Raw genomic sequence first — 72,089 nt, forward strand, 5'->3', positions numbered from 1 at the left:
TGGCTGCGAGACGGACGCGCGCTCTCTTGTCATCACAGCTATGCAGTGTTTTCAGCCACATAATGTTTCTTTTAAGGTTTCAGACATTTAAATACGCATAAGCACCATTAAACAATACATTTGGAGTTTATAAAATACACACTGATGTCAGACGTCAGTGGAAGCATCAATAAACAGTGAATTCAAATATAATTTGCCGACATTTATTCATATCAGACACACATAATTGGTCTAAGTAACTATAAAGTTTACTCTCTTATTCTTCCAGTTCACCAGCCACTTACTTGCATATATTTCAGGAGAAACTGATGTATTCACCTGCTGTAAATCAAACTGACAGAACTCTGTGAACTGCAGTGCAAACTAAGATGGCGGCGCCCATCTCGCATTATCAAGATAAAGATCATTTATAAAGGATTTTAAACGACAAAACACACTCACTCACACATATTTGAGAATCGGAATATCATATAGTTGAAAACATGTAAGCATGTTTGCGAATATTTTAAATAAAAAAGGAAAAACAAAATAATAGTGATCCATCTCTCATACAGTGTTATTGTGGCTACGTTCAGCGCTCGTGACGCGCACGCGTCGCCATGGAAACAATAAGGGCAAACGTTCTAAAATAAGGGTCGCCTTAAAAAAAAACTCACTCTGGCGGTCAGTTAGAATATTTTAAACCCACGCTTGAAAGGTGTGCGTATCCTGGGTGTTTTAATATTAGAAAGCCTAAAATAAATTTTTTGTCAGGACAGAAATTTGTGACTTTTCAGAGATTTCCTATACACAATCCTGAGCGAATGAAACTGTGGTTGCTACGCCTACGTCAACCGTGACCTTTTCAACGTAATTGCGTCTTACGTGACGTCACGAACGCGCATCGGAGAAAAGAGCAAAGCCAGCATTTGTGCTTATAAAACTTAAACCTTTTATTAAAAAAAAAAAAAAATGACCGATCGTTTCGCTAGATAAGACCCTTATTCATCGTCTGGTATCGTCTGGTGTCGTTTAAAGCCCTTTGAAGCTGCACTGAAGCTGCCATTTGGACCTTCAACCGTTTGGTGCCCATTGAAATGAATGATGTGGAGAAAAATCCTAGAATGTTTACATCAAAAACCTTCATTTCTTTTTGACTGAAGAAAGAAAGACATGGACATCCTGGATGACATGGGGGTGAGTAAATTATCAGCAAAAGTTTATTTAAAAGTGAACTAATCCTTTAAAAAGGGTTTTCTCCAAATCCAGTTAGTACTTTTGACAAAAAAGATTTAAAAAATGTGCACACTCCTATAAAAACCCAGTCTATCAGTGATGTAAATCGAGCTGTTTTATGCTACACTACACCCTTTCGCGGTGGCTGGACTGGCATATTATGTTTTGCTACTTGAGTTAATAAACACATATTTCAGACAAACTTACCTCAAACTGCATCATTTTTCAGAGTGCATCAACTGTTCAATTGACTACTTGTGGAAATATTGTGCTCCAGAGCTGATGGAGGCAGCAGAGAGGCTAATGTTCACTATAGGAAGACAAATAAGAGCTAGTGAAACAAGCATAAAATACTTAGTAAAAGTGGCTATATTCATAACAGAATAACCAGTTTACATGATATTCTGTACACTTTGTAATAGTATATGAAACAGAACAGTACAGGTATCAAAAACATTTTTGAACTTCTGTAATAGGGTTGTATTATTAATGGAGCGTAAGTGGGTGTTTCTCTTCACTTCATAGTGTTCAGTAGTGTTTCATAGTGTGATTTTCATGTGATTTTCAATAGATTAATTAAAAAATTTATACAAAGTAAAAAAAATTAATTATGCAGGCAGATTCAAATGATCAAACATTTTTTAATGTGACCTTTGTATAACAAATGTTAGGGGAAATAAATCAGAAAAAATTCTAATGGTTCCCAGGCTCCTCATATGTAAAAAAAACATGTGTACACAAAGATTTGAACACAGAGTGTGCGTATGCCAAAATCCATGCCAAAGTTCATATTTATAAGCCGTTGACATGGACGTCAGGGTCTAGGCAAACATACGCACTTTAACGTATGACAGAGAGTCGGAGTACTGCATGTATTTGGAAATCTAAGCAATATTTTGCCAGTTGCCATTTTCAAGTAAAGGATCTGGACATTGACTGGTGCTCTTTTATATGCTAATTACATTAATTAGGGGGCGTCTGCAAGGCAGAGATCTGAAACCATTCAGCTGCATACAATTTCAAGATCATTTGCGATTTTTAGATTTCACATCTGGAAGAGATGTGTAATTTGTTTCTCTGAATCACACGTATGCACATTTGAGAAATGATCTTAAATCAAATGTAGGATGGTTTCTACACAACATTTTATAAATGAGGCCCCTGGTTTCAAGAAATACTTGGATTTTGCTTTGCTGGCATCAGAAAAAACAACCTTGAGGAGAGATGTGCACTTCCCATTCCACTGCAGTCTGTTTCAGCGTGTGTGCATGTGCATGATGACATCACACTACGTCACATGCCAAAATTCTCCCAGGCCGACTGTTCCATGCATTAATCTCATAGTTAAAAGACAAACAGATTAAAGTGGAGCTGGAGGTTTGAGCTCTTGAGAGGATCCCAGGGCAATATCCTGTTCTGATGAATCTGAAAGGATAAGTATCCCGGAGAATCGCACAACACGTTGGCATGCAACCTACCAGCCATCTGTCATGAAGAGCACCTCAGCGGCCTCGCGCATTACCACGTTCATTCTCTCTGTTTTTCATTTCAGAGCCGCCTGAGGGAAAATGAAAGAGGGTCCAAAAAGGACAAGCTGTTCCTGGGACAGGAATTAGAGACACCACATAGTGAAAAAATGCCATATGAGCAGATTTCAGGTCCCAAACATGGAAATTTTCCATATTAAAAAGACATTTTTTTAAATATATAAAAACAAGCAAATAGCAAATTTCATAAAAACAGAGAATTTTCTTTTACCCTGCAAGGTTTTGTTCATGTTTTTTTTTTTAACTGATGAATTTGCAGAAAATACCATAAAGCTGAACTGAATTCATGGCCTCTGAACTCAACAGCATACCAGAAGCATTATCTCCTTCCTTTTAAATGTTAATAAGTCTATATTATTATATTATTTATTTGCTGCAAACAATATCCTAAATCAGGCGATTATAGGTGTTATTGGATTTAAATTATAACATTTTACAATGGAGTTGTACAGTTGGGTTCCGGAAGTAAAAACTCAATCCATTTTCTCCATAAGGAAATTGATTTTTAATGATAACTTATAAACTTTTAAAGACAGCCTTACTGTGAGCTACAAAGTTGTTAATCCATGGTATATGCTTCTGTTAAAGCCATCAGAACAAATTATTTCAGCTTATTTTTAAAATAATTGTGTTTAACAGCAGAATTCCTGCTGAAACTTCCGAAACCAATGCCACTGAAAAAGGGGGCGGCCACTAACTAACATTAACAATTTGTTTGTATTTATTAATCTTTGTTAACATTGGTTAACAACTGTTCATTGTTAATGTCAGCTCAGGTCCATTAAATAATATTAACAGATAAACTACAACTTTTGGCTTACAATTTTAAAGGGCACCTATTATGCTGCTTTGATGTAAGATGTAATATAAGTCTCTGGTGTCCACAGAAAGTGTCTGTGAAGTTTCAGCTCAAAATACCCCACAGATCATTTATTATAGCATGTCAAATTTGCCCCTATTTGGGTGTGAGCAAAAACAAACCGGTTTTGTGTGTTTCCCTTTAAATGCAAATGAGCTGCTGCTCCGGCCGCTTGCCAGAAGAGGGCAGAGCTTTAACATCTCATACTTTGGTTGTTTTGTCCAAACACCATGTAAAAGTGGATTTGCATAATAGGTGCCTTTTAATAATGTGTTGAAATTAAACTAGATTAATAAATGCTTTAGAATATGTTTCATTGTTCATGATAGTACAGGTAATTATTATTATTGTTTTTTATTAGATTAGTTTATAGTAAGTTTTTCGAAATTTCTTTGTGACAGACAACCATACAAAAGCTTCATTTAAACTTGAAACCGTTAACCTAAAGACATATTTATAGTCATTTGCAAATGTAATCCTGCATTATCTTGTTTCATGTTTCACACTGTGGCTTAGTAATTCACACTGTACACCTTTGCTCCATCAATTTGCCAAAATACGATACACATGAGAGGATTTGCTGAACACATGCAGCCGTCCAAACGCAGCTCAAAAATAGCATCGCATTTATTTGAAGTGTTCGTCTTGGACCCCGCCAGAACCATTAAGACTATCAGACTCCAATTACAGGGCAAGTTTCCATAACAAGTACACATATAGGACATATTCACCCAGCTGACGCTTTTCTCCTCAAAGTTGCTTCACCATGACAACGTGCGAGTAGCTTGTGCAAGTGCCAGCATTTGATTTCATTACTCCTGATTTCTCTAGTCAGTCAGTGTAAACTCGGGTCAGGTTAGCACTTAGCAAGTTGTTTCCTGGGTGAAAGCTCATTAGCAGTGTGTTTTACCAAAGTTGTGAGGTATGGCAGAGAGCAGCTGTTAGAATCCTGCTGTGTTATAAATACCAGGAAAAGTGACACGCACCCACGTAAAACATGTTGCTGGAGCTGTGCGGCACGTCATTTTTCTTTGCTGTTCATTGCGATAGAGTATATCATATTTATTGATTGCTGTAATATGGCTTTAAGCGAGGGTGGTGTAGTGTGCTTGACTCAGTCTCAGTTCTCTGTCCCTTGTACTTCATTACCATACCTAAATATTAGATTTTTTTTTACTTTAATCAAGTACTGGACACTAACTACTAACTTGTATGCTATATTCTAAGCCATAAGATAACTTTGTGTCTCTGGTGTCCCCAAGAATATGTCTGTGAAGTTTCAGCTCAAAATACCCCACAGATCATTTATTATAGCATGTCCAATTTGCCCCTATTTGGGTGTGAGCAAAAACACACCATTTTCGTGTGTGTCCCTTTAAATGCAAATAAGCTGCTGCCCACTTTCCAGAAGAGGGCGGAGCTTTAACAGCTCGTGCTTCGGATACTCAACAACAACAAAACTGGAGAATCTCACGCAGCCAAAATGTCAGAAATTGTCGATGTGTTCAGCCTTACATGTTCAAACCAGAGTCGGACACTGATGGAGAGACTCAGGAAGAAATTACAACTTTTAGAATGCAACTGGACATTTCTGAACGGTTAGTGGATAAATTTATGTAGTTGTTGTGGAGTTAACTTTATTCAACTTTTCGATTAGCATGTTCCGTCATGATCACCTGTGAGTTGTTGTACAGATGTTCATGATGTGAGAACTGTAGTAGGATACCCACAGAGCCAGAGAATATAAGCTGCATGGAGATAGAACAGGTATCGTTTTGTTTAATTATGGTTATAATTTATATAATCATCTTTCTTTTATGACATGCTATGACATTTACCTTATGCATTTGGTCTGGTAACTGTGAATACAGTAACTTTAGCCCCATTAGCCATACAGCATGTTAACAAGCACATTCAGAAACGCGATTTGGAAACATTCGCAAAATATGAAGTTCGATACTTATTTGTTCTGGTTATTAAATTTGAGCATGAACAGTTGGTATCTATCCATATTGCAGAATCAACTTTTGTGCAAATCCAGCATTGAACTTACCCTCATTTGCGAAGCAGTCCAGCATAAAATTTGCACAAACATATAACATTTTACCTAATTTCTTCAGCACATTTTTTCATAAATGAAATTCACCCATGGTGTCCTCAGTGGCTCAGATTCCAGGAGTCTATGGAGACTCTTATGTTCATTGGTACATCCAAAAACAGAACATTTGTAATGTTTATGTAGCACAGACATTATATCAATAGGTGCTATAGCGAGGACATAAACATCGAGGACTATGTGCGACTCACTCAGGGCGGGATCTATGCTGTCACCAATCATGGGCGGGGCTTGCATCATTACTCCAGTCTTCAGTGTCACATGACCCTTCAGAAATCATTCTAATATGCTGATTGATGCTCAAAAAACATCTGTTTATTATCAATATTGAAAACAGTTGTGTTGCTTAATATTTTTGTGAAAATGGTGATAATTTTTCAGGATTCTTTGATGAATAGAAAGAATTTATTAAATTTATTAAAGCATTTAATAAACAGAAATCTGTTGTAACATAAATGTCTTCACTGTCACTTTTGGTTAGTTTAATGCATCCTTGATGACTAAAAGTAATTAATTTCTCAATTTTTCTTAATCGTACCACAAGTGTTTGAATGGTATCATTGTTTCCACAAAAAAGTTAAGCCGCAAAAACTGTTTTCAACACTGATAATAAGTAATTTATTTGTAATACCATAACACCAGGAACATGTATTCAGAAAGTAAATGGGTTTAATTTAGATGACCCTATACTGATGACTTCATTTTGACTTTTAAACATGCAATGCATGATCACGTTTGTGCCTTTTGCCAATAGCACACATCAGTCTGGTGAACCCTTATCAAAAGGTTTCTCTCTGTCACTGTGTCTTTCAGATCCATTGAAATGCGATGCAGAGATAACTACACACTGCCTTGACAATGCCTGCTTGTTTGCTTTGAGTGTTGGGCATTTTGCCTACAGGACCTCTGGATCTGACCTCACCCTTCACACACACACACAAGCACATCACAACAATGCCAATGGCCCGTATGCAAGTGGGCTGCCACAGAGGAAGGGGTGCCTTTGTCAACACATTTCCAGAACAGACCTCATTTTAGTAGGTTTTGTGTAAGAGCGTACAGAACAAACCGTAATGGCCCATTTAGCATTGTGTGCTTGATGTGTCCTGAAATGTCCTTTTCTTTGTGTTTTAATTAAGGAATTTGTTCTAAATGTACTAGATTTGCATTCATAAATCTCATCGCCAAGTGCTTGCCATGGTGTTGCTAAGCAGTTGCAAGGGTTTTCTTGGTGGTTGACAGCTGTTTGCTTACTAGAACAAGTCTGCAAGTCTCTATGATGTTCTGGTCTTTAGGTATGGAGATATTTTCAGCCATTTTATTGTCCACCAGGCAAAAATGCAGAGAGAGAATAAGCTTCATCTTTTCTCTCTTTCGATCAGGGCTATAATCATTATAAGTAATACATACTGTAAAACAACCTCAACCTTTTTACATTTTTATAGTTTATTGTATTCAGATTTTGAATACAACTAATAACCAATGTCTTTGTGAAAAAAAAAAAAAGTATTAAATAGGCCTAACAGAATAATAGATATCCTATTTATATTATTCCTCATAAATAATCAATGCATGTTGAATATACATATTAATTTGATCAGTGCGAACAGGCTTCAATCACTCTGCCAATAAAACCATAAAACCAAAACCAGAGAGTGTGAAACAATAAATATAAATCCAGGAAGTGAGAAACATTAAAAATAAAACCAGACAGTGAGAGAAAATAAAACCACAGAGTGTGAAAAATAAAAATAAAACCAGAGAGTGAGAAGAAGAGATGGGTATTCCTTACAGATCATTATCTGTTTTCTATTACACGCTGAGGACAGCTACTTGCCACAAATTACAACCTGTTTATTAACCAGAAAAGAGGGCAATTAAATCCTAGACTATGTCCTCATTTCATATTTCATTTGGGACAATATTTTACTTGAAAAATCAGGTGGGTGTAAAATCTTGTTTCATATATATATATATATATATATATATATATATATATATATGAAACAACATTTTCAGTCTGTAGGAAGCACTGCGGTAAGGGACCTGGTAAATCAGTAAATCAGGATGCAGTGTTCCCTGTACCAGCTAACAAAAGTATATTCTATAAGTTTTGATAACAGTAAACATTACCATAAAATGTTATTTCTGAATGTAAAAAAAAAAACAACCTTTTGTTGTTGTCATGCAAACATTAAGGGCCGTGACACACTTACTATGCGAGTTCAAACACTCGGGAGCTCGGGAGCCCTTGCACACTTTACGAATCAGTTAACCTGATAATCGTGTCAAAGTATTTGACGGCACAACTGTACTGCACAGCTAGCCGACAGCAATCGCATGAGCTTTTGCGCTTACTTTAGACTGACCACACACTAGATGATTTTCAAATCTTAACCAATTTTAAAACTGTGGGAGACCACAGACATTAAGGCAGTTTCAACCGATTTTTAGCATTATAATCTTCGAATGCACACACTAGAAGATTCGTCCAGACTGCGAGACCACAGTGCTTTGAAGGAACGTTCTATTAACGTTACTGGAAGAACGTTTGTTCATAACTTTGAAAGAACTTTGCCAGAACGTTAGCTAAAAATTTTTAGAATGTTCCGTGTAAATTTTAGCCTTAGGACCAATTGAACAGAGTACAAGAGGACAGAGATGGTGTGCACTTACGCTATTACAGCACGTTAAACGTGACTTAATCACGGCATCCAAAGCCCTTGAGACTCAAACTCTGTTTGCCATCATTCACCTTCACAGACTCAGTGTGTGTGTGTGTGTGTGTGTGTGTGTGTGAGAGAGAGAGAGACCCTGTCTCCTCAGCACAAATGTGTTGGTCCCACCCCTGGCTTTACTATAATCGTAGTGCCGAGCTAAGCAGAGTGAAAGCACAGGAAACAGCGGCCTGGCCCACAGCGCTCCATTCAGGGGGAGAGAGGGTCAGTCCTGGCACTGAAAGCTCAGATTACACACAACATAAAGGGAGGCCTGTATCAGCAAGGGCACCATCACATTATACTAAAGTCCTTCTCTGTTGTGTGTGAGGGAGAGGAGAGAAAGGAAACAAATGCCCGCTACTTTCAACTCACCACAAACACATGCATGGAAGGGGAGTTAAATTTGAGGGTGTGTATTTATGCTTTAGCAAACTAGCAGTGATATGAGGAGATTTGAATGAATGCGTGAGCCTGAAGGAATTATTCAACCAATGCAACTTCCATTGTTAACATTTTGTCATCGACTAAAATGTGCAAACGATTCTGACCTTTGACATTGCCAGTGACCTGCTTTGTATGGCTAATGCTAAAATGTCCTCACTGCTCTAATGTTTTCAAACTGTGTTTTCAGAGCCCGTGCATTTAGTATTGTCATTTAGCGGACGCGTTCAACCAAGGGGAATTGTGTGCACTAATTACAGGAGCCTGAGGTTGAGGTTACTCAAGGACACAATGCTGGCAGTTCATGTATCAACACTGGCAGGAATTTTTTTAAGTGCCTTGCTGTTAAAAAAGACTTTGAGAACGAAAGTCAATATTCACTTATGGTATCTTTCCCTCCAAAGTAGCTTTTTGTATAACTTTTTGTCTTTATCTTTTAATTAACGTCAACATATACAATTTGTAAACATTAAAACTGTTATGTATGAAACTACTTATAAAACAAAATTACTAGAAAGGAAATGAAAATGAAAATAAACAAATTACTAATATGTAAAACAAAAAGTAAAAATTCAGTGTGTAATTTAGTGCTGTTGTTGTTAACTAAAACTAAAACTATTAAATGGAATGCATTGAAAAACAACTGACATTCATTTTTCAATGAATCAAAGGAAATCCATTCCAGATCATTCTGTTCAACTTAAAGGATTAGTTCACTTCAAAATTAAAATTTTCTCACAATTTACTCACCACTATGTCATCCAAGATGTCTTTCTTTCTTCAGTCGAAAAGAAATTATGGTTTTTGAGGAAAACATTCCAGGAGTTTTCTCCATATAATGGACTTTAATGGGGACCAATGGGTTGAAGGTCCAAATTGCAGTTTCAATGCAGCTTCAAAGGGTTCTACACGATCCCGGCCGAGGATAAGGGTCTTATCTAGCGAAACGATCTGTCATTTTAACCACAAATGCTCATCTTGCACTAGCTCTGCGATCCGCACACATTACATAATCACGTTGGAAAGGTCAGGCGTGATGTAGGTGGAAGTACCACGGTAGGGCAAAAAACTCCATGCCATTTTCTCCTCCAACTTCAAAATCGTCTGACATCGTTGTTTTGTGTTTTTTGTAAAGGGCGTTTGACTTAGTCTTTGCATGTTCGCTTTGTAGACACTGGATCGGTACTTCCGCCTACGTCACGCGTGACCTTTCCAATATGATTACGTAATGCGTGAAGTCGTGGACGTGCATCGCAGAGCAGTGCAAGATGAACATTTGTGGTTAAAAAGTATACAATTTTTTTTTTTTTTTTCTAAGAAAAGAACCTTATTCCTAGGCTGGGATCACATAGAGCCCTTTGAAGCTGCACTGAAACTGCAGTTTGGACCTTCAAACTGTTGGTAGCCATTGAAGTCCACTATAAGGAGAAAAATCCTGGAATGTTTTCCTCAAAAACCTTAATTTCTTTCCAACTGAAGAAAGAAAGACATAAACATTTTGGATGACATGTGGGTGACTAAATTATCAGGAAATTTTAATTCTGAAGTGAATTAATCCTTTAACCCTGGATATAGCAGATGGTAACCATCCCACAGCCACAACTGATTGATTGAATCAACTGTTTTCATTAGTTGCAGTTTCATCTCAAGAGCTTCTTATCCTTAAAACTTGCATGTATAACGGAGGCTTGTACGTAAGCATGCCCGCCTCCCATGCCGGAAAAAGTGGTACGAATAACCCTCAGAGCGGTGCGAGTAGAAGGTGGTGTTACATTGGTGCCGTGACCTGGGTGAGAGTGAGGTTTAGGGGGGTAAGTGTAACGCAGGACAGCTAGTAAGAGCTGTGTGAGGAAACCTTATTTCCCTGGTGTCAAGAGACATAAAGAGGCTGCAGTCTTTAGTGTCCTTGTTTGCGCACCCGTCTCCCATGCTGGAAATGCCAGTTCAAATCCCACTCAGAGAGGGGAGAGTAGAACCGGAGGGGTTACATTGGTGCCGTGACCCAGATGGGAGTGAGCTTTAGGGGGGTAAGTGTAATGGAGGACAGCTAGTAAGAGCTGTGCGAGTAAACCTCATTTCCCTAGAGTCAAGAGACATGTAGAGGCTGTGACTTTGCACACTGAGTCCGAAATTCGCATCCAAAATTTTTGCACGTTAAAAAATAAATACGACCTCACATTGTGTAAATCACGTTTACACACTGCCTCCGAAACATTCATCCGTCATAAAAAAATTTGGATCAGGTTTGATTTTCTGCGTTTTCGCATCCGTGGCACACATTTTGAGAGACGTTTTGACAATTCAGAGCCACCGTACAAGCGAAAGCCAAAATCCAGAATGCCATCTGACAAGTTGATCCACGTCGTCTACAGCACAAAGCAGGAGCACTGTATGGCAAACAAAGTGTGGAATACAAAGAGACAGAATATAATGACAGATTGTGCCAGTGGCAAAGCATCAAACTGAAACACTGACATCCTGAAGTAAATTTTGAAATGCTCGGGATAATCCCGCAGCTCCTTGATGAGGTGGAACTCTCCTTTCTCTCTACTCAATCTCGGGATTGGATGGTCCAATATTTCCTCTTTCTTTTTCTCTTTTTAAGAAGAGAGAGGACAACTCAATCATGCTCACTGCTTGAAGACTGTATTGTTTTGCAATTTTTTTTGCAACGGATTCATTAATACTCATCGGACTCAGTGTGCAAGGTCTCTGTGTATGACAAATTTTTAGGATCACGAATACGAAAAAACGCATACGAAAATTCAGACTCAGTGTGCAAAGGCCTTAAGTGTAACATAGGACAGCTAGTAAGAGCTGTGCGAGGAAACCTCATTTCCCTGGTGTCAAGAGACGTGTAGAGCCTGCGTTCTTTAGTGTCCTTGTTAGAAACGCTGGGTCAAATCCCACTCAGAGCAGGGTGAGTAGAACCAAGAGGGTTACATTGGTGCCATGACCCGGATGGGAGTGATGTTTAGGGGGGTAAGTGTAACAGAGGACAGCTAGTAAGAGCTGTGCAAGTAAACCTCATTTCCCTGGTGTCAAGAGATGTACTAGAGGCTGTGGTCTTTAGTGTCCTTGTTTGCGCACCCGTCTCCCATGCTGGAAATGCCAGTTCAAATCCCACTCAGAGAGGGTAGAGTAGAACCAGAGGGGTTGCGCTGGTGCCGTGACCCGGATGAGAGTAAGCTTTAGGGGGGCAAGTGTAACGGAGGACAGCTAGTAAGAGCTGTGCGAGGAAACCTAATTTCCCTAGAGTCAAGAGACGTGTAGAGGCTGTGTTCTTTAGTGTCCTTGTTAGCGCACCTGTCTCCCATGCTGGAAACGCTGGTTCAAATCCCACTCAGAGCAGGGTGAGTAGAACCAAGAGGGGTTACATTGGTGCCGTGACCTGGATGGGAGTGAGCTTTAGGGGGTAAGTGTTACAGAGGACAGCTAGTAAGAGCTGTGCGAGTAAACCTCATTTCCCTGGTGTCAAGAGACATAAAGAGGCTGCAGTCTTTAGTATCCTTGTTAGCATACCCGTCTTCCATGCTGGAAACACTGTTTCAAATCCCAATCAGAGCGGGGCAAATAGAACCGGAGGAGTTACACATCCGCCCCTTGCATCAATCAAACAAATACATGCATCAAACAAATGCTATACTTCCCTTCAAATCTCTCAAAGCCACTGAATAAAGCCAATGAGCAACACAGGAATAGATTGTCAGAAAATATGAGGCAGTATACACACCACACAGAGATGGATAGAGTGGCCAGAAGAGCTGGGTTTGTAGGAGGACATGGCTGTGATTTGCAGTTCACTGACGTGTCTTTGGCTATAGCAGAGATAAGAGATGAGAGTCCAATCCATAGCTATTTATACTCACAGGCTGTATTTGACGGGTGACAGAGGTATGATTTGTGTGTTTCTATCTTAGGGAATGGCCTGTCTGGTTGGGTCAAGGCCTGAGTTGGATGTGGGCAATAGAGGTTATATGTGACCTTATTAAGAAAAGGATCGTTTCTGGCTCTGGGCAAAATAGCACTCAATGGTAGAGTATCGAGTGCCGGGAATGAATCAACTGTACCCTTCCATAATGGAGTTCCCAACACATATTCAAGAGGAGCATGTTCATTTAATCCAAGAGGGGTATAAACTTCCTCTTTCCTCTCAGTACTTAACTGGAGTCTCTTTTCCACATGGCTCATATAAATCATGTAAACTCATGAATCACATGAGCATGTGAATCATTGTTTGAACACTCCCTGAAGCTTTGCTTTCTGAATGAATTATACTTGGAGCATCAGCTGGCATAAGAAAGGAAAAAATCTCAACTGTTTGTCCTATATAATAAGATAAATGGCAATTTTGGACCAGCTAGAAACCACAAAAAAACTATCTATCATCATAATGTGGTTTTAGCTGTTTTTGGAGCACAGTTTTTTTACATTAAAAAAAAGTACCTTGGAAAAAAAGCATTTTTATCTTGGTTTATTATTATCTTTGACACAGAAACCCCTGCTTCAGCATGAGCCAGAGCTTTTCTCACTAATTATTCTTGAATTTTACATTGCATAACCTAACGGCTCAAAATAATGTTTCTCCCACCTGTGCAGTACAGGTTCTACCAGCCCGCATAATTAAACCTACAGCAGCTCCCTGGAGGGCTACAGAGTGCTCTAGATGTGAATGTAGGTTCGGTGTTGTGGTTTGGCCGTTCCTCTGTTCATCTCACTGAGAGCAGTCTGTGTTTACACCCTCCCCTGCTAAAACTGGCAGTCCTGAGTGCTGACGTCGACAGAAGCCAAGCTATGGACAGCAGCCAGTAAATTACACCAGCTACTAATAAAAATCCTATTAAAAATGCCTCCAACCAGAGAATCTAACGGTATCGGCACCAAAACCTCACTACTTCAAATTTAGCTGTATTTAAATGCAGTCAAACAAAGATGACATATATGCATTTGAAGATGGGCTGTGTATATTGCACAATTACAATACTTAGTAAGTTGCATGCATAAGCAGTTTAATTCAGAGACACTTTTCAACTAGAAAAGCATACACATATTTCACAACTATATGGCCACACAAGTTGAAACACAGACCATACATTGACACACATCCTGTCATACACATTCTGCCACACATGGTAATGAGGCAAAGTCACACCCAACCTCACATCCTCTCTCTCTTCTCACTTTCTTTCACTCATTTTCTCACTAGGCCATCATTAACAGAATTTGAGTAAGGAAAACCACATGATTTGGGGTTTGTGAACTTACAAAATCTAATGACCTGCCTCCAATTGGCTTTTTAGTTTTCAAATTAGAATTTGTGAAAACAATAAACTTTCGCTCAAAGACCAAAGCAGGAAAGTTTTTTGATTCAAGTGTGTTTGATTAGGGTTGGAGCTAAACTCTGCAGGACAGTTGCCTTCCAGAACCAAAGTGGCCAATCCCTGAAATATACCATCCTCGTTAGATACCAGCTGTCCCGAGAGCAGCCAAAACCATCATAATTAACTGATACCATATCAGCTGATGCAGTCACATTTACTGTTGCTTGGCAAAATTTAATGCGTGAAATCTAGTCATTCTACTAAGAATCCATGCAATCATGAGTTTTTGATGAAAAATGATGCATGTAACCCTAAAATAACTTAAAAGTGACCTCAGATAAGCCCATATGTTGATTAGAACTAACCCAACATCAGATCACAACCCATAAAAAACGACCTCAGATCAGCCTAAATAATGATGAATAAGTGACCCTATACTCTTAGGTTATTTATGGCATTGATAGCTCCATTAATAACCTTTAACATCCATGGAATCTTTCAATTGCAAAAAAAAGGTTCTTTAAAATAGAAAAATGTTCTTTAGATTATTCAAATGTTCTTCACACTAAGAACAAAATGGTTCTTTTCAGAACTGTTCACTGAAATGTTCTTTAGGAAATCAAAAATGGTTCTTTATATGGCATCATATAAAGGCTAAATAAAGACTATAACTGACCCCAGATCAGCTCATTACTGTACTCAGATAAGCACAATCATTGACTTTAACAGAATTTCAGCCTAGATCATCACGTATAATAATGACCTCAGATCAACAAATGATGCATATAAGAACAAAATGGTTCTTGGTTCCTTAGGGAACCAAAAATAGTTCTTCTATGGCATCGCTGCGAAAACCCCCTTTTGAAAACTTTATTTTTAAAAGTGTAGATCAGTCCAAACAAGACTCGCTGAGATGAAGCTCTTCGAGCAGCAGATTGCAGCTGAGCATGGGTCATCTCATCCACCCACTTCTGATTCTTCAAGGCTCTGAGTTTCTTTGAAAGACAAACTCAGACTTTCTGTTTGTATTCATGGCCTCGTATGTGTAATAGAATCATACTGAGTCCTTGAGCAGAGAAAAACAACATAAAGCAAAGTCTGTTTCAACAGCTCAACTCTATCGACACCTACGGGAATTGGCGTAATTACAAAAACAGATATTTCTGAAGAACAAACAAGCATACAGCTAGTTCAGGGGAACCTGCACGTCGCCTGTCACGGCACTTGGGAAGCGTGCCATCCCTTTCCCACTAACGTGTTGTTGAAGACAGCGGCATCCACGCAGTTATGCAACACCTCCCACGACAGGCCGAGCAGCTCAGAACCTCCTACGTTCATTCAGCCAGCTCCAACACGGCCACGGGCTTCCAGCTAAAGAAAATATTACAAGCGTTATGACGTGTTTTGTTGGTTTAACATTTGTTTAACATATTATCTCATACATTGTAAAACAATGCTTGTAAAAGCAGGTTACACATTACCAAAATGAAAATATCCATGCCATTCAAACACTGGTTAAAGATTAAACAAACAACAATTCATTTTAACCCTCTTCTGCACACATGTTGATGGCACATGAAAAAAAAAAAATTCCACGTCATTTTTTGGTTCATTTGGGAACATTTTATTGATAAAAAAAAAAAAAAATGTCAGGGCAACTTTGTGTGACAATGGAACAGAGTCATAGAGAAAATTATCATCAAAATCAAAAAAATAATTTTAAATGTCAAGAAATCATTAGGTAAAAAGGGAAAAACACTTGAAAGACATTGATATACTGAATTTGATACATGCATATGTCTGTATCATGTATTGTGCTATGCATTATAATGTACTTCATGTGATAAGATTTCATTCCGTATGAAAAAAAGCAGTTCTTCTCTGCTGTGACATAGTGGTGTATATTACAATTTTTCTTGTTTTTTTTGTTGTTGTTTTTTACAATTTTTCTTGCTTCTCTACACCTTCATACACACACACACACACACACACACATATTTTGTATGTACAGTTCATGTCATTTTAAATAAGATTACTAAAGCAAATAATATTGCCTTCTTCTCACACCATGTGCTCCTGTGACCATGTGTCAGAACAGGACGTCCCACCTTTAATAGTGCTTGATATTGACTCCAACACTTTACTGGACTATTATTTGGTACTTTCTCGACCTTTCTAATTGGTTGTTATCATTTAAAGAAAAATTTACTAAACATAGGGCTTAAGAAAACTTTCCGTTGCCTGAGGGCAACGCTGTGCTGTAGAGGGCTAGATATAATTATTGATTATATAGTTGTTGTAGAGTTTTATCTTCTAGTTTAATGTTTAAGCTGGTATAAGATGTCACGAGTTGAAACAGGGCCTCAAAGGACAAGTCACCTGGGTTAACATGAGTTTACATTCTGCTAGATAATGTGATGTAGTTAGTAGTCAAAAACAAAATTATCAAGATCACTTGTCAATTGTGCATAAATAAAATATGTTTGTTTTGTATTATAGATAAAAATAGAACTGTATAATAATATATTGACTTATATAATAGCCCTTTAATGCACCCAATAACGTGGAAAGATCTTTAAACGTTGTTTGTAACCATTTAGGGTTTGATGTTGCATCCAAAGATGGTTGACCTTTGATTCTTACTCATATTTCTATATTTCTATATTTCTAATTGACTGTCCTCTTATATGTCACTGGTATTTTTTATGACAACATACATTCAAAATTAGCTGACAACTACTATTATCTTATTTTGCAGAATAGATGAGTAAAACTCATGAATGGGATATATACTGTATAAACTGTATGTATACATACACACACACACACACATACAATGTGTATATATAATGTATATACACACAAATATATCCATTGTTATGTTTATCAGAAATTTTAATGCATTATCAAACTGTCACACATTAGATTGATTGGGAAAATAATTTTTTTATATATATATATATATATATATATAATAAACTAAACTAGTCCAAATTAACTACCAGCTTGCACCAGCACAAACCCTCTTTTGGCATTAAAAATCTACTGTCGGGATTTGCTAAAGACGCACAGTGCAAAATTAACACTGAAAAGGCGTGGACTGAGTTGTTTTTGTGGCTGACCTTATTGCATATGCTTTTGTAGGAGTATCCCTTTCAAACGCAAAATTTATGGGAGGAGAATATTTAAATGAATCACGCAACGCGATTTACTAATATTTGCGCTAGTCAATTTACTGGTATTTGTACCATTAACATGTCTTAACCCATTTTACGACATGGCTGCAATTGTTGCTGCGAGGAGGAGACACCGCAGAGAACAGAGAGCGCATGGTAGAAGGGAGAAAATATTTTCCACTCATATCAATTTCTTTGAAATGCGCCTGTGTCGACCCGCACCTCGTGAGCATCAGCTCTGCTTATTTGCTACCCAATGCTAATTTGAGCTGCTCTTGGTAGATTGCGTTGGTCATTATGTAGATGATTTGACTGCGTCTGTGTTTTTTAATTGCCGCGTCAGCGGTAGATCCCACTCATTTGTGGAATTGCGCTCTTACGCTACGATTTCTTATGATTTCTTATGATTACGATTTCTTACGATTTGCCCTGTTTAGTAAATCTGGCCCTAGACCTGCTACGCTGCTGCTGCTGTTGATTATTGCTGCTGCTGGACTTGCTACTGCTTATAGAGACACATAAATCCCATAGCGGATCTAGGCAGGTGGTGCTGGGGGAGGTGAGGGAGCAAACAAAAAAACAGACTATTTAAATGTTGATCAAGCAATCTCATTTACTGCTGAAGCCAATCAGCTTATGTGGTAATGATTAGATAGATAGATAGATAGATAGATAGATAGATAGATAGATAGATAGATAGATAGATAGATAGATAGATAGATAGATAGATAGATCTGCTACGCTGCTGCTGCTGTTGTTATTGCTGCATCTAGAGTTTCAAGACAGAACTTTGTATATATCTGAACATGAAATGGACATCTGGTTAGTCTAATGAGGTTCATTAATTAAATACAGTGGTGAATCTGATCTTTGCAAGTAAACCACTGAGAGGCCTAAAGTCAAAGCCCTTCTTTGAACAAATTAAAACAGTGTGTCAGCAAGCAAGTTGCAGCAGTGCTGTGTTTCATTCCTGTGGGATTGGGAACGTCTCCCATCTGCACCACATAAGTGGAAGTCTTCACACAACACCAGCCACTGCCACAGTATCACTGTCACAAAAAGGAAGGAACACTGCTGCTATCTGAGCCTCTGCATTACTGAAACCAGGCCAGTTTGATGTCGCGAAGATATTTCAAAGTAAATTATTAAAAGAGAAAGCTTGTGGAAGGATTCACTCTCAGTTGCACATCTAAAAACTGTTTTGGATTCAAATTGTTATAGAAATAGCTACGCCATGTAAAAATGAAACAAACTGTGGTCGGTCGCTTTACATGTTGGTCAGAAAGTTTCTTCCTGTCTATGTGGGTGCTTCTTGGCTAGAAAAAGCAGAACATGTAGAATTTATGTGCTGCTAGTCTAGCTATGTCAGATAATAGAATTAGTTTAAATAGTAAATAGAATAGTTTTATTCATAATTTGAGAATCTACAGTAATAAATGCACTATGCCATTCGTATTTGTGGTCAGTAAGAGTTTGTTTTAAAGAAATTCATACTTTTTTTTTTAGCAAGGATGCATTAAAGTGACAGTAAAAACATTAATATGTTACAAAACATTTCAAATAAATACTGTTCTTTTGAACTTTTTCATCAACAATGGTTTCCGCAAAAATATGAAGCTGTTTTCAACAGTGATAATAATACGAAGTGTTTCTTGAGCATCAAATCATCATATCAGAATGATTTCTGAAGGATCATGTGACACTGAAGACTGGAGTAATGATGCTAAAAAATTAAGCTTTGATCACAGGAATAAATTTACATTTATAATATATTAAAATGGAAAACAGTTTTATTAAATTGTAATATTTCACAATAGTACTGTTTTTTTACTGTGTTTTTCAGCAAATTCTTTCAGGCATGGTGACCATAATAAGAGACTTGTTTCATAAACAATAAAAAAACAAAGTTAAAACAGATTACATTTGTTACGTACAGAGTATGTTTTACAATAAATACTATTTCAGTCTTTCTACTTCAAAATTTGACATTTAATTCAATGTTTTTTTGCCACTTCTGTAGATAGATAGATAGATAATAAATGCATAAATGCTCCTCTTAAATCTTTGTTTTAAACTTTTTCTATTTATAAATATATCTACGTGATCCCCTTCAGTGACTAAGCACTCGCATTTCCCATCATCCCCATTGCATTTTTTCATATCCCACAACCTGTCAGCCCTCCGCCTCCTTCAAGGACAGAGGCTGAGGTATTCCCAGTCTGTTGCTATCCTCTTCCCCCAGCATTCGGTGATAAACAGCAAGCGTAATGGTATCTTCTGCTGCCACCCTGCAGCCTGCACCTGTCTCAATGTGCTGCAACTCATTTCTGACTCACTGAGTTGGCAAAGTTCAGAGCTGCACTAAAATGGAGCTGCCAAGCTTGACACCTACACACAACTGTGAAGCCACAGCGGCAGATGAAGATGCCCTGCGAGGCCTTTATTTTCCTGACCTCCCCTTAGACAATTACACTTGGGAACCAGCCTTGTTTATTCTGCATTTTGAGGCTATAAGGTGATAGCTATGAGAGGCCCCATTTACACTTGGTATTAGCATCTTGCAAGCAATCCGATCACATGAGGTTCTAAAATGTATTGTAAACCAATCGCTTCAATCAAATTTTTAGGAAGTATTTGTTATGCATCTTACCCTGCGAAAGCAGTATTCATAAATGAATAAAAGTGCTGCTGTGCTTTGTCCTGATTTCCATAGGGGCCTCACTGTGTTTTTAGTTAATTTAGCTGTAACACGCAGAAGCTCGCTCTATTAGACACCAACATTATGCAGGGAAAAGGTGACAAAATATACTGCCGAAAGAGGTTGTGGGTTAACTCATCTGCAAATTCCCTCCTCAATTCACTTTGCTCAATCAACTAACTTAATTAGAGCACTAAATATAGATCCATGTTGCTTACTGGAATGAGAGGAGCTGTTATGTGCTTACACCAGCTAGCTGACATTAATCTAACAGCCGTTCATTCTGAATCCAGCAGCACCTGTTTTTACGGCTGCGAAAATCACGGGAGGGATCAGCAACAATGATACTGCAAAACTTATCTCAACCTTCATATTTCTGCTAAAGCATTATGGGAGAATCCAAAACAGATCAGATGGTTTTTGCATAACAAGCCCGGTCAAGATTAAGCATTCTCTTCATGGAGGTTTAGTGAATGCTTGTGGTTTAAGGGCAGCTATTAGTAACAATCTAGAACTGCTAGAAAACAGAAAAGCCTGTTTAAATATAAACCTCTAATAATTCCATTAAAAGCTCCTCTGTTCTCCTGAAAGAGCATGGCGCTAGCAACATAAAAGTCACAGTTCAATTCCCAGAGAATACATATACTGATAAAATACATATCTTGAATGCACTGTAAACTGCTTTGGATAAAAGCATTATGAATATATGTAAATGAGGAGTGTAACTTGCGACTCGTGACTATAAGAATAAACGCCGACCTGACTGCTACACTATGAGTCATGGCTATTTAGATTATGGAGGCTCATTTATGGATTTTCTCATTTTACATTTTCTTGAGCAGACTGAAACTGAAAAGATTTTTATGGGAGAAAATAAATGTAGACTAGTTTAGAGCCTCATGTTCGATTGGTATAATGAGAGTAGAAAATAGGTAAAGATTTGAATAAAAAGCTTAAGACCAAGAGTATCATTTCAAGCATTTTAATACAAACTTAATAAACTATCAGTCCCTCTTTACATGTAAGACACTGACTCCAAATACTTTGTTATACTATTTGTTTTTGTCAAGTATTGCACAATGTTGGTACAAAATTAATATACGATTACATTTTGTCCATAGTATAGCAAAAATCTTTGAACTCTTAACAGAAAATACAACTCTTGTTTTTACTTCCCCTCCCCCCCCCAAAAAAGCAAATATTTTTAAATCCCAACACAATGGAATATTCTGTACACAATCTTTAGAATAGTTGATGTTTTTTAAAGATGGATTTCATTTTACAATTTCAATAAAAAAAAATATAACAAAAGCTGCTGCAGCCATCACAGATCACTGGAGTAGTAAAAAGATATAAATGCAATATGTCGTAGAAACAATATATATACTCTGATATTTTACAAACTTTCTACTAAATTAATTATACAGTTAGAAAAAAGACCAAGAAATCCCTCATTCAGCATTCAGGCCAATCCTTGGAAAATTGGCTGTGTAGCTCTACCTTGAATACTATTAGAGGCCTTGATTTGTAGTTTTCTTCTTCATAAAGATATCTTAAAACAGTCAGTAAAAATAATTTTGTGCTTGCTTGGCAAAAGAAAACAACTTAAAAAAAAAACAATATGAGTTTAGATAACTAAGCTTGATTGTACAACAAGCTTAATCGTAAAAAGGATGACAAAAATACTCAAGGGAACAACATTGTTCACCCTTGGGCTCATCGTTTGACTTATTCACCAGGACTTTACAGTTGAAGTGTTGCTTTTCGATTTTCGATTTTCTTTTTTCTATTTTTTTTTTTTTTTTCAAATGCTTCCCGCCGGCCCATCACATATCTCTGGTCGTTAGTAGTATTCTCGTTTTCTAGTTGGCCATCACTGGCTGGAATTGCTGGTTAGAATACTGCATGTTGCTCAAGCTGAAATTCAGACTGTCCATGAGGGACTTCTCATTAAGGCCCCCATAGGCTGCAAACACATCGAAGGCATTGTTGTACGGGAGAGGGCTGAGATTGAGGGACGTTTCCCCGGGGAACATTGCACTTGGGCTGCCCTGCCCCTGGAGATTGGGGAACACAAACTCCTTGGCGTTCGGAGACAGGGCAGAGGGCTTCTGCGCTTGACCGCCCAAGCCGACGCCGTAGAGAGAATGCATCGATGTGGACATGACTTTCTGCTTCAGGAGGTTGTTTACATTCAGGCCCAGGTTGGTGGGGGAGTTTCGGGCCACCTTGTTGGCATTGCGCCCATTGCTTTTCATTTTCGTGGAGCCGAACTTGGTGGCGGCGAAGGTGGCAGTGGTAAAGGTTAACGGTTGCGTGGAACGGCGCATGAAGGTGGGGCTGACTGCCGCCGACTGGCCGAACGGCGGGGACGGGGAACTGGAGGTGGGGGACATGCCTACAGGCTCACTAATGGGCATGAAGACCTGGGCCTCTGGGTTAAAGCTGTTCTTGATCTCCTTGTCCAACTCCAGTCCATTCTCATTACTGTCATCCACATAGAGCACCTTGACAGGTCCCTTCTCCCCAATCTGATAAGACACCTCGAAAGGATCGATCCAGACACTGAGGTCCTGAGGCAGGTTGTTGCGGACATCCTCAATGTCCAACCCACTTTCTTTGGCTGCTTGCTCTACAACTGGGTCCACTTTCTCCCCGACATGTATACACCTGAATCCAGACCCTTTGTATGGCTTGTCCGGGTACCAATGTCCCTCATATTTCTGTTTCAGCTGTCGCTCCAACTCCTCGCCAAAGATGTTAACACGTCGCCTGGGCAGCTTATTGTACAAGTAAGAAATGATGAAGTTGAGTGCTACTTGGATTTCAAGCTGCATAGCTGCTGCACTGCCCTGGAGTATCACCGTTGGCTGTTTGAATTCTCGTATTGTGTTGTAAGCCACCAGAGGGCAAGGCTCAGCTGGAGCCAGGCAAATAAACAGAAACTTGGGGGGAAACGGTTCAAAACAAAGTGCTGGTTGCAGAGGGAACGTCTCAGTCTACAAACGGCTGATCCAGTTCCTAGAGAGAAGCAAAAAAAGAAAAACAAATAGCATGAATAACCCTGGGTCATTATTCTCAGCTGGAAATAATAAACTGGCACATGGTTCCATCTGTCAGTTTTCTTAAGAAAGAGTTCATTAAAATAGCTTGAATGTTTTGAACAAACAGCTTGCGCATTCATGGGCTCACAAGCAGATTAGATTGTACATATGCATACACAAACAATCCCTAACACCATGCTTCATTGCACTGGTTGAATTTTCCACACAAGTTAAATCCTGTTTGGCATTTATTAACACTAAGGTAGTCCTATAAATGCAGTTTACCAATATAGGAAGGATGCACTGGGACTCGCGGAGCTGATAGTGTTATGTAATAACTAACTTGCCCTGACTAGACCCTGCACAACTGTAACCAATCCACTGCTGTCGTCATAATCGAACTTTATCCTTAGCATGTCATCCATGTTTGTAAAATTGACGGTGTCGTGAGGAAATCAGACACAAGAATGCGAGACTTTAATAATTAAACCTGAACGTGTCACGAGGCGACATATAAACCAGTCAGCACGCGCACATACAAGCGTACGATCGTCGATGAAGAAAATAAGGAGGGGAAATGCGCTTGAATCTTAAATTAAAGGGATAAAATGTAAATATTAAGCGTTAGTTAACAAATATAAAAATCAAACTGTGTTTCGCTTGTACATTTAAAGCGAGTATAAGACGTCAGAGATCGTATCTTCGCTCCCACCCAGTTTACAGGGGAGAGTAAAGCGATAGCGAGGACATAATGTACAGTTTGAAAACAGATATCATTAATGCACGAAATGCATCATACAAGGTATACATCGAAGACTAGACAAGACAGCAGTATATGCTATATTCTGTTAAATTCGAACTAGATATGCTGACAAATTAAATGTAGCCTATATCATATTCTATGGCGTTTGTTCATTTGCATTTCTATGTAAATATCGTTTATATTCTTGGTGTAAGACGGTGTTTTGCCATAGTTGGCAATCCCTCCCAGCTAACAGCCCACGACTGACGCAGCAAGCTGCCTTCATTTAAATTCTCTTAAGGTTTCACTAAACTATATTACAGTTAACGCTTTTACAATGAGCAATACTATTAGTTATCACTTAAGACAAATCACAAACATAGCAATGCAATAAATGAAGCACTTACTTGAGTTTACAAAACGAAGGTTTTCAGTAGTTGCAGTAGCTTTAACTAGTGCACATAGAAAAATTCAGATATAAATACTTTCTTCACATTAAGTTAACATAAAGGTATTCCAGTTGGTAGACTTCTGAAATGTTTATTTATTTAGTTTTTCTTCTTATCTTGCTCCCAATTTTCTGTAAGGTATTTGCAGTTTCACCTTCCCAATAAGCTCCTCTCCACCCCCTCTATCTGGGTGTTTTACAATTTCGTCCCCTACTGCTGTCATCCGCCTCTATATATAGTTTTCCTCCGCCACGGGCACGCGGTGGGCGGTGATGCGGTTCCAAAGGTCACAACAATACGAACATCGAATCCACGTATATGATTGGTCAGGCTTGATCGGGAGGCGGGCCCTACCCCTGACACCCCTCAAGCCCATTGGCTCATTTTACCATCACGCAAAAAAAGGGGTAGATTTAATACACTTACGTTGAGCCCGTCATAAAGGTTCTTTGACGTCACGCGTTACCTAGTACCACAAAAAAGACAGGCTATTCATGGAGGTATCGTATTTCATTTCCATGTTCATATTTCGCAAACATGACTGTTAAAGCGACATTTATGCCCCTAAGTAGATCAAATGACTGAATAAATATAAATTCAGAGTAGTGTGCTGACATGGCAGTAGAGCAAAGCTTTGATACTACCTTAGCTAATCTGTTTAGCACTAACGTATATGAATAAACGGGGAAAGGCTGCTATTGTTGTCGAGGGGGAAATTTCTATTCTAAATTGAATTTCGTGAAATGTGACTACAGAAAACGTAACGTTATGTGTTTTGAAGCACAATCAGGGTTAGGTTTCCTTTTATTCACTACATTTCCTCGTTAACAATGTTTTGTTAAGATTAAAGCGTACACGCATATAATGTCAACAAATAAATTGGTTAATAAAATAATATACACAACCAACGTGGTAATAATTTTGCCAGTGGTAACGTTAGCAGGAGAATAAAATCTCTTGTTTTTGACTGGCTCCGCGTGAATGGCGTATGGTGCTGCTTTCGTCATTTACGTCAGTGGATTTAAAGTGACAACTGTTATATGGATATAATATATTAAAATTAAAACGATGACTTTAATAATTTGAGCATAACATGTAGACAGCCACCACTGGTCATTTTTAACTTTACATTCAAAAGTATAGCAATGTCTTAAGAAAAAAAAAAAATGGTTTATGTTAAATTGCATGGGAAATAAATATGTGACTCTGGACCACAAAACCAGTCATAAGGGTACATTTTTTGAAATTGAGATTTATACATCAAAGCTGTAAATAAATAAGCTTTCCATTGATGTGTGGTTTATTAGGATAGGGCAATATTTGGCCGAGATACAACTATTTGAAAATCTGGAATCTGAGGGTGCAAAAAGATCCAAATATTGAGAAAATCGCCTTTAAAGTTGTCCAAGTCCTCAGCAATTCAGCAATGTATATCCACTCACAAAAATAAATTTTTTATATATTTATGGAAGGAAATGTACAAAATATCTTCATGGAACATGATCTTTACTAAATATCCTAATGTTTTTTGGCATAAAAGAAAAATCAATAATTTTGACCCATACAATGTATTGTTGACTATTGCTACAAATATACCCGTGCGACTTATGACTGGTTTTGTGGTCCAGGGTCACATATAGGATTGCAGTAACAAGATCTAAAATAAGCAGAATCAGGCAACATTTTATTACGTTAAATTATTTTAATATACCAAATAAGTTGATGCATCTCTGGTTGAGAACCAGTAGTTCCTATTATTAATTATCAATTAGTTCTGATCATTTTCTTTCATTTTAACGATATTGTGGACTTTTTAATGCAGTGTAACTAATTTTGTTGACATCACCGTTACCTCAAATAAGGATCACGCATCACATTATTATCTGCCCGGGCAACCAGCCTTAATGATGGGGATATGATGGGACAAGAATGGACCTGGGGTATGACTCAGTTAGACATCGCTCTGACAGTGCACTCCCTGTTATTTATACAGCAAACAACCTACCAAAAGCCAGTCATGTGTTTGTCTGGCCAGAGGATTGTAGTATGAAAGGCCATGGAGATAAAGCTGTTATATTGTACTTTGGCGTTAGAATTACCTTCCACAGCAAATGGCTTCAGACTTCAAATGATATGTAAATTAGTTCACAAGTGCCTCAGTGAAAAAACCTTTGTCTTCACTCTTTGTAATGTTAGTTATGGAGCTCCTGTTCATACATTTATATTCTACTACCTTTCTGTATATATTAATGAGATTAACTTTGAAGATACAGTTTCTGCCGGTGCAAAGAGTGATTTATATTTATTAAAGAAATTGCATGTATATGACTTTTTCTGTAATCTATCTTAAATATTGCTTTTTATTAATCGAATAAAAGCAGCCTTGATGAGCATAAGAGATTTATAGATTTATAAACAAACTTTTGAATGCTGTAAAAGAGCAACTTGGACATTCTGCTATACAGCAAATAACTAATTATTTGTTCCATAGAAAAAAAAATCAAGTTTTCCACTTGTTAATTTTATTTTTTATTTTCTCCTGAAATCGACTTACTGTTAATAAAAGAGTTTTTGTACTATCTATCTATCTATCTATCTATTAGGGATGCCCAAATTGGCCCATACCAATAACTGATAATTCTTTATATTTGAAAGCTGCTAACCGATATATATTCCCGATAAATCTAAATCCAAATGTTTATATAATTTTATAAGTCTCACCATTAAAAGCCATGTCCCAAGAACACAATTATAATGTTTTCATTATATTTTATGTAGCCTATATGACAGACTTGCGCTGAATGTTGCACTTGACTGTATTTTCCTTTTTGAAGTGACTCCAATCATATTTCAAGCAATTCAAAACCATCATGGTGAACAGTGTGCATCTGAAGTGTCTCAGCTGAAGGAAATAATCCATCATTTATTGGCTTTAATATATCTGCCAAATTTTCATATTGGGCCGATAACATTAAAAATTAACATATATCGGCCGATACTGATATGGTGGCCAATATATCGTGCATCCCTACTATCTATCTATCTATCTATCTATCTATCTATCTATCTATATTCCTGTTTACACCAGCATATCCTATCAAAACACCAGGCTGTTATACCTGTTCTAGGTCTTCTTCTAGATCAGGGAATGTTACGCTTTTAATCTTCCACCTGCCCTTTTATACGCAATAAATCCAGTTTTATTATTATGAGAGGGCATTTCTCTGACGTGGAACTGTACACTGTAGCATAATAAGAACAGGGCTCATGTGTTTCTGTGCCTAATGGCCTGTGATTTTTCTGCCCCACTGCAGCTAGGAGAAAAGCAGCCTAATTTCCTGGGAAAAGCAGAATTCTCTACCCTGATTGGATGCACTGCTGGTTTTTCATATGAAAGTCACACGTTAACATACACTCACAGACATACATAAAGTCTAGAGTATGCTCGTCCGACCTCAACTCTCTCCCTCTCTTAGCTACCGGTCTCAAATGAAGAACTTTTGACATTGCCGAGTGCTACGACTTAATATGGAGTTCAGAGGCGGGTTTGCACAACAAACAGATGTTCTTTGATGTCAGCTGCAGTGAGGGGGTGGCAAAAAATGGGAACGCTAAAAAGAAGTAGGAGGAAGGTGTCAGAACTCTAATCACCATGCAGCTTTTAGAAAGAAATCTATTGTATTTCTTAGCACAAACACAGGTTTGTATCCACCATAACCTTGCACATTATACAACATAAAATTCATTTGATTAAATATATCATTAAGAATTCATCTGAATTGTTTTGAACTGTGTATTGCCTTGGCATTAGGATTACAAAGCTGACAGTGACCTGTTACACTGACCTTATCTTCTCTTTAAATAGGCTTTGAGTCACAGTTACAACGCCGGCTCGCTGATCCAGAGATGTTGGATGGAAGCTAAATTACACAGGCTGTCAACTAAACCAATGTACAACTCCATTCGGGTGCATAATAAATTATGTAAAAGAGCCTAACAGCAAGAAAATGACCGTGCCATTTGCTGTCACTTCAGACGATTTGTATTATGACATTTCACGAATGCTTGGCCAATTACCCTGAATAGATCTATTGCATAAACTAAATAATAGTTTCCCTAGTTTCTCCACTTCAGCTATGTGATTTAGTTATTCATTAAACCACCCACATCACAAGTGCAAAATACAGCTCAGGATATGTACTCCATGAACATCTCATTTAGGTTAGTATGTGTCAGCACAGTGAATAAGTTATAGACCCACACGCCTACAAAACCAGTAGTATTTTCCAAAACAACAGCGTTTACACAACATGCCACAATTTATTTCCACTGCAGTCAGCCTAGTAGATATAGTATTCATGTTGTAAAAGAAAACTGCTATCGTATTACAACAAATATCTTTCTACATCTATAAATATATTTAATATTTGTCTATATAATGTCTATACATTTTGTATACTTTATTGGTGACCTCTTCCTACTGTAGGTTTGAACATTAGTCTTTTGAGTTGTTATCCAAGACCTTTTACACTACCACACCATAGTATGTGTTATCATGCCTCTGATTTAGTCTAAAATCATAAAGGTATCAATTTGTTTGGATAAAAGATACATGTTGTGTGTAATATCTGTGGTTTCTAATACTAAAGGATGTTTCAACGATACAAAATGCAATCTTGGTTACAGTGTAATGAGACCTCCATTAGCTGACTGACAAACTCCCCTTGTGTTGAAGGAACAATAAAAACACTCACACACACATACTATCTCACACTGAGGGTGCGACATGTCAAGACATGTCAGCTTTACCATTGTGTAGGCTGAAATACCATATGGTATCTTAACTTGACAAAGAGAAAGAAGAATCCCCAATCAGTTAATGTATAGTTAATCCATAAATTCTAAATCACTCATGCACATGTTGCTCCAATCTATATCACTTAATGTATTAACAAAATTAAAAGAGAGGTTAGAATGTTTGCACTGCTGTTTTCTGTACAATGAAAGTAAAAGTTGACACACTTGCTATGTTCATCAAACAATCCTACTGTATGGCTTCAAAAGACATAATATTTTTACAATATTGTGCCTTTTCATCCTTTTTTTTTTTTTTTTTGGAGATTTACAGCTTGTGCTCACTATTTATTCACTGCATTCTTCTTTTTGTGTTCCATGGAAATCATGGTAAGTCATACAGAACTTGGAATGAAATGAGAGCGAGTAAATAACTACAAAATTTTCAATCTGGAATTTTGGAAATACTCTTTTAATAATCAGGCAAGTCTACATAGTCCATCTGAAATGAGTGTATTCTGTTTTACAGGTAACTGGTGGGTTTTTGAACTTTGAATCTGGAATTCTTACAGGTTTTTTCAGTCTTGGAAGAACATCTTGAATTATTTCCAAGAGCTTCCTGAAGAAGAGATACAACAGAAACGTCTCCTTGTTGGCACGTCTATGACTTCAATCTGCCATGCAGCTTTGTCTTAACTGCAGTTGCAGTTGCTTGCCCCGAGGCACTGTCATTTGAAGTCGAGAAAGAGCTGTAAGATGTGGAAATGGCCTCTGAAGATCAAACAACTATCCCTTTCCCTGTGTTACAAGGAAAGAGGAAGAAATGACATGCTGAGACATCAGTCCAGTCGAAAAGTGTCAAGAGAGCAGCTCGATTTAGAAGTTACAGTGTGAAGGGGGCAGAGAAAGAAAAAAGCAAGGGTGTGCAAGGTAAAAAGGAGATGGTTGACTCAAATCAGATGGCAGCAGAGGCCAGGCCCGGTCATATGGCTCGAGGTTTTCTGGACCTGCTGTGCTTAGAGAGGAAAGCACACAACATTCTGCTGCATTCCATCCACACACATGTCTCAAATCAGCACTGTAAACCAGCTCAGAGTTTTAGCCAGCTAATATATTTGCCAGTCTTGTACTTTATGAAGTTAGGAGATGAAGGTAAACCGGGAGAGGAGCTTAAATGGCTTGTAAATATTAAAACTTTACCCCATATCCACTGACAGAGCTGTGGTATCCAATCTGGCCATATTATGCAAATCTTGTACCAAAAAGACAGTCGTTCTGGTCTGGAAAAATTAGCTTAAAGGTGAAGTGTGTCTTTTTATCTGTGTTAAAATACCTGAAGCTGCGGTCTGCAACGTGCATTCAGTTGACAGACATTCCTATTTGTTGTGCTGCAGCCACGCATTTTACCTGTCTTGTCAGAAATTAAATTATCATGTGTGAGCTGATTGATATAAATTTAAATAACTTCAGACCATTATGCCAAAGCTAGTTTGTAATGTCATAAAGTTGCTCAACTACATTACTCAAGTTTTCAAAACAAGGGCTCGACTTGTAAACAAAGAATGTGATGCACCTTGTTTTGTTTTTTGGGTTTTTTTTTTGTTGTTGTTGTTGTTTGTTTTTTGGAGGCAGGTTGTGTACAGTAGTATGTTATTGTTCAGGCTAATTCTGAGATGGGTTCGGCCAAGCACCAGCTCTGTTACCTGGCACCATTTATAAAAAAAAAAGTTAATAGTGGAAAACATTTCAAAGTAACTCATGAAAGCAGTTAGGAAATGTCTGACTGACCTTACTGGAAGGAAAAAGCTCAGAAAAATTAAAGCTGGAATTGAAGACAACAGCCCTTGAGAGATGAAAACAGGCACAGAAAGAGAACAGACAGGAAGGGAGCGTCTTCAGTTTGTCTCAGCACTGAAATGAAATCAGTATTCATGGCAGAAGGACAATCCATGGAAACCAGATGCGCCTAAACTTTCATGTATCCACCTCTTTTAAAAATGCAGTTTTCATTTCCTGCTACAAAGTCCATCAGTATGTGTGTGAGTTTGGCCTGAGATGAACTGGCAATGCGTGCTAGCATGCTAAGCTGCGTTAGGTTTTTACTGGAATATATTACGGTATATAATGCGTGTAACATCTGAACAACTGTTTCTTGTCTTCTATACATCTGGGTTTTGGCCTCTTTTTATGATTGGTGCATCTTGCATTATGCATTGGGGCTGTGGCAACCACTATAACAAATCGGCTGATATTTATTTCATTTTTCTTTTGGAGTTGTAAAAGAAAGACTCATGCTTTGCTTTCAGATGCATGCTTTGATGTCGCCAAAGAGGACATTCTTTGCCCTGACATTTATTGTGTTGGAGCATACCGGAGCAAGACATTTACACCTCATAACAAGCCTTCCTGGCATTCTGACAAATGTCCCCACTGTTCTGAGGTCAGATTAACATTAAAAATGTCACAAGTCTCCCCAGCCCCTTCTCATTATTCGAGTTCTAAAAGCACAAACACCTACGTCTCCTTCAAAACAGCGACCTTTGCTGCTTTTCCCTGCTGTTAGCACCCAAATTAATTTCTCCATGGCTAATATTATATACTTAACGATAGATAGATAGATAGATTTTTCTCAAGACCTTAACAGACAATTATTCAATATGACATCCTTACAGTCATTTATGAAGCAAAATATTGGAGAACAGTCTCAACTCATCACGGTACACTGAGTAATCCAGAGTAACTCAATCCATATTATGGATACAGTTATCTAACAAAACTGTAGCTAAAAAAAACTCAGTTCCAAATAGATGATGCATGTTTGACGCAGTTCAGCAATAATGTACCAGATGCTGTACTATAATGTTAATATGGTCAGAACTAAAGGCACAGTGTCCAGTGGAGTGCATGCAACACCTATCCATGATTATATTCACAACACAAAGCAGCCTCGAGATTCTTTGAAAGGTGCTACAGGGTCACATAGGCTTTTGTAGTGAATGCTGATGAGAGGAGGCTGAATTCTGCTGTCTGTATGTGGTCACCAGACGGGTCACATTAGCAGCTGGGGATGCCTGGTCACCTTGACCCCAAAGACCAGTCAATATGCCTTTTTCAGTTCTCCTGTCAATCACGTTAGAAGACCATTGCTCAAAATCATCCCTACCAGAGACCCTCCCAACAACCAAATAACCGTCACACCAGCAAAAGTGTACTTTCAAGAAACATTTTTTTCTTTATTTAAATTTAAAAAAAGAAAAAAAAAAGAAAATACAAACAAAACATGGTCGACATTTTTATTGTTCCTTTTTTTCATAGTTTGGCTATAAAACAGGTTAAGGTTTAAAGACACTGAGGTCATGCACTCTCAGTGACGAGTTTATTTGATAATGTTTGATTCTAAAGTCTACCAGCGTCACAGGAGATGTCCCATCCGTGTCAGTCTTTCTACATGGCTATTTCCTGTTTGTCTAAAGTGCTCTATCATCAGCACAAACACAAATTCCGGCCAGAAAACTCCAATCCTGTTTGGAAGCAGTGATGTCAAAGTCACCATGGCAACTGCTCTTACAAATTATGTCTCTTCGTTCACTCTCCTCTTCTGCCTTTGTCCATGTGACATTCAAGTGTAATATCTTTTTGTCACAATGCTCAAGGCATCAATGCTCTGGTGCCAAGGACACAGAAGGGGAATAACCTGACCTTTTGCAGCGCACCGAATGCAAGAAGACAGCAAGGTCAGGAGGTGTGTTTGTGGGTTTTGAGTGGCGTGGGGGAGGGGGGGGGGGCTGTGTTGATGCCATTGTGGAAGCGGCTGTGTGAACACTGTCTTTGTCACTCACTCATTTATGCCATTACTTGCATTTCGGAGCACTTATGGAATCCTTTTAATACAGAATCACTGGACTTGCAGTGAAGAATTAAAGGAACAGTTCAGCCAAAAATGAATATTCTGTCATCACTTACTCGCCCTCATGTTATTCCAAACCAGACTGACTTTCTTCTATGGAACACAAAAGGAGATGTATTGACAAGTATCCACCCAGCTAACAGGGAATGTTCTCAGAAATTTGGCTAACGCTCTGACAAGGTTCTCTCAAAGTAATGAACAAAAATTCTGCCAATAACATTAAAGGGTTAGTTCACTCAAAAATGAAAATTCTGTCATTAATTACTCACCCTCATGTTACTCTCATTCCACACCCGTAAGACCTTCGTTAAACTACAGAACAAAAATTAAGATATTTTAGTTGAAATCCGATGGCTCAGTGAGGCCTGCATAGGGAGCAATGGACACTTCCTCTCTCAAGATCCATAAAGGTATTAAAAACATATTTAAATCAGTTCATGTGAGTACAGTGGTTCAATATTAATATTATAAAGCGACGAGAATATTTTTGGAGCGCCAAAAAAACAAAATAACGACTTATTTAGTGATGGCCAATTTCAAAACAATGCTTCAGGAAGCATTTGTGCTCCGATGCTTCATGAAGCAGTGTTTTGAAATCGCCCATCACTATATAAGTCGTTATTTTGTTTTTGAGGGTAAGTAATAAATGACAGAATTTTCATTTTTGGGTGAACTAACCCTTTAATAGAACATTTGCTTCATGAAGCTTCGAAGCTTTATGAATCTTTGGTTTTGACTCAGTAGTTCGGAGCGTGTATCAAACTGCCAAAGTCACGTGATTTCAGTAAACGAGGCTTCATTATGTCGTGTTTCGAAATTTCAATGGTTCACCACTGGGGGTGTGACTTTGGCAGTTTGATACGCACTCCGAACCACTGATTCGAAACAAAAGATTCATAAAGCTTCGAAGCTTCATGAAGCAGTGTTTTGAAATCGCCCATCACTAGATATTGTTAAATAAAGTCGTTATTTTGTTTTGTTTTTTGGCACACCAAAAGTATTCTTGTCGCTTCATAACATTAAGGTTGAACCACTGTAGTCACATGAACTGTTTTAAATATGTCTTTAGTAGCTTTCTGGGCATTAAAAGTGTTAATTGTCTTGCTGGCAATGCAGGCCTCACTCAGCCATTGGATTTTATGAAAAATATCTTAATTTCTGTTCTGAAGATGAACGTCTTATGGGTGTGGAAAGACATGAGGGTGAGTAATTAATGACAGAATTTTCATTTTTGGGTGAACTAACCCTTTAATGTTTTCTATAATGGCTGTATCACCAAGAAGGAAAAAAAAAAACATTTAAAAATGTTAAAACATGTAAAATACTGAATGTTTAGAGAACAATCAGAAATAATGTTTTCAGAACATTAACAAAATGTTCTTAGAAGACTTGTTTGTTAGCTGGTCATACTGCTCTTTTCTATACAATTTGAGTGAATAATGAAAAGTAGCATAGCTTGGACATTCTGATAAACTCTAAGGAAGAAAGATGGTCATACAGGTTTGGAACAACATGAGGGTGAGTAAATTATGACAGTATGTTCACTTTTGGCTGAACTATCCCTTTAAACAACCTCTTAGTTTCCAGCTGTAGAGCTGATTAATGGAAATGCAATGAAAGACAAGACATGATTGAAACGGATGAGTGTGATTGCCATGGTAATAGATGATGGCTCAAAGAGGGCGAGCAATACATACAAATTCAAAGACTTTCAGCAAGACAGTGCAGACAGTGCAGGAAGCCTTTATTCTTTTCCGAACATCAGCCACCCAGTTTACACTGCAGTATTAATAATTCTATCCGATTTTCTAAAATCAGCAGAAAAAAATATGTTTAGATGAGGCAGAGAGAAAGTGGAAAAATTGATGTGATATTGCCTATTCGCACAGCCAGATGCCAGATATGCTTTGTCAAAACAACATCTGACTCATGCCTTTAAGCGCTGTTCAAAAACTTAGTGGGCTGCCTAGCTTTCTACAACTTAATAATAATGTCAGCTAACTGTGCAACCTAGGCTCATTGGGAAACATGCCTCTACCTATATTTTTGCAAAATTTCCAAAAACTTACCATATACAATTCACTGCAGTTTCCAGCTGTAATGAACACTAGTCGCAGTAAAACACCTACAACTTTTACTCCTTTTCGCACAAATTGTAATTACAGGATAGATTATCAATTAATAAAGACTTATTTTCATGCAGTTACTTGCACAATACTATGTTATGACCCCAAAACACTTTTACCATAGTGCATTTGTTGACTAAGACATTTGCATCACATAACACATGATCAGCTCCATATGGCTTTTCTGGTGCAGTAAATTTGCTCGGTAGATACAGCTTTGCACTTCTGACGTGGTGAGCTCACATATGAATCCCTGGGTTGCAACTGTCATGAAATCTTAACACTTTTTATCAGTATTGTTTAAGTTTATAGAGCTTTGTGGTCTTAAAACAGTAATAGAATTAAAATTCTAGCATGATTCTAGTCATGGGTTCCCTCAGGAATTTCTTATGGGGTTAAAGGGTTAGTTCACCCAAAAATGAAATTTCTGTCATTAATTACTCACCCTTATGTCATTCCAAACCTGTAAGACCTTTGTTTGTCTTCTGAACACAAATTAAGATATTTTTGATGAAATCCGAGGGTATCTGATCTATACATAGGCAGCAATGACATTGCACCTTTTGAGGTCCAGAAAGGTACTAAAGACATTGTTAAAACCGTCGACATGACTACAGTGGTTCAACCATAATGTTATGAATACTTTTTGTGTGCAAAAACAAAACAAAAATAACGACTTTATTCAACAATTTTGTCTGTCCCGTCATAGTGCTATGCTATTTTTGTTGCAGAGCTTCAGTGTTTATGTCTGAACACAGGCTCACACATGCGAATTTGTTGAATAAAGTCGTTGTTTTTGTTTTGTTTTTTTGCACAAAGAGTATTCTCGTCACTTCATAATATTAAGGTTGAAACACTGTAGACACGTCAATGGTTTTAACAAATGTCTTTAGTACCTTTCTGGACCTCAAAAGGTGCAATGTTGTTGCTGCCTATGTGTGGATCAGATACCCTCGGATTTCATCTAAAATATCTTAATTTGTGTTCTAAAGATGAACAAAGGTCTTATAGGTTTGGGAAGACATGAGGGTGAGTACTTAATGACAGAAATTTCATTTTTGGGTGAACTAACCCTTTAACATTACTTAAAATTTTGTTACATTTGGTTTAACATTACTTTAACATTACTTAAATTTGGTTACACAACATTAATTACAGACACCTCAAATGTAAATTTTTGGTTGGTGCCAATAGCCTCGTGAGCATCACGCTGACATATAGCTTACGCTTCAGGCATCCCGAGTTCGAGTAACGGCTCGTTGACCTTTCCCGATCACGTCGTCCTCTATCTCTCTCCAACTTCGCTTCAACATACTGTTCTGTCATAATAAAGGCAAAAACACCAACAATAAATCTTTAAAGGTGCCCTAGAATTGAAAATTGAATTTACCTCGGCATAGTTGAATAACAAGAGTTCAGTACATGGAAAAGACATACAGTGAGTTTCAAACACCATTGTTTCCTCCTCCTTATATAAATCTCATTTGTTTAAAAGACCTCAGAAGAACAGGCGAATCTCAACATAACACAGACTGTTACGTAACAGTCGGGATCATTAATATGTACGCCCCCAATATTTGCATATGCCAGCCCGTGTTCAAGGCATTAGACAAGGGCAGCCATTATTAACGTCTGGATCTGTGCACAGCTGAATCATCAGACTAGGTAAGCAAGTAAGAACAATAGCGAAAAATGGCAGATGGAGCAATAATAACTGACATGATCCATGATAACATGATATTTTTAGTGATATTTGTAAATTGTCTTTCTAAATGTTTCGTTAGCATGTTGCTAATGTACTGTTAAATGTGGTTAAAGTTACCATCGTTTATTACTGTATTCACGGAGACCAGAGCCGTCGCTATTTTCATTTTTAAACACTTGCAGTCTGTATAATTCATAAACACAACTTCATTCTTTATAAATCTCTCCAACAGTGTGTAATGTTAGCTTTAGCCACGGAGCACTATCAAACTCATTCAGAATCAATGTAAACATCCAAATAAATACTATACTCACATGATCTGATATGCTGCATGACGAACACTTTGTAAAGATCCATTTTAAGGGTTATATTAGCTGTGTGAACTTTGTTTATGCAATGTATTATAGAGTTGCGAGCTTGGGGGCGGGGAGCGCGAGCATTTAAAGGGGACACGCACTTTTCTAATTATGCCCAAAAATAGGCAGTTAAAAAACTGAATAATAAAAAATCTATGGGGTATTTTGAGCTGAAACTTCACAGACACATTCTGGGGACTCTTTAGACTTATATTACATCTTGTGAAAAAGCATTCTAGGGCACCTTTAAAAAAAATTTTTTAAATTTTGTTGTGCTTTTTAAAAACATTAAAATTTGTTAGCAAGCTACTAAATGAGGACTACAAGGCTATCAGTTTACATGCTTGGTAAAGTAATCTTTAAATACCACCTTGTTAGCAACAGATATGATGATGTAAACTGCATATGAGTGTTGCTTGCTGTTACTGAATATGGCAGTAACAGTTAATGTATTTGGTCTTGGTGGACGAGATCTGCTATGCTGCTGTTGATTATTGCTGCTGGACTTGCTACTGCTAACAGATAATCAGACATGCTGCTGTGAGCATGTAAGATCTGGTGCTGCTGAATACATAGACATACATAAATACCGTAGCAGATCAAGGCAGGTGGAGCTGGGGGAGGTGGAGGGTTTCAGAGGAACTCTGATAGCGTGCTATAGGACTAGCTTACAGCAAACATTAAACCAGACTATTTAAATGTTGAGCAAGCAATCTCAATGGCTGCAGGATCAACAGAGGCCAATCATTAAATATGGTGCTACCCTGACAAAGGTCTATTGTAAGCTGCTGTGTGAACAGGGGATTTTGACACTCAAATTCTCAAAACATTCTCAAAACTGGCCTTGGCAAAACAAAGAAATGTTCTCCAAAAACTGGATTTTACTGATATTATCAAGGACTTTATCGATAGAAAAACAAGGAAGAAAAGTTTCTAAAGTTATGTCATTTGAATGTATTGATATGTATTTACCAATGTCCTAGTGACATTGATTATTTGGGGTAGGGGGCCTATACTGTAATTCTGTAGCCCAGGGGCCTCTAGTTATCTTAAGACACTTCTGCATGACTTAACAGCTCTATTAATAGTCAATATTTCTTGCTGTTCATTCTGGGATTGCCTTCTCTGTAAAGAATACATGTGATACTGCCTTATAATTTCACTAAAACTAAGTATCTTACCGAAACGAGGCAGCCTACCTTATGGAATAGCATCTCTAGCTCGCCTACGATACATTAAAATGCTGCCTCCGTGGGCAGCTTACAAGGTTTTGGAACAGAGCATTAGTGCTTTTTTTTCAACACTGGTTTATTGGGTTCATCTAGTGCATTCTTTCATGACATTGCTTATCAGATAAATAAAACAACAGGCAAAAGCAGTTGAATTTTTTTTACACCAGCATATCTGAATCCTACAAACAGCTCAAAGGCATTTGCATGCCACATTCTGTGCTCACCATTATATCATCATCCAAAACAATGCAGCCAGTGCCAACCTTTAAAGCTTTTTCATATGCAACACACGCAACCCCAGTGATTGTCGGGAGATCCTCTATTGATTCGCCACCGACATGCGTATTACGCAATATGATGGTTATTTATAGAACATAGACTCCATGACGAATTAACAACACCCGCGCAACTCTGGATAATGGATGACGATGATGCTGCTGGTGCTCTGAAATCATTAAATGCTTGAGTCGTGAGAAAATGATAATCAATAAAGCATGTCTTCAAATCTCTTTTTTAATCTTTAGATCAGTAAACATTGCCTCTGAGGTCCACATCTGTTCTTTACAAACTGCCTGGCCAAATACGGTCTGGTGGTAATGTTAAACCTCATCTACATTACATGGTTGTCACTGTGAACCGTAAGGTTGACCTGTGATTACTGGGATCCAGTGTAATGATATACCTCACACATTCTGGTTAGGGTTTGTTCTGAACTTCAAGCCCTCAGTATACTTCTGAAATTAATAATTTATGAAAATAAATGCTGTTCTTTGGTAACCTTCTATTGATCAAAGAATTCTAAAAAAAAAATCAGCACTTTTTTTACACTAATATCTTAAGAAGCACAACTGTTTTCAGCATTGATAATAATAGTTTCTTGAGCATCAAATCAGCATATTAGAATTATTTCTGAAGGATCATGTGACACCGAAGACTGGAGTTATGATGCTGAAAATTCAGCTTTGCATCACAGGGATAAATTAGATTTTAAAAGATGTAATTGATGCAATGATGTAACTGTAATATTTGCATACTGAACTATGATTGGCTTTTTCTTTCTTGCATCTATTTAACTATGCATGCATCATTAAATAAGATGTGTGTAGTTACTTGTTGCAGACCAGAGTGACACAGCCACATTTTCTCAACCAATGGTTAGACTATCAGTTTGAATGGCCAATTTCAGATGCAGGGGGTGTTTAGGAAACCTGTATGTAAATATAAATTCATCTTAAATGCACTGCAAAGTCAGCATCACATTTTGTTGATTTTCATTAACAGCCGAAAGAAAAATGATGTAGTTTTTGATTTACACAGAAATGCAAATCTAGTTTGCACGCTTGCGTTATCGTCAAATCTAGAAGTGTGGGATCATTTAAACAGTATGATGCATAATGCATCCGATTTAGAGGTCAAACTAAAATCTAGGCTTTACAGGCACTGCACTTCCGTCATTTATTAATGGAGTCCGGAAGCTGCTCATGCCTAAATTGATTTTTTCCCTCTCTTATGTTTGTGAAAAGAGAAGCTTCTGAGAAAGTAAGATTACTGATAGAGGCGGAGCTGGAGATGAAAAAAGGGAGGGCACAAGATTAAGGGAGAGAGATAGAGAAGTGAATGTCAGTCTAGAGTCCATTTAAGAGAACTTTAAGAGAACAGCTTAATAAAGCTGGTGCTTTTTCTATTAAAAAATTGATTAGAAAAGGCATCTTATAACACATTAAAATATTTGATGTGCTCAAGAAAGCAGTATATAATAACAAAATAACATTTCTTATAAATATTGTTGTCTTCCTGTGTAGTAAAAATGACAAAAGCACAAAACAAAACTTAAACTAAAAATCTAAAAATAAAAGCTAATTCAAAATATTAATAAATGTTATATTATTATATAAAAATTCTAGTACAGCACTATATTTAAACTAGATTTGTACATTTTTGGACAAAAAAATATGAATAGTGCACAATGGTTTGCATGTGCAAAACTCACCCTGACTGGTGTTGTTAGTAGTTGTCAAGGGTGTTGCTATGCTGTTGCTAAGGTGTCCTGAGTCGTTTTACCACTTCCAAGTCCAGTGGTCCCAAGTCCAATGGTCTTAGTGCTTCTAAGTCCAGTCGTCCCAAGTCCGATGGTCTCAGCACTTCCAAGTCTGGTGGTCCCAAGTCTGGCACTTCCAAGTCTGATGACTTCAGTGCTTCCAAGTCTGGTGGTTTCAGCACTTCCAAGTCTGGTTGTCCCAAGTCTGATGGTCTCAGTGCTTCCAAATCTGGTGGTCCCAAGTCCGATGGTCTCCACGCTTCCAAGTCTGGTGGTCCCAAGTCCGATGGTCTCAGCACTTCCAAGTCCGGTGGTCCCAAGTCCAGCACTTCCAAGTCTGATGGTCTCAGTGCTTCCAAGTATAATGGTCTCAGCATTTCCAAGTCTGGTGGTCCCAAGTCCAATGGTTTCAGCACTTCCAAGTCTAGAGGTCCCAAGTCCGATGGTCTCAGCGCTACCAAGTCTGGTGGTCCCAAGTCCAATGGTCTCAGTGCTTCCAAGTCTGGCAGTCCCAAGTCCAGCACTTCCAAGTCTGATGGTCTCAGTGCTTCCAAGTATAATGGTCTCAGCATTTCCAAGTCTGGTGGTCCCAAGTCCAATGGTCTCAGCACTTCCAAGTCCGGTGGTCCCAAGTCCAGCACTTCCAAGTCTGATGGTCTCAGTGCTTCCAAGTATAATGGTCTCAGCATTTCCAAGTCTGGTGGTCCCAAGTCCAATGGTTTCAGCTCTTCCAAGTCTAGAGGTCCCAAGTCCGATGGTCTCAGCGCTACCAAGTCTGGTGGTCCCAAGTCCGATGGTCTCAGTGCTACCAAGTCTGGTGGTCCCAAGTCCAATGGTCTCAGCGCTTCCAAGTCTGGCGGTCCCAAGTCTGATGGACTCAGCGCTTCCAAGTCTGGCGGTCCCAAGTCTGATGGACTCAGCGCTTCCAAGTCTGGTGGTCCCAAGTCTGATGGTCTCAGCGCTTCCAAGTCCAGTGGTCCCAAGCCCAATGGTATCAGTGCTTCCAAGTCTGGTAAGCCCAAGTTCAGTGGTCTCAGTGCTTCCAAATCCAGTGGTCCCAAGTCCGTTGGTCTCAGCGCTTCCAAGTCCAGTGGTCTCAGCACTTCCAAGCCCAGTGGTCCCAAGTCCAATGGTCTCAGCGCTTCCAAGTCCAGTGGTCTCAAGCCCAGTGGTCTCAGTGCTTCCAAGTCTGGTAATCCCAAATCCAGTGGTCTCACTGCTTCCAAGTCTAGTGGTCCCAAGTCCGATGGTCTCAGTGCTACCAAGTCCAGTGGTCCCAAGTCCAATGGTTTCAGCAATTCCAAGTCTGGTGGTCTCAGCACTTCCAAGTTCCAGTGGTCCCAAGTCCGGTGCTTCCAAGTCTGATGGTCTCAGTGCTTTCAAGTCCGATGGTCCCAAGTCCGGAGCTTCCAAGTCCGATGGTCTCAGTGCTTTCAATTCCGGTGGTTCAAAGTCCGATGGTCTCAGTGCTTCCGGTTCCAGTGGTCCCAAGTCTGGTGGTTTCAGCGCTTCCAAGTATAATGGTTTCAGCATTTCCAAGTCTGGTGGTCCCAAGCCCAATGGTTTCAGCACTTCCAAGTCTAGAGGTCCCAAGTTCGATGGGATTTTCAGTTTCCTGTATCTAGTTTTATATTCTGTTAAAGTTCTTTTGGTTCCCCTCATTTCTCTCTGATTATCTGCACCTGTGTCTAGTTAGTCTAGTTATCTCCTGTGTATTTAGGCCCCAGTGTGTGCTATCTTAGTTAGCCAGTTGTTTTTGGTGGATCCTTGTTTTTTTTGTCCTCTTGTTTTCAGGCTCCTTGTGTTCCCTTTTTGTTTTGTTTAATAAGCTTATTCCTGCACTTAGTTCCACACCTCTGTCTGCCTTCCTTGCCCTCTCTTGTTAAAGAACAACTAACATAACAAAGACTGGGGCTTAAATACACAGGGGATAACAAGACTAGACACAAGTGCAAATGATCAGGGAGAAATGAGTGGAACCAAAAAAAAACACTACAAAACTAGAAACAGGAACAGAACAGGACAACTAAACATGCAAGTCCAAAACTAACTAAACATAAAAGTCCAAATGGGAGACATGACACACTTCAGTGTAAAAAAATCCTTATCTTGTGTCAAGATTCCCCTGAAAAACTCAGTAGATGAGATCCTTGCGTGAACTCTAAACTGCTCCTGCCAATAAATCAATTAAATCTCGTCCATCATTAAAAAAAAAAAAAAAAAAGTATTGGATTCATCTGTGTCCATACTGTAATTACTATGTGAGGGCAGCGTGTTGGGCTGCTTTTGTCTTTGATCATGGCTGATTGAATGGGAAACTGGTTCAAATGTGTGCCTTGTTAAGAGCCACGGCCCTGGAAATGAGTCTTTGTACATAAGAAATTCCTCTGTGGCTCCCATTATGGCTGATGGAAGATAATAGTGCAGAAATACTAGACAATGCAGAAATACTCAGTCGTTTGGCCAAAATAACAATCAGGATAAAGAGGAGATAATTTGACATGCACAGTTGTCACCTACAGGGCAAGAAATTTGAATGGAAATCACAAAGATCAGAGTGTCAGATGAAGAAGAAACAAGAGTGCTGGCCGGGTTTATGTTTTAATCATTTTCAGTAAATCTCATATGATGTTCCCCTTCCCACAATACTCTGCATGTGCCACAATACAATTAAGGATGCAAGTCTACATAATTTGACCTAATTATCTAACAGAAAAACAAAAATGCAAACACTTTGCAGAGGTTAATGTGCTTGTAACTTAATTTTGAGGTTACGGTAATACAGAAATAGTTAAAGTTTTAAATACAGTGAGTTAAACACAAATTTGTTATATATGGTAGTGAATCACACAAATAAGCTACATGGAAATAATGCTGCGCTCGCTTATAGAATGTCGCTAATTTACATTTAATATGTATACTTTCATATTCATTCAAATTACTTGCTATAATAATTTAGCATTTTTTGACATACATATGCATTGCTTTTGTTTTGCTATATCTTATTTGCTATATTGTAATTTCTTGTTTTTATTTGTGTTGTTATTTTTTGTTGTCTGCACAGTTTCACTGTACTTAAATGTGAACAATGATGCACAATGCATTCAAGTTTAGCATGTGAAGATTGTGGGGTAAATAAATGTAAAAGCACCTGTCAGAAACTCTCTGTGTCTTGCTTGCCACTACAGATACAATGAAAGGTGTTTCACCACCTCATCTGGCTTGTCTTTCCTTTGGTGTTTTTAATGTCAGCCGTTGTTTAATCCACATTAATCAGCGTTTGTTCTCGGAGCGGCCCTATGCCTTTCTCGACCAGCCAAGTGACGTCACATGTGTCCATCGCAGCTGCACAAACAGAAACACAGAAATAACTAGGAACTATCCGTATGGTTTGCCAAGATGTCATGCTACTTCTAAAAAATAAGGAAGACTGTTTATTTTTAAAGCACTGAAGGTGAAGAGAGGAAAGCAGAAGAGAGGACGAGAGATAAAAGAAAAAAGGGTTTCCATGATACGAAAGCAGATAAACTACATTAATCAATGGATTTCATGGAAGAACACAGATTATGTGGAAGGATCAAGAAAACATTAGATAGATAGATAGATAGATAGATAGATAGATAGATAGATAGATAGATAGATAGATAGATAGATAGATAGATAGATAGATAGATAGATAGATAGATGAAAAAACATACAAAAGTGTAAAATATAGTTCCTTCCCTTCCATAGAACAGATGATTCATTTATAAATAGAACAATAAATATCTTTAGTGTTACTTTTGATCAATTCAACGCATTTTTGCTAAATAAAAGTCTTTCTCTATTTTTTTTTTTTTTTTCTTTTTTTTTTTAATTAATCTAACTGACCCCAAACTTTTGAACTGCAGCGTACAATTACTGAATATGACTATGGCTGTTAAACAAGATTTTCAAGGCAAGACTTCAGTGAATAATGACAAAACATTTAGTCTGACATTACTCAAAGCTATCAAATGATTTCAGAAGACTTGAGATAGTACATAGGTTGTCCTGTTTTGAAGCTTTTATGGTGCTTTTATGTTCTGTTTTTAACATGAAGGCCTATTCGGTCATTATTTGGAAGAGAGCAGCTCGGACGTCCTGCTAAACATCTCTTTTGGTGTTTTAGAGAAGTGATGTAACAACATGAACACATGATTGCAGAATTTTTCATTTTTGAAACTATCTATTGCTGAACTATCCCTTTAAAAGCACCTCTATGTCTTTGAAGATCATTTCTGCTGTGTGAGTTTCAGTGGACTGATAGGAACAGATGACCAATCCACCTCAGGACATCAAAACCACGTTTACCTCCCAGAGAGGGTCACTGTCACCTCTCATTTACCCCTGGTCACTATATGCGGACCTTATACTTCCTGTTTCACATCTTTCTCACGAAATTTAACTCTTACTAATCTAATGTCACAGTTGCACACTGCAGACGTACTTGACTGTTTACTATGGAGCTGCTTTACAACAGAATTGAAGTCTGTTTACATAACTGAATCATTATTTTCTTGTTTATCACTGAAAAGCTGCTTTGAAGCAATCTGTATTGTATAAAGCGCTATATAAAGGTGACTTGGCTTGACATACCACATCCCTAACCAATATACACTTGAGCAACGCACCAACCTGACGCTTTGTGTCTGTCAAGACACAACAAAAACAGACCATCTGTGCGTATTTGATCCAGCACCTGCACCCCTTACGTAAACATGGAGCTCAGAAATAAGCAGTGTCTGTTTAACTTTACCCAAGCATTTATAGGAAGCACCAGCAGCCACTTCCTGTTGAGAGAAATGCTTGGTGTGCCTAATAATAACCGGAGCACAGGGCTGGCGCACAGTGTTTTTGTTGGACTAAAGGGAGAGGTGCCCAGCTAACACACCCACAGCTAATAGAGTCTGTTTAGCATCTATTCATTCCTCCGGGCTGGGACTCGGTACTTAAGGGCTCAGCCTGTGTACACTCTCAACACGAGCGCCAATAAAAGAAGCAGCCTTATATTTCAGGCCTCTAATAGCTGGATGCATGCTATGTAGGGGATCCTGTTCAGTCATGATGCAAAACAAAAAGGTCATGTATCGGGTTTCATTTGTGATAATGAATGTAAGTTATAACACTTATTACATGGCTATTTGCCAAAACAAAATAATTGAATGTGAAATATAGTTTTGAGTTGAAAAATATGTGAGAAAAACCACTGACAGTTCATAAAGAGATCGTAAAACTAATCCGTATGAATTGAGTGGTTTAGTACAAATTTTCTGAAGAGACACATTTACATTATATGATGAACAGATTGAATTTTGGCTTTTATTCACATATAAACATTTATAAACATATAAACATATATACATAAACAAAAGCTCAACCGAACCTGCTTGACCAGCGAGAACAAACCTCTTCGGGAAGCTCAAACGTGCTGCGTAACACGAGAATGAACCTCATTGGTTCTTGAGGAAGCTAAAACGTGCTGTGTAACACATGAGAATGAACCTCATTGGTTCTTGAGGAAGCTAAAACGTGCTGTGTAACACATGAGAATGAACCTCATTGGTTCTTGAGGAAGCTCAAACGTGCTGCGTAACACAAGAATGAACCTCACTGGTTCTTGAGGAAGCTCAAACGTGCTGCGTAACACAAGAATGAACCTCATTGGTTCTTGAGGAAGCTCAAACGTGCTGCGTAACACAAGAATGAACCTCACTGGTTCTTGAGGAAGCTCAAACGTGCTGCGTAACACGAGAATGAACCTCATTGGTTCTTGAGGAAGCTAAAACATGCTGTGTAACACACAAGAATGAACCTCACTGGTTCTTGAGGAAGCTCAAACATGCTGCGTAACACGAGAATGAACCTCACTGGTTCTTGAGGAAGCTCAAACGTGCTGCGTAACACAAGAATGAACCTCATTGGTTCTTGAGGAAGCTCAAACGTGCTGTGTAACACATGAGAATGAACCTCATTGGTTCTTGAGGAAGCTAAAACGTGCTGTGTAACACATGAGAATGAACCTCATTGGTTCTTGAGGAAGCTAAAACATGCTGTGTAACACACAAGAATGAACCTCACTGGTTCTTGAGGAAGCTCAAACATGCTGCGTAACACGAGAATGAACCTCACTGGTTCTTGAGGAAGCTCAAACGTGCTGCGTAACACAAGAATGAACCTCACTGGTTCTTGAGGAAGCTCAAACGTGCTGTGTAACACATGAGAATGAACCTCATTGGTTCTTGAGGAAGCTAAAACGTGCTGTGTAACACATGAGAATGAACCTCATTGGTTCTTGAGGAAGCTCAAACGTGCTGCGTAACACGAGAATGAACCTCATTGGTTCTTGAGGAAGCTAAAACATGCTGTGTAACACACAAGAATGAACCTCACTGGTTCTTGAGGAAGCTCAAACATGCTGCGTAACACGAGAATGAACCTCACTGGTTCTTGAGGAAGCTCAAACGTGCTGCGTAACACAAGAATGAACCTCATTGGTTCTTGAGGAAGCTCAAACGTGCTGTGTAACACATGAAAATGAACCTCATTGGTTCTTGAGGAAGCTCAAACGTGCTGCGTAACACAAGAATGAACCTCACTGGTTCTTGAGGAAGCTCAAACGTGCTGCGTAACACAAGAATGAACCTCATTGGTTCTTGAGGAAGCTCAAACGTGCTGCGTAACACAAGAATGAACCTCACTGGTTCTTGAGGAAGCTCAAACGTGCTGCGTAACACGAGAATGAACCTCATTGGTTCTTGAGGAAGCTAAAACATGCTGTGTAACACACAAGAATGAACCTCACTGGTTCTTGAGGAAGCTCAAACATGCTGCGTAACACAAGAATGAACCTCATTGGTTCTTGAGGAAGCTCAAACGTGCTGTGTAACACATGAGAATGAACCTCATTGGTTCTTGAGGAAGCTAAAACGTGCTGTGTAACACATGAGAATGAACCTCATTGGTTCTTGAGGAAGCTCAAACGTGCTGCGTAACACAAGAATGAACCTCACTGGTTCTTGAGGAAGCTCAAACGTGCTGTGTAACACATGAGAATGAACCTCATTGGTTCTTGAGGAAGCTAAAACGTGCTGTGTAACACATGAGAATGAACCTCATTGGTTCTTGAGGAAGCTCAAACGTGCTGCGTAACACGAGAATGAACCTCATTGGTTCTTGAGGAAGCTAAAACATGCTGAGTAACACACAAGAATGAACCTCACTGGTTCTTGAGGAAGCTCAAACGTGCTGTGTAACACATGAGAATGAACCTCATTGGTTCTTGAGGAAGCTCAAACGTGCTGCGTAACACAAGAATGAACCTCACTGGTTCTTGAGGAAGCTCAAACGTGCTGCGTAACACAAGAATGAACCTCATTGGTTCTTGAGGAAGCTCAAACGTGCTGCGTAACACAAGAATGAACCTCACTGGTTCTTGAGGAAGCTCAAACGTGCTGCGTAACACGAGAATGAACCTCATTGGTTCTTGAGGAAGCTAAAACATGCTGTGTAACACACAAGAATGAACCTCACTGGTTCTTGAGGAAGCTCAAACATGCTGCGTAACACGAGAATGAACCTCATTGGTTCTTGAGGAAGCTAAAACGTGCTGTGTAACACACGAGAATGAACCTCATTGGTTCTTGAGGAAGCTCAAACGTGCTGCGTAACACAAGAATGAACCTCATTGGTTCTTGAGGAAGCTCAAACGTGCTGCGTAACACGAGAATGAACCTCATTGGTTCTTGAGGAAGCTCAAACGTGCTGCGTAACACAAGAATGAACCTTATTGGTTCTTGAGGAAGCTCAAGCGTGCTGCGTAACACGAAAATGAACCTCGTTGGCTCTTGCAGAAGCTCAAGCGTGCTGCGTAACACGAGAATGAACCTCATTGGTTCTCACACGTCAAGCGAACATGCTTGAGCTTCTGTTTACCACAACTGATGTGTGAGTTGATGAATGTTTATGTGAATGAAAGCCTAAATTCAATCTGTTCATCATAAGTGATCGAGTCTCTTGAGAAATTTTGGACTAAATCACTCAATTCATATGAATTAATTTTACAATCTCTTCATGAACTTTTTGAAGAGTCAAAATTTCAGTTGTGTAGCTGTCAACAGAGGTACAGAAAGCTCTCAGTTTTCATCACAAAGACCTTCATTTGTGGTCCAAAGATTAGCAAAAGTCTAACTGGTGTGGAACGACATGAGGGTGAGTAATAACAGAATTTTTGGGTGAACTAACCCTAGGTCATTAGGTGGGTTCACGGCATGTTGGAAATATCACAATTACTGGATGTACTTTTAAACTTCTGAGATCTGTACCAGCTGACCACTGCAGATTCATTTAACCGTTGATAGTGTTGAGTCAGATTCCGAGTCAGAGGATGTGAACAGCTCCAAGAACATCATGGGTTGCCATCTCAAAATTACGGTAATTATGACATGGTGTGAAAGGAGCAAGAGCTCCATGATCCAAACAATGGTGACAACAGTTCTTGTAAACTGTGATACATTTTTATCAGGATTGTTTAGAAATTTCCAATAAACAGCATTCATTTGAAATAGTTAATTTCTCTGAACTCTGAAATCTTATTAGGCTATAAATGTCTACTGTCATCGCAGACTTTTGAACATAAGTGTATGTAGGAAATTGGTTGCTAGGGACAATTATACATTTTAGCAGATATTGAGCAATCTGGCCAATCAGAATCAAGTTTTTCAGAGTTCTGTCTAATAATACGTACTATATGGGTTAAACATTTGAAAATTGTGCTGTATGTTTTATAATCTCAACTGCAGTTTGTGTGTACAGTGTGTACACGTTAGATTGACTAAAAATAGTGCATATCAAGGGATTATCTATAGTAACTACAACCAGAGCTGTAGTAACAGACAACATGCAAGATTCAGCGTTTAGTAGACCGTATAAGAAGGTTACAGGACAGTACAGATTTCAATGTGTTTTTATAAGGTGCTTCTAGAATGTTTTTCTACTAAATAAACTAAATAAACATTAAAAGTAAATTTGAAAATAGTATTCAAATAAAAACGGAACAATAATCTTTATGTACAGATATTTAAACTTGCAACTCAACTCAACCTATTTTCAACCAAACTGACTTTCAGTACACTAATTAGAAGCAACCTGGAGGGAAGTGCCTCACTCAGTGGTTGTAGAACTTTTCAATTCTTGATTCAGAGACCAAACCAACAACCCTGTGTCACCTTCAGGCCTCGTCATTACCTCTAATCAACTCATAAAAATCATTGTAAGTCATGCATTGAGATCAAGAGGACAAGAAAACATGCCACAGTGTGCTTTACCCTGGGGGATGGACACGGCCACCTGAGAGTTGTGGAGCAATGGGTAATGACACTTAGCTGTTGCTGGGTAAAGAATCTCCACCCCTCCATCTGATTGGCTGTCACTATTTGGCTGTCACTTGAAGCCCCGCCCCCCTCAAAGCTCTTGAATCAGGACACGAGGGGACACGCAGATGACGTGACGAAGCAACTTGTCAGTCGGTGTTATTTGCTATAATCATTAGTGTATCCTCGTACTGTCAGGGAGTGACGGTTGCATCCTGTGGCAATTCAACAGCTGCTGAGAGAAGCAAAGGCCACACAGGCGTACTGTATATGGTTAGGGTGTAAAGTTTAAGTTGAACGGTATTCATCTCCTTCATCTTGTGCTTCATTACATGGCCAAAATCATCAGTGTTTCATGCCAGCTGCTAAATGCAAAGATGGACACCTGACCAGTTCTTTGTAGTTTTGTAGCTCGATGTCAGTCCAAACTCTGTTGGTGCCCTGGACGAAATAAGACAGAACCAAATTAAATGAATGAAAGGGGACTCAGTTTTAACATTATAAAATTCTTAATTTAATGTAATAATGTGAATAATAATAATAAATAAATAAACAAAAAACAAACAAAATTTACTAAATAATATAGCTTGTATATATAGAAACACATATACATTTTTTTATACATATACTGTATGGCATTGCAAAGGTGAGAAATACAAAGAAAAAATGCATGGTGCCTACAGTGAAACATGGTGGTGGCAGTGTCCTTATGTGGGGCTGCATGAGTGCTGCTGGTGTCGGGAGCTGCATTTCATTGATGGCATCATACATTCACAGATGTACTGCTCTATACTGAAAGAGAAGATGCTACCATCACTCCGTGCCCTTGGTCGTTGTGCACTTTTCCAACATGACAATGATCCTAAACACACATCTAAGGCCACTGTTGGATTTCTGAAGAAGAACAGGGTGAAAGAGATTCAGTGGCTCCTGATCTGAACCCAATCGAACACCTATGGGGAATTCTGAAGAGACAAGTTGAGCATCACTCTCCATCCAGCATCCAGTCTCTAAAAGTGGTCATTCTTGAAGAATGGAAAAGATAGATGTTGCAAAATGTCGCCAACTTGTTCATTCCATGCCTAGAAGTCTTGGTGCTGTCATTAAAAATCATGGAGGCCGTACAAAGTACTAGATGTAGTAGTTTTTGTTGTGGGGTGGGGTGTACTCATTTTTGCATTACCCTAATTTGAGTAAAACTGACTGACTGAAAGTTATATTATTAACCTTACTTTCAAGTTATAAGTTAAACAGATGTTATATTATGGATATATATATATATATATACACACACACACACAACTACAATAATCATGCAACTTTTATTAATATCAGAGGTAAAAACAAAACATTCTGATGCACAAAAAAAGACGAAGGCTCAGTGATTTGATTTGTCACAATTACTTCCACGTTTTTGCCATTTCCTCATAAGTAAGAGTCAAAGAAAGCTGTTAGGCCAAAGCTGATTATCTTTACTTTCTAGGGTTGTTGCAATAGTTCTCAGTTAAGTAGAGAATTAGTTGGAAAAGCCATTAGAAAGTTTATTGCCAGCACAGTGTGAGCAGTCACATCCCATAAAGCCATAAAGCTTGAAAAAGTTGATTACATAAGAAGCTACGTGTGCAGTGTTGGATTTATCAGTGGGAAACACACTGTTAAGTAGTCAGACATAATGCCTGAAGAAATCTGACTCATTAACAGATGCCCTGAATAATTACGGTAACTGTATTATGTAGTAGGTGTTGTGAAATAATATTAATTGAACTTCAAGTCATATAACAGAGGCACAATGCTTTGCATGCAAAAAGTGTGTGTTTACATGCACAACGATACTATCAAAAATCTGTAAAAAAGTTCAAAAGTTCTTAAACAGTTTATGACCTTTACCCACTGATGGGTTGTTGGGTGTAACTGATATAAGACCATGCATGTAAATATACTCAATGTAACACAGATTGTATATTAGTGAACTATACACACAACTAATTCACATACACCAATAAACAATTGGAATAAATGCATCAGAAATGTACTTTATTTTGAGTGGCAAGTCAGGTTGTTGATGCTGTGAGTTCTAGAACCGTTCCCCAAGCCCAAGAAATGCACCATGTTGACTTGGGTAGCCGGTATGGATGGGTAAACAGCTGAGAGCACAGTGAGAGATGAATTATTGAGGCCATTTTGGCATCTCTACTCGCAGAGGTCAGTATGTATTGGCAGTAAACCACACTTTTAGCATAGCAGGATTTCAGAAACATGCAGAGAAAAAAAAATTAAGGCCAACAATGGAGCATTTTTTCACAGTCAATACCAGACGGTGTTGTGGGTGGTTGCCGAGTTGTTGCTGTGTGGTTGCAAAGGTGTTTCAAACAAATGATTTTCTGCATTTGTTATGTTGCTATTCTGCTAGGTTGTTGCTTACTAACCCCAGTCACTATGATTTTCTGGTCTCAGGGTCCCACTTTCAGTGGATTTTCTTAATTTGCCTGATAAAAAAGTAAGATCATTTTGAAAAAGCAAAACCATTCATTGTTTGATGCATTCATACTGTACTTGGGGTTAGGGGTTCATTCAGTTTAGTAACCATAAGTATATAAGTAACAGTAATAGTGATGCTTTTTAAAGTTGGCAAAACACACACACACACAAAAAGATTTCCTACATTATCTCACATCTATACTATTTTACTTGGAATTAATCAGTTGGCATGAATGAAACATGTTCACAAATATAGCGGTTTAAAGGTCTGTTTGCAAAATGAGGTAAAAGTCCATCCTTTAGTACAAACCATTTCAAAGTCTCGCTCTCTTTTGGTGGACCTGTTAAAACACAGGTGTACTCCCAACCTTGGCTTTCAGATCATCAGTACATGACAAACAGCAAACATGAACTTTTGTAAACTAAAGACTGCTGAGCAAACACACGTCTGCCAGTAAATTAAAGCTGACACGAGGAGCACACGTTATTTACTCACCATCATGTTGCTCTGAACCCATCTGACTTTCATTCCTTAGTGGAGCACAAAAGATTCAATTTTTAAGAATATCCTGATCTATATTTTTTCATATATGAAAGTAAATGTCTAATCGAGCATTAGAATGACAAAAAAAGTGCCAAAAGAATGGGACTGGAACAACATGAAGTTGAGAAAATGATGACCGAACGTTCATTTTTTGGTGAACTATTCCTTTAATGTCACATTTAACATTATTCAGTGTCAGAGAGGTGAGAAATGGTTGTTAAATGGCGAACAAGGAAGTGAAAGTCATTCTCTAATCAGCTAAAGGTCAAAGTATATACAATGAATAAATCAAAAAGGTTTCCACTATCTTATCACAGCCAGCAAAACACGAAGCTGTTCAACAGAGGGTCATTCACAGCAAATCCTTTCCCCACCCCTTCGCTCCAGTCCATCCATCTGTTGCTACTCACAGGCGGTACAAGGATAATTATGGAGACGTACAAGAGGAAAAATCAACAGGAGTTGGATAAGGCCTATCAGATATTTGCAATGCAAACAGTCGGAGTATGGTGTGCTTCTGACCCCTCAGGACTCAGGTCACTGGCAATCATTTACTAGACTGTAGCCAAAAAGAACTTGAGCTACTTGTGTCTACAGGGCATTTGGAGCGCAATTAGCATGTCAGCTGTGTGTCATGTAAGATGGGGTCAGCATAAACACAATGTATTTTAACAGCCCTGCAGGCAGCTAGCACTTGAATCAAAGCAAATTGAGTGGTGAATAATTTGTGGGCATGTTTAAAAGGCTGAAAAGAAACAAGTATTTCAGGGAAACCAGAGCCAACTAGCTAGCACAGCTTAATCGCTAAAGCTAAATTTAGCATCAGAGATAAATATAAGATATAACCAGGGTAAATCAAGGATACTGCATTCTAGAGCTTACTTTACTGCAATAAAAGTCCAGCGCTAACAAGGCATATGTTTAACTCTCCTCCTCAACTGTCCAAAAGCCCTCTCAAGGTGAATCAACACACATGCTCTCAAACATGTAAGCTAGCAGACTGCAGTCATGTTCCAGTTAACAGATGGCTGCTATTCAAGAAGTCTTGTTAGATATGGAGATTTCGGTGATGAATCAACATACAGAACACATGTTTATAGGCCTATTCAGAGAGTAAATGCTGTAGGCTACATGAAGATGTGAGGTAATTTTAGCATTTACAGGCACTAGCCTGCCACCCACCTGGAGAAATGGCAAAATTAACTGACTGTTTATGACAAACACTTCTTCCAAATCAAAACAGTTATCTGAGTTTTCTGGGTAGGAAATAATTAACCAAATATAAAATAGGAATAACCTTTTATGTAGAATTTGGTTATTTTGTTGCCATGTAAATAGCCTTTTCACCCTTAGAAAAATTAGGGATGCACTGAGGTATCAACCACTAATCAGTAATGGCCGATAAAACCAATTGTTTATTTAAAAACTGCCGATGATTAGGGCCGATTATATCCTGTCAATCAAAAGAGGGCAGAAAAACATGTCAGACTGAAAGGGCTGTTGAAATTAACGCGACAATAATGCATTAACAGTTAAAAATAGCGACGTTAAAGCAGACTCTATTTGATGACTCACCCGTAGTTCAAGCAGGGTGCCAGGTCCATAGTTTTTCACTACACCAAACATTAGGCTATTTGTAGGGCGCCCATTCAATAATCGTGCTCTGTTAGTTTTGATATGAAACAAAGTCTCAGCTTTCAAATTCTGTCGATTTTATCATGAAATTCAAACAATCAATGGCATATTGACGCCCTTAAATGTGATGTGACAGATCGCTGTAGCACCTCAGTTAAAGCGGCAGCGTGGAGCGCAAGTCTTTTCTTCCACTTTAATCCACATAGCATGAAAAAAATGCATGAACATCAAAAGGTATGTTGAAAGAAACAGTAATGTATCATGTCTCATGTAGTTGCTCAATCAGTGTTTCAACCGTGAAAAGACATCAATAAAACAGCTTGTGAACAATAGGTCATTTAACGTATTTACATCAGGAAAGTTATCTAATGTTCACATTTTGTTAGTTAGCTATAAAAGAAACACTAAAGAGGAGCTTATTTTTAATTTATTTACTAATTATATATGCAGCTGAATTACACTTTTTTTATTGTTATTTATGAATTACAGCATTAGTTGGTAGAGATTTTATTTTTCTTTAAGAAAATCAAACTAACCGTTTCAGCAGATATCATTCTATCATTATCGGCAGAGACATTTGCATCTGTCCTAATATATTAGGGCATGTGGTGAAATCTTATACTTTTCATCCAAGATAGTTACAGTATATTAGGAGTGTTTGCAGAAATGACATGAAGCAAACTGACTAAGCAAACAGTTCCATGAGCTTTAAGTAGCCTATATGATGGTGTTTAAAACCAGAAAGCAAAGTAAACTGTCTCTAAACAGTCAAGCCTGGCTATATACAGCAAATACAGTATGCAATCTATCCATTGTGAATGAACTCAGTTTAGGGTGACCAGATGTCCTGTTTGCCAGGGACAGTCCCAGTTTTTGGTGTCTGGTCCCCGGAAACTTCCCTGTTTCACAGCACATTCAAAACAGCCCAAAAATACTGTATACTGCAAAAAACAAGACCAATATAGCCTCCATAGCACAAACATAAAATAACTTTTGAAAAGTTAACAAAACGTTGGAATTACTGTATACACATACAATATATTAAGTCTGTGAAAATTAAAATATTAAATTAAAACCTGTTAAAGAATTATATGTTAAATACTCTTTCATTTATGTTCTCATATTTATTTTGTTTTATTTATTTTGGAAAGTCATAATTTTGTTGTAATATATTTTTCACAGTGTATTAAAACCAGTTAGGGTCAGTTTGACCCGCAGACATCTTAATTATTAATTATAATAATAGTATATACAATTCACAACAATTAAAAACTAAAGACATTCAAACCACTGAACTAGTAAATGTCCTGGTTTCCATTTCAGAAATCTGGTCACCCTAGCTCACTTGTACCTTAATCAGCTTGTTTTTAAAGAGTCTGTAGCAGGTATCGGGCATTCATTGAATAGCACAGCTCTGTGGAGTTGGACAAAAAGAACAGGGTAATTACTTTGAGTGTCAATTTATCTTTGGTCTTGCTTGACTGCTTTAGAAACAGCTTCTTTTAGCCCCCTAGTGACACATAATAGGCACAGCACTCCCACTGCCCTTATTTAAAGGTGCCCTAGAATCAAAAATTGAATTTACCTCGGCATAGTTGAATAACAAGAGTTCAGTACATGGAAATGACATACAGTGAGTCTCAAACACCATTGTTTCCTCCTTGTATAAATCTCATTTGTTTAAAAGACCTCCGAAGAACAGGCGAATCTCAACATAACACCGACTGTTACGTAACAGTTGGGGTCATTTATATGTACGCCCCCAATATTTGCATATGCCAGCCCGTGTTCAAGGCATTAGACAAGGGCAGGACGTCTGGATGTGCACAGCTGAATCATCAGACTAGGTAAGCAAGCAAGAACAATAGCGAAAAATGGCAAATGGAGCAATAATAACTGACATGATCCATGATAACATGATATTTTTAGTGATATTTGTGAATGTACTGTTAAATGTGATTAAAGTTACCATCGTTTCTTACTGTATTCACAGACAAGACTGTCGTTATTTTCATTTTCTAAACACTTGCAGTCTGTACAATTCATAAACAACTTCATTCTTTATAAATCTCTCCAACAGTGTGTAATGTTAGCTTTAGCCCCGTTAACTTACTATCAAACTCATTCAGAATCAATGTAAACATTCAAATAAATACCATACTTACGCGATTAGACATGCTGCATGACGAACACTTTGTAAAGATCCATTTTGAGGGTTATATTAGCTGTGTGAACTTTGTTTATGCTGTTTAAGGCAGTCGCGAGCTCGGGGGCGGGGAACACGAGAATTTAAAGGGGCCACAGCCTGAATCGGCGCATATTTAATGATGCCCCAAAATAGGCAGTTAAAAAAAATGAATTAAAAAAAATCTATGGGGTATTTTGAGCTGAAACTTCACAGACACATTCAGGGGACACCTTAGACTTATATTACATCTTTTGAAAACACGTTCTACGGCACCTTTAAAGGTGAAATGTGCAATTTGTTCAATGTTAAAATGCTTTCTCTTATCCCAGCTTGATTTCTCAGTAAAGATTGTGGCATTATCAAAACAAAAGCTATTTTTGAGCATGCCAATAAGCCCGAATGTTGGCGCAACCAATTTTGTGAGTTTGAGGCGGGAATATCTGTTTGTCTGACCAAAAGAGTGTTTAGCAAACCGGTCTGAAAACATTAGTTCAATTTTTTTAAGTTAATGTCGCAGTAATTATACACTTTGTATAAAGTTGTTTTAAACCCAAGTGCATTTCTTAGTAATGCATATTAATAAACAAAAAAGATACCAAAATGAAGCAATATGTTGGTGGAAAGCTTGTCCCGGCATACCAAAACTATCCTGAAGTTAAAAACTAAAAGGTTTTACAGATTATATCAGAATTTCAATACACCAAGAGCCGCATTTCCACCACAGGAACTTTCCCCAGGAACTAGGAACTTTGGGGTGGTACTCGGTGTGTTTCGACCGCAGGAACCAGGGTCTAAATTAAGTTCTGGGTAAAAAATTCCCCCTCAGAAAGTCCCTGCTCGTGAGGAAGTACTTTTTCAAAGTTCCAGAACATTTGGGGGTGGGACTTGGATGCTGAACATGCTGATTGATTGAGTTCACGCAGCATTTTATTTCAACCATCATTTTTTATAGTCTGTTGTGGTGCATAAGAGTTGTTTGCTATTCAAATCAATTGGAGTTTAAAAAATACGACCGAGTCCAGTCGTGTAAACCAGATTCTTATCTTGTGCCCTAACATATATAAGTTCTCTACTCCTCTAGGAGCAGATATTACAATTCATAATTAAAGTTGGCATGAAACGGAAGTTGCAATAGTCTTTTCTTCACTATTATGACGTATATCTGAGAGAAACAGCTTCTTGAACAAGAAAAATGTAGGGCAGGACTTGATTTTGTCCATGGGGAATTGATTAGATGGTTGTGGTTTTCTATTAGTAGATCTCATGTGAGTGACAGGTTGCCCCGACCTCACACCAGTAAAGAGAAGAGATGTCGCTGCAAGAGGGAAGGAACGTTATTATGATTAAAGATTATGAGGGCACATAAATTAAAAATAATTATGTTCACAGATAAATCATTTATAATAAATACTGAAATGTTCTAGAATTTGTATAGAATTGTCTATTTTGATTTCATGGTGACTTTAAAATTTGTGACCCTGGACCACAAAACCAGTCATAAGGGTAAATGTTTTGAAATTGTGATTTATACATTACCTGAAAGCTGAATAAATAATCTTTCCATTGATGTATGGTTTGTAGGATAGGATATTTGGTCGAGATACAACTATTTGAAAATCTAGAATCTGAAGGTGCAAAAAAATCTAAATATTAAGAAAATCACCTTTAAAGTCCTTAGCAATGCATGTCCACTCACAAAAATAAATGTTTGATATATTTACAGTAGGAAATGTACTAAATATCTTCATGGAACATGAACTTTACTTAATATCCGAATTATTTTTGGCATAAAAGAAAAATCGATAATTTTGACCCATACAATGTATTGTTGGATATTGCTACAAGTATACCTTATGACTGGTTTTGTGGTCCAGGGTCACATATATGGTTGTGGAAAAATGCTAAATGAAGGAAGAAAGCCGATTAGTTGTTTTACATGCAGGTGAAAGGTAAACCAGGGCAGCAGCATGAAAATCAGCACTGTCAGTGCAGACAGATGACACACAGGGAAGCAGAATTAGTTGAGACAGGAGAACTGACACACTCCTGAGAATGAAATCACACACACACGCACTGCAGCGATGGCTCCCCGGCGGGAGCTGTGTTGATATTGCAGTCAGAGGCTCAGTGGCTGGAGCTGCCAGCAAAACCAGAGAACTAAAACGACAGTGTGTAGCGCTCCAAAAAATGATGCAGCACTTTTAGAGGACATGTTTTTTCTCTTCTAAAATGTTTCAGCAGTGCGGTGCTTTCTCAAAGAACCTGAACTGAAAATCACTCAGTCTTCAGCAGTTTTAGCACATGAATCAGAAAGCGGCAAAAATCTGTTTTCATATTAGCATAAAAGCATATAAAAATGCAAGTTTGTGAAGTTACTGAAATGTTTTATTGCTACAGATACACAAAAAGTAAGGAAACAGTCTGTTAAAAAGATAAATGTAAATGTTAGCTTTAAACTATAGGCCCTCATGCACATTCTAAATTTACAGGTATCCAAATAAAGAAAAATACATAAAAAAAATCAATAAAAAAAAAAAATATATATATATATCGATACAATTTTTTTTTTTTTAATTTGAAAAATAATAGGATAAAAAGTGCTACATATTAGGGCAGTTACATGAATTTGAAAAACTTCAGAATTTGTATTGTTTTTATAAGCTTTTTGTTTTGTTTGAGTTTCAAAATATATTGTGAGATCGGTGTTATAAAAGGTAATATATGAGGGTTTCTTTTGAGTTATTTTTGTCTTATGAATATAAAACTTAACTTTTGCCAAAATAATTAAAAGATTAATAACATAATTTTGTTATGGGTTTTGAAAACAAAGTAAAATGTCATGGGGTTCTAAATTAAGAGTTCTGTTTAATTTTTTTGTCATGTCTATTTTAAAGTCAGTCCAAAAAGAAATAAAAAAAGGGCAATAAAGAAATAAATGTTCAATATTTTCAAGGCAAGGCAATTTTATTTGTATAGCACATTTCATACACAATGGTAATTCAAAGTGCTTTACATAAAGAAGAAGAATAAAAATAGAACATAAGGAATAGAAATAACAGTAAAAACAGAGAATTTTACATTATCTATATAATTTTGCAAATGATTTATTTTACTTTATTAGAATTATATATTTATATAAGGTCCAAATGCTGTGCCTAGATGTACAATGAGGTTTAAGCCATTTTGATTGACATGAAGGAATGGATCCAACATTAAAGGAATTTCTTATAAAATTGTTATTAGTTGAGGATTTTGTAAGGTTGTATTATTAACATCTACGTCTGAGAATTTGGTCAACATTATTAGGCCATTGGGGATAGCCTTTGTTAAAAAAATTTCATTCACAAAAAAGAAAAAAAAAAGAAAAACATATTTTGAAATAAAGTTAGGGTATGTCTACAATTGCCCATTCTTGTCAATAAGCTGGTTAACAATTAAAATGTTGTGTTGAACCCAGTTATCCATGTACAATGACTTCTTATTATGAATGATATTACCATTGTTCCATATAAAGCACCTGCTAGGAGAAAAATTGTGTTTGTATAAAAGACCAGAAGAGTAATGCTTGTTTGTGATAAAAAAATGTAAACCCCCAAGCTTTTCAAGTACAAAATATTGGTTTAAAATACTTGTTTGATTTTTTTTAAGCCCATTAATTATTAGAATTTGGTTGAAAATAGTAAAATTAAGAACATTTAACCCACCATCAGATAATTTATTAACAAGGACATTTTTTATGTAATAATGTTTTATGTAACCTCATCATTTTATGAGGTTTGCTTCTCCAGATGAAATTAAAGAGTAATTTATCCATTTGTGAGCATATATCCTTTGAAGGTATGCTGCTCTCGAAAGACCTTCTGCCTTACTCAATAGAATTCTCCCTTGAATAGAAAGATCTCTTGTTAACCATGAGTTATATGTCTTTTGCATTTTTTCAATATCAGGCATAAAGTTAGAGTTGACCATTACATCAGTGTTTTTAGATATTTTAATTCCCAAATAGGTTACTATACTTTTAACAGGAATTTCACTTGTTTCATCATCACGGTCAATGAGTTTTTGAATGAATCCCGAATGATTCAATGACAAACAATTTTTTTTAACAGTCACTTGTTGCCACCTACTGGTGTAATCATGTAATTGACCTTTATTTGAAGCATCAAGTTACTTTCAAATGGCGATTTACTAAAACAGGGATAGCTGCAGGTTTCTCATTGGTGAAATGAGCTTCTTGCTGATAACTGCATTGGCCAGTCAGCGTTAACCATACATGTACGTCACTCCTTTAGATTGGAAAATGGCAGTAAGACGTGGTGCGATGTTGTATATATCATAGATATGTATATTACAGTTAGGGTTGTCAATTTTATGCATTAATTCTGTGTGATTAATTATGGAAAAAAAATTACATTAAAATGATAAACGCACCCGCCCCGGCTCAGACATGTACGTCATCTTACAATTGCTTAGTGACGAACATGATGCAGGGCAACAACTGACTTTGTGATAAAGCCTGTTATAATGCAGTTTTTGTAACAAATCGAGTTAGTCATTGATTCAGTGACTCATTCATAAAGACTGGCTTTATTCCTGAATGAATCAGACATTTGAATTAATCGTTTGAATGAATGACTGAATGACTCACTCTTTAAGACAGTGACTTGCCGCCACCTACTGGCCATATTAGTTTTTTATTGGATGAAATTGTGTGTTTGCCAAGTTAGTTAATGGCACTAACAGAAGGTTACTAAACAGTTCTTACTCACATACAAACAAACAGCACATCTACCTTTTTATAATTCTGTGGTGAATGTTTTATGATCAACCATATCTATCTGTCCTTATCTGACAAAACACTGATGTTTTTAGTTTACATGCACTTCTAGTGAAAGTAGAGACAAATATATGTAAATCATAGCTGTTTTTAGTTTTTATTAAATGATTATTTATATTGACTATTTTGATTAGTGACACACTATTACGACCAAAACAAACAAATGAAGATCCAAAGATGCTTTCAAACTTAATATTTTTAATATCCTTATCACCATTTTTTAAATGAAAAAAGGGAATTGGGTTTATAGAATTATGACTACAAGGTGCACAACTGGTCTGTGTCCAAAATCGCTTTACATAGGGCACTATTTGAGGGGACAGCCATTTGTAGTGGTGTCCGAAATATAGTGAGAGTTATCGAGTGCCCTCATTCAATCCCACAATGCACTGCAATAATGAGTATACAACCAATGTAAGCTCAACATCTAGAGAATAGCCACAATGCACTGTGAGGGTCACGCCGAATGAATTCCCGCATCTGACCAGAAGATGGTGCCCCCAGCCGAATCATCCATCCACATATTTTCCAAACTTCTGGTCCAATGTGGGTACAGGGTAATATCATACAGGTATAAATTCCTTTTTAATTGATTATTAAAATTAAATGTTTAATTAAAGGAGACCTATTATGCAAAATGAGGACATTGTGGTTACATTTAATTTTCACTGGAAATATCCCAAAGAAAATCAGTAAAGTCTCATACTTTTGTGCCAATCATTTTGCGCTGGACAGCTTTACAAATGAGGGTCTTTTCAATGCTGGATTTTCACAAAGGTCGATTCTGAAACATAAGGCTGAACACCACTACTGACAGCTTCTAACATTTTCAGTGCGAGAGATTGTCCTGTTTTGTTGTTTGTTGTTTTGGAATAATGTAGAGAATAGTGGCAGCGTCAACGCAGATTTCAATGTTTGCTGTGATCGTACTACTTGTCAAAGGTTTTTAGACATAGCCGAATCGCAGATGGTGTGGGTGTTTGAATCGAGATCATGATCTTTAAACAATTAATCGTACCGCTCTAATACACATTCAAACACAAACATACATGATAGATACATACATATATCTATTCTGAATTAAAGTGAGCATTTGAAGTATGTTATGCTACACGAATTCCAGAAATGTTACGACATTTTTTAAATTTGAATAAAATGAAAACTAAAAGACTTTCAAATCACATGAGAAAGAGAAATAGACGTCATCTGGAGGGGATCATATGTTGCTCTAAAACCTTTATATACCTTTCAGCATTCATTGTACCTTCCAAAACATGCAAGCTGCCCATACCATATGCACTTATGCACCCCCATACCATCAGAGATGCTGCTTTTGAACTGAACGCTGATAACACGCTGGAAGGTCTCCTTCCTCTTTACCCCGGAGGACACGGCGTCCATGATTTCCAACAAGAATGTCAAATTTGGACTCGTCTGACCATAGAACAATTTTCCACTTTGAAACAGTCCATTTTAAATGAGCCTTGACCCACAGGACATGACGACGCTTCTGGACCATGTTCAGAAATGGCTTCCTTTTTGCATGATAGAGCTTTAGTTGGCATCTGCAGATGACACGGCGGATTGTGTTTACCAACAGTGGTTTCTGGAAGTATTCCTGGGCCCATTTAGTAATGTCATTGACACAATCATGCCGATGAGTGATGCAGTGTCGTCTGAGGGCCCGAAGACCACGGGCATCCAATAAAGGTCTTCGGCCTTGTCCCTTACGCACTGAGATTTCTCCAGTTTCTCTGAATCTTTTGATGATGTTATGCACTGTAGATGATGAGATTTGCAAAGCCTTTGCAATTTGATGTTGAGGAACATTGTTTTTCAAGTATTCCACAATCTTTTTTATGCACTCTTTCACAGCTCTGCTCATCTTTACTTCTGAGAGACTCCCTCTCTAAGACATCCATTTATAGCTAATCATGTTACAGACCTGATATCAATTAACTTAATATCAATTAACTTAATTAGTTGCTAGATGTTCTCCCAGCTAAATCTTTTCAAAATGTCATGCTTTTTCAACAATTTGTTGCCCTGTGCCAACTTTTTTGAGACCTGTAGCAGACATCAAATTTGAAATTAGCTAATTTAGTGGATAAAAATTGTAAAATTGCTCAGTTTAAACATTTGTTATGTTATCTATGTTCTATTGTGAATAAAATATTGGCTCGTGTGATTTAAAAGTCTTTTAGTTTTCATTTTATTCAACTTCAAAAAATATCCCAACATTTCTGGAATTCAGGTTGTATTTAATGTCCTTTAAAAAGTTCAGTCAATTATTTGGTACACAGTAACAGTAAACAGTTGTTAGTGCAAACATTAGAGTTTATGGGTGACTTTTGAAAATGATGATGCCTATGTTGTGCATGCATCAAAGAGCAATTTAATAAGTGCAATATTGTCATAACAGAGTGTTGTGATTGATAAATTCTGGTTTAAGACATGTCAAGCTAGAGACACAATACAAAAACACAATGCAAAAATGTGTTGTTGGTCACAAAGTTTTTTGCACAATAAATAAATGAAGTCACTTAGGCTTTGAGACCATTTAGATTCAAACCAGCTCCTGTAGTTCAGTAGGCTTATTTAGATAATTGGATGAATTAAGAGTTAACCTGGTGACTTCCCTATTTGCACTGTAGACACTGGTTAAAAATACTCAGTGAAAGTACAACAAGGTTAAACAGGTTTACCAGCAGGAATACCTTTTATGTCAAAAGTACAGAGACTCTTCATTTTGTTTCTAATGATCTTAAAACTCAAAATGGTTGAATACACTAAATGGTGAAATACTATGCAAAGCTCCAATATAAACTAAGAAAAAGCTGCTCAAATAAAAAAATATAATTTCTTTAACATTATTTTGGTCACTACATCATTCCCATAGAGCCATGTGTGTTATATCATAGTAATGTCATGAAAACTATTATTCTAAATTGCAAATAAAATATTAATAGTAATAATAAAAAATAAAAACCTGTGTCCACACTTTTGACTAATAGTGTAGGTAGTAGGTATTGTCAACCCATGCATCATCAGCAGACTCTCACAGACTCACTACAGTCAATAGACAAAGAATAAACATCCTGCTGTGACACCAGCATGATGGTAGATTTGTCTGTTTGGCTCTTATCTCCAATTTACATGACAATGGTGTACTAAAATGGAAAAGTTTTTCCTTTGTGTTTTTGGGGTACAGACAAGAACGTAAACGACTAAAAATGCATGTATTATTCACACCAGGCCAGTAGTTAGCAATGTCACATTGTAAAGAAACACTACACGCCTATAAACTGAACACATAATACGCTTGTGCATGGTCACCTTTTTCACAAATTCACATTTTTGTAGTTTACATGGAGACAATAACGGTATCGTTTTCGTAAACTTTCACTTTGAAACCCATTTTCAAACGTTTTTGTTTTTAGGCCCCCAAAACGCTCTTGTCAAAACACAAAAAATTTTCCCATTTTTAGTCGGGACCAGACGGACACTTTTGCTGCCGTCAAATTCAAGAATTTGCTACATACTAGTTTGGAAATCATAAATATAAAGTGATCTGCATTCAAAATTTCTTTGGGGAAAAATACATTAATTTAATATATAATAATTATTATTATTAATAATATAATATATTATATAATATAATATTATTTAATTATATTACACTGTATATACTGTACTGTATATATATATATATATATATTAAAAAAGAAATATATTATATTAATAGTAATATAATATTTTTCTCTATTTTTCAAATACTATCAAAAACATCAATTGTTTTAACACTAGTTCAACAGAAAGTGCTTAGGATATTGGTAAAAAAATAATATATATATATATATATATATATATATATATATATATATATATATATATATATATATATATATATATATATATATATATATATATATATATAATTCTTATGCTTATTGGTACTTTTTTAATCATTCTTATGCAGAGAATCAGACTGTCGTGACTATGAGACTGTCCAATCATACAGCAGCAAAATGAGTAGTTTTTGGCAAGCTAATGTTGGCATGAAATGGAAGTTGCGATAGTCTTTTCTTGCTTATTATGATGTATATCTGACTGAAACGGCTTCTTGAAAAAGAAAAAATGTTGGGCGGGACTTGATTTTGTCCATAAGGAATTGATTAGATGGCTGTGGTTTGCTATTGGTGGATCTCATGTGAGCTCTAATCTCATATGTTGCTCTAAAACCTTTATATACCTTTCAGCATTCATTGTACCTTCCAAAACATGCAAGCTGCCCATACCATATGCACTTATGCACCCCCATACCATCAGAGATGCTGCTTTTGAACTGAACGCTGATAACACGCTGGAAGGTCTCCTTCCTCTTTACCCCGGAGGACACGGCGTCCATGATTTCCAACAAGAATGTCAAATTTGGACTCGTCTGACCATAGAACAATTTTCCACTTTGAAACAGTCCATTTTAAATGAGCCTTGACCCACAGGACATGACGACGCTTCTGGACCATGTTCAGAAATGGCTTCCTTTTTGCATGATAGAGCTTTAGTTGGCATCTGCAGATGACACGGCGGATTGTGTTTACCAACAGTGGTTTCTGGAAGTATTCCTGGGCCCATTTAGTAATGTCATTGACACAATCATGCCGATGAGTGATGCAGTGTCGTCTGAGGGCCCGAAGACCACGGGCATCCAATAAAGGTCTTCGGCCTTGTCCCTTACGCACTGAGATTTCTCCAGTTTCTCTGAATCTTTTGATGATGTTATGCACTGTAGATGATGAGATTTGCAAAGCCTTTGCAATTTGATGTTGAGGAACATTGTTTTTCAAGTATTCCACAATCTTTTTTATGCACTCTTTCACAGCTCTGCTCATCTTTACTTCTGAGAGACTCCCTCTCTAAGACATCCATTTATAGCTAATCATGTTACAGACCTGATATCAATTAACTTAATATCAATTAACTTAATTAGTTGCTAGATGTTCTCCCAGCTAAATCTTTTCAAAATGTCATGCTTTTTCAACAATTTGTTGCCCTGTGCCAACTTTTTTGAGACCTGTAGCAGACATCAAATTTGAAATTAGCTAATTTAGTGGATAAAAATTGTAAAATTGCTCAGTTTAAACATTTGTTATGTTATCTATGTTCTATTGTGAATAAAATATTGGCTCGTGTGATTTAAAAGTCTTTTAGTTTTCATTTTATTCAACTTCAAAAAATATCCCAACATTTCTGGAATTCAGGTTGTATTTAATGTCCTTTAAAAAGTTCAGTCAATTATTTGGTACACAGTAACAGTAAACAGTTGTTAGTGCAAACATTAGAGTTTATGGGTGACTTTTGAAAATGATGATGCCTATGTTGTGCATGCATCAAAGAGCAATTTAATAAGTGCAATATTGTCATAACAGAGTGTTGTGATTGATAAATTCTGGTTTAAGACATGTCAAGCTAGAGACACAATACAAAAACACAATGCAAAAATGTGTTGTTGGTCACAAAGTTTTTTGCACAATAAATAAATGAAGTCACTTAGGCTTTGAGACCATTTAGATTCAAACCAGCTCCTGTAGTTCAGTAGGCTTATTTAGATAATTGGATGAATTAAGAGTTAACCTGGTGACTTCCCTATTTGCACTGTAGACACTGGTTAAAAATACTCAGTGAAAGTACAACAAGGTTAAACAGGTTTACCAGCAGGAATACCTTTTATGTCAAAAGTACAGAGACTCTTCATTTTGTTTCTAATGATCTTAAAACTCAAAATGGTTGAATACACTAAATGGTGAAATACTATGCAAAGCTCCAATATAAACTAAGAAAAAGCTGCTCAAATAAAAAAATATAATTTCTTTAACATTATTTTGGTCACTACATCATTCCCATAGAGCCATGTGTGTTATATCATAGTAATGTCATGAAAACTATTATTCTAAATTGCAAATAAAATATTAATAGTAATAATAAAAAATAAAAACCTGTGTCCACACTTTTGACTAATAGTGTAGGTAGTAGGTATTGTCAACCCATGCATCATCAGCAGACTCTCACAGACTCACTACAGTCAATAGACAAAGAATAAACATCCTGCTGTGACACCAGCATGATGGTAGATTTGTCTGTTTGGCTCTTATCTCCAATTTACATGACAATGGTGTACTAAAATGGAAAAGTTTTTCCTTTGTGTTTTTGGGGTACAGACAAGAACGTAAACGACTAAAAATGCATGTATTATTCACACCAGGCCAGTAGTTAGCAATGTCACATTGTAAAGAAACACTACACGCCTATAAACTGAACACATAATACGCTTGTGCATGGTCACCTTTTTCACAAATTCACATTTTTGTAGTTTACATGGAGACAATAACGGTATCGTTTTCGTAAACTTTCACTTTGAAACCCATTTTCAAACGTTTTTGTTTTTAGGCCCCCAAAACGCTCTTGTCAAAACACAAAAAATTTTCCCATTTTTAGTCGGGACCAGACGGACACTTTTGCTGCCGTCAAATTCAAGAATTTGCTACATACTAGTTTGGAAATCATAAATATAAAGTGATCTGCATTCAAAATTTCTTTGGGGAAAAATACATTAATTTAATATATAATAATTATTATTATTAATAATATAATATATTATATAATATAATATTATTTAATTATATTACACTGTATATACTGTACTGTATATATATATATATATATATTAAAAAGAAATATATTATATTAATAGTAATATAATATTTTTCTCTATTTTTCAAATACTATCAAAAACATCAATTGTTTTAACACTAGTTCAACAGAAAGTGCTTAGGATATTGGTAAAAAATATATATATATATATATATATATATATATATATATATATATATATATAATTCTTATGCTTATTGGTACTTTTTTAATCATTCTTATGCAGAGAATCAGACTGTCGTGACTATGAGACTGTCCAATCATACAGCAGCAAAATGAGTAGTTTTTGGCAAGCTAATGTTGGCATGAAATGGAAGTTGCGATAGTCTTTTCTTGCTTATTATGATGTATATCTGACTGAAACGGCTTCTTGAAAAAGAAAAAATGTTGGGCGGGACTTGATTTTGTCCATAAGGAATTGATTAGATGGCTGTGGTTTGCTATTGGTGGATCTCATGTGAGCGACAGGTTGCCCCGCCCACACGCCAGTAAACACATCATCAGAGAAGAGATGTTGCCACAAGAGGAAGGGGAAGTTATTTTGATTAAAGATTATAAGGGCTCATGAATTTAAAAATTATGTAATAATTTATAATAAATACTGAAATATTCCATAATAAAAATAAGAATTGTCTGTTTTGATATAATGGTGACTTTAATATGATTTGTCATGAATCTTTGTTTGATATGCCCCATCTCGAAAAGAAGTATTTGAAGAAAACAGTTGGTAAATACACTCGAAAGCATCTCAAAAGCACTATTCTCTCAAAATATCAATATAAAACAATTGTCTTACAGGATCTCAATGAGCACAATTCAGCATTTAAAAATATTTCCTGTAGCTCCCAGCTCATGGTCATATTATTATCACAGACAAATCTCTCAGACCCCAAAAATAGCATAAATGAACACTAAAGCTTAAGCTAAACTCATTATTCACTAATAGTGTACACAGACCACATTAGCACCGCATAGCATCACATTACCATACTTAGGTTGTGTCATAGAGGAAAGCTGACCCTAATCCCTTACTATACCATGTCTGTGGGTCAGAATGGACAATCTCCTTTTCATGTGGCTCTTATTCACCTGATCTTAGTGCTAATAGCTTTCCCTTGATTAGAAGTACTATTTATATAGTTCCAAATCCTTAGGCTCCGCCTACCTGTGTTCATAAATCCAGTCGGCTCATCCTGTTCACCAGTTAACCTCTGCAGCCCAGCTAGATTAGAATGCTTGCTAATTGTATGTGAGTATTTTTGTGAGGACAAAGAATGCCAATTAAAGATTATTCTGAAGACATTGTGTGGTGTTCCAAATGCTTAACCTGCTAGCAATGCCTCTATATTAAGATGGAGACACTGTTCTTCCTCCCTCAGCTGTTATTTTGTTGTATATTTCTATGTCATGGGAGTTCATTAGCAGAGAGCAAGAGCACAGCCCAGAGAACATGAGGAGATCCAGAACGAGTGAACCCTGAGGAGCGCCGCACACCACAGGGAACCTGAGAGTCGATATCAGCTCTCAGCACAAAGGCAGGCAAGGAAGGAGAAAGTCTTGCCTGCTCACCATGCAAGAGTTGAGTAGTAGTAGTTGCCGACTCCCCAATGAGTTCATTAACTCTTCAACACAACAGGTCATAATAAAGTTTACTGTACTACTCTTCAAGAGGTATAACACTCACTTTCACTTCTACACATTGTTTTGAAACACTATATGAAATATATAGAGATTTTGTAACACATATTAAGACTAACTTAATTCAGAAAAGAAATCTAAAATCATAAAAACTGACTGTGAAAACACTCATCTTGGGTTGTACACTTTAAAGTCGTTATCTTTGTTTTGTTTTTGTGCACAAAAAGTATTCTCATCACTTCATAACATTAAGGTTAAATCACTGTAGTCATGTTGACTATTTTAACAATGTTTTTATTACTTTTTCTGGACCTTGAATGTGGTCATTTTGTTGCTTTCTATTTGAGATAAAAATAAAAAAATAAAAACTTGGATTTCATCAAAAATATCTTAATTTGTGTTCTGAACATTAACAAAGGTCTTATGAATGTGGAACAACATGAGAGTGAGTAATAAATGCCAGAATTTTCATTTTTGGGTGAACTAACCCTTTAATACTCTCTTAAATAAAGGTTCCAAAAGGCGGTTTTCACAGCGATGCCATAGAAGAACCATTTTTGGTTCCCCAAAGAATCTTTCAGTGAACAGTTCTTAAAAGTACCATTTTTTTTAAAAACATTAAGAACCTTATTTTACTATAAAGAACTTTTTGTGGAATAGAAAGGTTCCATGGAAGTTTAAGGGTCTTTATGGATCCATCGATTCCAATAAAGAACCTTTATTTTTAAGAGTGTCGATTAGGCACTTACAAAGCTACATGTATTAAGTAAGAAGAAGAGTATATGAATGAATGGTTATTTGGACTAAATTTAGAACAGCATACTGGGTTTTCAAACATTGATGTTTACTATGTACGTGTACAGTTTAACATACTGCTTTTTGCAGATTGTGTAGCAGCAGGTCTGAATATCCAGACACATAGGCTGTATCTGAATATGTATGTATAGTAAGGCAGTTGCATATCTATTATGAAAATTCTGTCTCTTATGCTCACCAAGGTTGCATTTATTTGATTTTTTTTTTTTTTTTGTGGTAATATTATGGAAATATTATTCATTTAAAATAACTGTTTTCTAATATATTTTAAAATGCAACTTATTCCAGTGTGATCAAAGATGAATTTTCAGCCTCATTACTCCAGTCTTCAGTGTCACATGATCCATCAGAAATCATTTTACAGTTTTTTTCAATTGCTAACAAGCGTTTAGCAATACTTAAAGTACTTTTTCTAAACTCTTAACACAGCAACACACAAACATCACACAGTTAGCCAAATAGTTAATTTTCTGCCCAAAACAACATTTTGTTATATAAATACAAACTCCACATTTCAAAATGCTAAAAACATTTTTCAACACATACTAACTCTATCAAAATACAGAAAACCTGATTCAAAATCGAGTCGTTCTGTCAAAACATAGCACTAGTTTTCTATTCAACATGAACATATAGTCAATCAAAGCGCAATGACTGTCAAAATACTAACAGTTGATGGCATTACGAAAACTGCATTACTTGTCATGTTTCGGTTCTAACTGGAGAAAATATGAAATCCATTGTTTTTATAATTCAGTTTCCTTTTACTACAGTAATAGTGTAATGCATGTAAGCCATTCTACATTTTTGGTTGAGTGTTGAATGTGTGCATTCTTGGCAACAGAAGTGAATCATTATTTACAGAATGTGCAGTAGAAAAAAAGAAGAAGAAAGTAACAGAATTGCTCAGGTCAGCTACTGGTCAGATAAGTCCCCTATGCAGGACTTCAGTGCCCCCCTTGGTTGAAATCTCTTTCTGGGGTTGGGTGTGTGGTGTTGATGGTGCCCTCATAAAGGGTGGGATGGTGTCCCCTTGGTAGTTAGTGCACTACGCAGACCACATATTCTGCATATATGGAACAGTGGTAGTGGAATCATTGTAGTAAAAGCTTTACATGAAGCTTTTACCGAAATGAAAACATGAAATTGCTGCCATTGATCAACAACAAATCCAACATACATGGCCTTTGGTTATTGTTGAAGCTTTTTCCACCACAGAATAAAAAAGTATAAAAGGTAATTGTGACTTTTTATCTCACAATTCTATTTTTTTATTTATTTTGCAATTGTGAATATACATCTCACAATTCTGACTTTTTCCCCTCAGAATTGTGATATATAAACTATAGGAATTGAGTTTAAAAAGT

General features: G+C 37.3%; 1 protein-coding gene and 1 long non-coding RNA gene across 2 annotated transcripts; one reads left to right on the top strand and one right to left on the bottom strand.

Moving 5' to 3' along the window:
* Positions 1-21,059: 21,059 nt before the first annotated feature.
* On the bottom strand, positions 21,060-24,574 carry tob1a (transducer of ERBB2, 1a). The gene is made up of 2 exons (XM_048183128.1): positions 24,287-24,574; positions 21,060-23,114 (listed from the first exon to the last, which is right to left on the bottom strand). Exon 2 carries the CDS (start codon positions 22,928-22,930, stop codon positions 21,956-21,958), a length of 975 nt encoding a protein of 324 aa, XP_048039085.1. The 5' UTR covers positions 22,931-23,114; positions 24,287-24,574; the 3' UTR covers positions 21,060-21,955.
* Positions 24,575-24,719: 145 nt separating this feature from the next.
* Positions 24,720-31,747, top strand: LOC125263924. Its single transcript, XR_007183940.1, has 3 exons — positions 24,720-24,828; positions 27,643-28,028; positions 28,194-31,747. It is a non-coding gene; the product is annotated as an uncharacterized LOC125263924 (long non-coding RNA).
* The last annotated feature ends 40,342 nt before the right edge of the window (positions 31,748-72,089 follow it).

The sequence above is a fragment of the Megalobrama amblycephala genome, linkage group LG1, assembly GCF_018812025.1.
Source record: "Megalobrama amblycephala isolate DHTTF-2021 linkage group LG1, ASM1881202v1, whole genome shotgun sequence".
Taxonomy (NCBI): domain Eukaryota; kingdom Metazoa; phylum Chordata; class Actinopteri; order Cypriniformes; family Xenocyprididae; genus Megalobrama; species Megalobrama amblycephala.

Excerpts from the sequence above, each read along its gene's own strand:
- tob1a (XM_048183128.1), bottom strand. The coding sequence starts at position 22,930 with ATGCAGCTTGAAATCCAAGTAGCACTCAACTTCATCATTTCTTACTTG.